The 71489-nt window shown below is 36.8% G+C and overlaps 3 protein-coding genes across 6 annotated transcripts; all 3 read left to right on the top strand.

Annotated features, from left to right (window-relative positions):
* The first annotated feature begins 4825 nt into the window (after positions 1 to 4825).
* Positions 4826 to 14089, top strand: SIKE1 (suppressor of IKBKE 1). Its single transcript, XM_045546886.1, has 5 exons — positions 4826 to 5066; positions 5293 to 5398; positions 6485 to 6627; positions 7815 to 7928; positions 9617 to 14089. The coding sequence occupies exons 1-5, from the start codon at positions 4908 to 4910 to the stop codon at positions 9716 to 9718; spliced, it is 624 nt and encodes a 207-aa protein (XP_045402842.1). The 5' UTR covers positions 4826 to 4907; the 3' UTR covers positions 9719 to 14089.
* An 8228-nt stretch (positions 14090 to 22317) lies between these two features.
* On the top strand, positions 22318 to 60187 carry CSDE1 (cold shock domain containing E1). Of its 4 annotated transcripts, XM_045546883.1 has the most exons (20): positions 22318 to 22442; positions 30321 to 30711; positions 40119 to 40317; positions 41383 to 41492; positions 41890 to 41982; positions 42596 to 42693; positions 44950 to 45031; positions 45353 to 45481; positions 45596 to 45721; positions 46363 to 46575; positions 47710 to 47850; positions 47937 to 48101; positions 50771 to 50878; positions 51475 to 51650; positions 52278 to 52390; positions 53533 to 53652; positions 56412 to 56590; positions 57404 to 57567; positions 58347 to 58479; positions 58853 to 60187. In XM_045546883.1, the coding sequence occupies exons 3-20, from the start codon at positions 40119 to 40121 to the stop codon at positions 58898 to 58900; spliced, it is 2397 nt and encodes a 798-aa protein (XP_045402839.1). In that variant the 5' UTR covers positions 22318 to 22442; positions 30321 to 30711; the 3' UTR covers positions 58901 to 60187. The 4 variants fall into 4 exon arrangements, with proteins under 4 accessions (XP_045402839.1, XP_045402840.1, XP_045402837.1 ...); XM_045546884.1 differs by lacking the exon at positions 41890 to 41982 and having other exon boundaries at positions 22357 to 22442; XM_045546881.1 differs by lacking the exons at positions 22318 to 22442; positions 30321 to 30711 and adding an exon at positions 38321 to 38463.
* Positions 60188 to 60337: 150 nt separating this feature from the next.
* NRAS (NRAS proto-oncogene, GTPase) lies at positions 60338 to 70612 on the top strand. Its single transcript, XM_045546885.1, has 8 exons — positions 60338 to 60445; positions 60950 to 61077; positions 62855 to 63033; positions 65767 to 65926; positions 66514 to 66637; positions 66981 to 67022; positions 67121 to 67844; positions 69998 to 70612. Exons 2-5 carry the CDS (start codon positions 60967 to 60969, stop codon positions 66631 to 66633), a joined length of 570 nt encoding a protein of 189 aa, XP_045402841.1. The 5' UTR covers positions 60338 to 60445; positions 60950 to 60966; the 3' UTR covers positions 66634 to 66637; positions 66981 to 67022; positions 67121 to 67844; positions 69998 to 70612.
* The last annotated feature ends 877 nt before the right edge of the window (positions 70613 to 71489 follow it).

The raw sequence follows: 71489 nt of genomic DNA, 5'->3' as shown, positions 1-71489 counted from the left end.
AGGGTTGTGGTCCAATAGGATGGGAAAGTGTAGAAGAGTATTAATTGCACATAATTGTGGGGTTTTATAAAACAGTATATTGAAGTATCATTTGCAAATTCTGCAAAGACGAGGTTGGTGGGCCACCAGTATTATCCATATGATGTATGGTAGTAGAGATTTTTTTCCAGAATCTACTTGATATAGTCTGTCTGGCAAATTGGTCTTTAGGTGATTGCCAACGGATATATGGAAACATATATAAAGGGTTTTGTTATGATTACCAGAGTCATAATAAGTCTGAGGGTCACAGGTAAGTTGGAGGGATATCTGGGGATACCTCTCTGAAAAATAGTGGGGATGACTACATCAGCTAGGGATCTAGGCAATACTGACCCAATTCTATGGAGTCTGTGTCCCCAAAATGGTCAAAAAAAAAAAGAATATAGGCCTTTTTGTAAGGGCCACTTCCACTATCAAAATTCAAGAGGCAAGCAAAAACAGTCTATTATACATTCCAACTAGGGTTGAACACCTACAGAATTTTCAAGGAAGATCCTTTCTCAGAGAGCCTGTGCTGCTTTTGTTAAGTTACAGACAAATTTACATTCCCCAGTTCTGACTACATTCATAACACACAAATAAAAACTTTTTTTCTTTTTTCTTTCTTTTATTTAAGCATATTATGGGGGTACAAATGTTTAGGTTACATATATTGCCTTTGCCCTGCTGGAGTCAGAGCTTCTAGCATGTCCATCCCTCATACAGTGCACACCACACCCATTAGGTGTGAATATACCCATCCTCAAGTAAAAACTTTGATAAAACTGCCCATCTCATCTGGTGCAGGCCAGGCATTCTTATTTTCTTCTGAAATGTTCCAAGTTAAGGTCGTTAGACTCTTTGGAAGTAATCTTGAATATGGTTTGACTGTCTTATTATCCCCAATCTCACAGTTTGCCTCAACCAATGCCAGCTTCCTTGTGAAGGTATGAAGGTGACCTGTAGAGTAGATCCTTAACATTCCTGAACAGTAAATTCTGGGACTTTATGAAATTCCAAATTTGAAATGATGACTACAGCAAATAATTTTCCCCACAAAATGAGGACAAAATCACTTAGGCAATAATGAAACCATGCCTGTGAGGATACTAAGTCATTGCTTAAGCCAACTCACTAGCTAAGCAGAGGGTCTATGTGCTATCTTGGAACAGATGAGCCAAAGATTCATGTCTCAGTAAAATTACAAATTACAACACAACTTGAACCCACAATCATTTGAGAGTACTCAAAGATCACAAAGGCTAAATCTTCAAATTCCAAGAATCTAGTGGTAATATGGCTTACCATGTGGTGGATGGAAGGGGACCTGTCACAGTGTTGAATATGAATGTTTTCATAATGTGGAACACATTGAATCATCCAGGATCAGGGTAGAGGTGACAAACATTTTGGGTTCTTAGAAGTCAGTGCCCACCCATTTAGGTGGGCCCATGTTACAAAATGAACCATACACAGACCATTATTGAATATTCAGGAGACTCTAAAGCCAGATTGACATTTCACTTTGCTTCTTAACTCAGGTTGTACTCTGTACATACAGGACTTCATAACCAACTTAGCTCAGTGTTTCTGCTGACAAAATAACTCCATAACTTCATAACAAATATTATATTTAAAAACAACATCTATGACTTATATTTTCTTATCAATCAACTAGTCTTTCTTCCCTTTCAAACGACAGCTCCAGAAAAGAATGATGAGAATACTTTGGGAGTGTCCAGGCCTGGAAGGAAGTACAAGGTGTGAACTTGCCCTTTCTGTCAAATGGACTGTGAGAAAAAAGCAGTTAGAGGATGGTGGGAAGACAGACATACAAGTCCTGACCTCTCTTTTCTGACCTGAAGTCCCAGACTGCAGTTCAGAATGAAAAAATATATCTCTTTTTTCCCATTTGAGACTTTGTACAGTTGTAAAATATGCCATACTCCCTTATTATTTCTTCTAGTAATATTTGAACTCCTCAGGACTGCTCTCTTCCATAATGCTAACTAAAGAAATCCTAGAACCTAGCCTTCTAATTGCAAGTTTTCTTAATTAAAAAATACTAACAAAAATCTCCTGCTGGCCAAGCTTGGTGGCTTATGCCCAGAGAGGATAGAGCAAACTTGCTGAGGAGTGGAATTGTACCCTTTGACCAACATCTCACTATTTCTCCCCAACCCCCTAGGCCCTGGCAACCACCATTCTACTCTCTGCTTCTGTAGGTTTGACTTTTTAAGATTCCACATATAAGTGAGATCATATACTTTTTGTCTTTCTGTGTCTGACTTATTTTACTTAGCACAGTGTTCTCCCAATTCGTCCACATTGTTGCAAATGGCAGGATTTCTTTCCTTTTTATGGCTGAATAACAAAAAATAATACCAAAAAAATCTGTTTTTTGGAGTCCCTCCTATTAATTTGAATGAGATTAGACCCTTTGTTTACCTAAGAAATCCATCAGTCATAGCTTTTGTTTGTTTTTAATCTCCATGAATAAAGGAGAAGAGGGCAGTACCAACAATACTCTTCTGATTAATTTTAAAGAACCCAAAAACAAAAAGAACACCAACCCCACATGTGCATGTTAGTTTCCTAGGATTTCTGTAACAAATGACTGCTGGGTGGCTTAAAACAACAAAACTTTATTCTCTCACAGTTGTGGTGGCCAAAAGTCTGAATTGAAATCAAGGCGTCAGCAGGGTTGGTTACTTTGGAGTTTCTGAGGGAATCCATCCATGCTTCTCTCCTAGCTTCTGATGGCTGCAGGCAATCCTAGGCATTCCTTGGCTTGCAGACACATCACTCTTAATTTCTACCTCCATCTTTACATGATATTCTCTCCTATGTATCTCTGTGTCTTCTTTTTTGTCTCTTATAAGGACATCTGTCATAGGATTTACACCCCACTCTCATCAAAGATGATCGCATCTTGAGATCCTTTCCTTAAATACATTTGCAAAAACCGTTTTTCCAAATAAGGTTACATTCACATATTGGGAGTTATGGCTTGGACACATCTTTTGGGGGCTACAGAATTCAATCTACTAATGCATATTTAAATATTTTAGAAAATAGAAAAGTCAATTTAAATATTTTTACCAGGGCAATAGATTATTAAGTAAAACAACCAATCAAAATTATAGAATTTTAGATAATTAGAGTTACTTTCATAGGCCACCTGAAGTCAGGGTGTCCTACATGACTTTTAGTTATAATTAACATTTACAAAGAGAATTTTATGATACAAACTAGTATCTGCTTTTCTGACCTTCTAGGAGAAGACCAAACATTTCTCCTTATCTTGTTGAGATTGTTTTTCACCATAATTATGAGGGATCACTGGGGTAAAGTACATACTCTGAGAGAAGCAGAAGTGGAATTGCTAATAGGGCAGTCTGAGAGCTGAGCATAAAGACAAGGAGACCCCAAATACTTCCTGGTCCAAAGAGCAAGAGTGAAATAATAAGGAGGAAATGGGGCCAAGAAACAGGAGCCAGATGGAAATTAGACAGAATAGAAATAAGTCAGAACACACAAAAGAGGTCTTGGATAATTTGTGCAATTTCCACAAACACCACTAAAGGTGCCTGAGCTTATCTTATTGGTTTGACGGGTAAGATAGAAATGCTGAGATGGCTTGAAGTTTAGAACTCCCTTCAACTTCATTCATTCCCACCTAGAATCCATATTTGTACCTAACCTTTTTTGCCTTCCAATTAAGGAGAATGAAATGTTCCTTATTCTATTCAAGTCTAGCACCTTCATCTGTGTTCTTGATCCTATGCTCATCATCCCAATCAACATTTAGCAAAGATCAATTGAAAAGCTACTATATTCCTTCTCCTTCTGATTCTTTCTTCTTCAAATGTCCCTCCACTCTCTTGTATCTCTTTCTCTATTGGCTCCTTCCACTATAAAGGCTATGAACATGATCAAGCCTTCGTCATAAAAACAAAAGCAAAAACAGAAACAAATATCCTCCCTTATTACTATATCACCTTTCAACCACTACTAGAATCATATAATTGGGCAAGGTTTGGAGTTTACTGGTCACACTTGGCCTAAGAAGAAAAGTGCAAAGGAATTTGGGGTGCTGAAGAGACAATGGTTCAGATTACCAATCATAAGAGACGAGTTTTGTCATGAAAGAAAATTAGACCATTAGAAAAGAGTATGATAGGTAGGGAGAATGTGGATATATTTGGAAATTAAAGACCTCAATGAGGTCAAAGAGATGGTAATGGGAGAAAGAGTTGCAAAAATGAGAGACTGAAATACAAATATTGTACGATTTCACCTAGAAAAGTCAAATTCATAGAGACACAAAGTAGAATGGTGGTTGCCAGGGGCTGGGGATAGGAAGAATGGGGTGTTATTGTTGGGTAAGTACAGACTTTCAGTTTTGCAAGATAAAAAGATTTCCAGGAGATGGATGCTGATGATAGTTGTATAATTACATCATGAATGTACTTAACACTACTGAACTGTACACTTGGTTGAGATGTTAGATTTTATGTGTATTTTACTACAATTTTTCAAAAATCAAATTAAATAAACAACTATGACTGAATACCAATCCACATCAATCAAAACCAGCAGGGGAGAATAACCTCCGCCCCGCCCAGCCCTTACTCGGCTCGACCACTAGGTGTGGAAACAGGAAACCCAGCGGGTGACAAGGGTACGCCTCAGGCTCCGCGCTGGGAGTGGCCGCAGTTTAAAGCAGGTCAACCCCTGGCTAGGCTGCCACTGCGCAGGCGCACATCACAGCCCCTAAGGCGCCTTTGAAACGTGCCCGGAAGTGACGTCTGTAATGCTGAGACAGATTCGGGAGAGATTTGAGTAAATCGTACCGTGAGCTGGACAAGGGTCGTGTCGCCGATATGAGCTGCACCATCGAAAAGATCCTGACAGACGCCAAGACGCTGCTGGAGAGGCTGCGGGAGCACGATGCGGCCGCCGAGTCGCTGGTGGATCAGTCGGCGGCCCTGCACCGGCGGGTGGCGGCTATGCGCGAGGCGGGGACGGCGCTTCCGGACCAGGTCAGGCAGAGGGTAGGGGTCGGATGCTCTGGGCAGGTGAAGGGTAGAGAGCGAGTTAAAGTGGGGACTCGGCTTGGAATTTATTCCGGGTCTCAGAGGGCGGCGTTGAGACCTTTCTGTGGGGTCGGGACCGAGAATCCTGTCCCGGAGCCCTGACTCCCGCCTCTTCAGTTGTATCTGCCGCTATTCTGTTTACGGCGCGCTTAGTCTGTCTCTGTTTGTCCAGTATCAAGAGGATGCATCCGATATGAAGGACATGTCCAAATACAAACCTCACATTCTGCTGTCCCAAGAGAACACACAGATTAGAGACTTGCAGCAGGAAAACAGAGGTTAGTCAGGCCTTTTTATGTATTGTTTTTTTCATATCCGGTAATAGTTTGAAAGTCCTTGTAAAACTCCCTTAACAGTTCACAAAAGTGCACATTCTATATGTATTCCCAAGGCAGTACATTTAATAGGAGATTTCTCCCGTTCAGGCCTATTAACAATAAAGTTTGTTAGATTATCCTTTTCAGGGTCATCTGTGTATTTATAAGCAACTTATCCAAGAGTTGCTTAGAGTGGAATTATTGCCGGTTTTTTGGTTTTTGTTTTTATGCATCCCCAGGTGTATAACAAAAAAGTTCATATACTCAAGGGTTTAAAACTTAATGTTTAAATATTAATTAAAATAAAAACTAAGCCAGACGTGGTGGTACGTTTCTGTAGTCCTAGGTACTTGGGATGCAGGGGCGGGAGGATCACTTGAGCCCAGGACCTCTGGGCTGCAGCGAGCTATAATTGGGCCACTGCACTCCAGCCTGGGTGACAGAGTGAGACCTTGTCTCACCAAAACAAACAAACAAAAACACACAACAACTTAAAAAAAAATAAACACTGAAGATAGGATTGAAGGGTTTTTTTATGTTCTTGTGCAAGGTGGAAGAGCAGAATTTTATCCTCAGGATATATATTCTGAATATGACTAGATGAGTATATTATTAATGATGGTAGTATTAACAGTCGTATGTATGTCAGCTTACAGAGGCTTTTCACAAATACATCATTCTACTGTATTCTCATATCTTTATTTTGAGGTAGACAAGCCAGGTATTTATTACAATGGATTAAGAAATAGGCTAAGAGAGGTTAAATGATTTGCTTATGAGTATTAAGCAAGTAAGGCACAAAACTGAACGCAAACCCATCTGTTCTGATTACACATCCTATATTGTTTCTACCAGACTTGCTGCCTCTGCCTAGAAAGTTATCTTTTATGTAGACTTTAACTGTTCAGTTTTATGGACTTAAACACTGATTTTCAACTTTGGATTCTTAATATCTCATGGAGTGTCATTAAATTCCAACTGTTAAGACTTTGGATTTAGGAGCTATTTCTCAGACATCACTGCCAAGTTATTTTATTTTTTTAATAGAACTGTGGGTTTCCTTGGAGGAACACCAGGATGCTTTGGAACTCATCATGAGCAAGTACCGGAAACAGATGTTACAATTAATGGTTGCTAAAAAAGCAGTGGATGCTGAACCAGTCCTGAAAGCTCACCAGTCTCACTCTGCAGTAAGAAACTTTGATGAATAAGTTCTAAACGAACTAAATTGAAATCTTGAGATTGTTTTAGATTGTGTGTTTGTTTTTGAAGAAAAGTAAGCTTGTTTTCCTTTCACATTTATCGCATTCATTGTTTATTTTTCTATGGCTTTGTAAAGATATGAATAGAAAGAATGAGACTATGGTCTTCTGAGGTCTTTTTATTTCAGTGGGACTGAGGTTCCTCCCTTCCTCACCAAGATCTCTTTTCCAGATGTTAATGAATGCTTAGCTCTTCCACCAAGTGTTATGCCACTTAGTGTTGAAGGTACTAAGTAAACACTTGGTTGGTTATTGTGCATTTCACTGAACTTTAAGCTCCTTGGTTATAAGGAATATGAATTCATATTTTATCCCTAACAGTACTTGGCAGATAGCAGGCAGTCAGTAAACTTTTATTAAACCGAACTACATAGCATCATACTATGTTGACGGGGAAACAACTATGTTTTTTTAAAAAACTAAACATGGCATAGTTTCTGCACTTTGGTTGCTTATGATTTAACTTGGAAGACTCGGTAATTATTCTTACATTTGTAGAGTCCTTCATAGTTGTCAGTGTATATTCATGTGTACTATATCATTTATTCCTGGACTTATAGATTGGAGCCTCACTATTTGCTACTGTGAAATGTAGTAAAAGATAAGTTTCATCTTAGGCTCCATTGAATGCATTTTATGGACTTAACAAAAGTTTTAGGGAATAGGGATATTTTAAATATCTTGAAGAGAAAAATATATTTTATTTATTTATATATCTGGAAGACAAAACATGAACCTTGAAGGAGACAGAGTTTAGCTCATATAGGAATACTTTCTAAGAGATATGTCCAAAGATAGAATAAGGCACCTTGGAACGTAGTAAGCTTCCTGCCAATAAAAGTATTCAAATTTAAGTTAAACAGCCACTGAGAGATATTGTCCAACATCCAAAGGGCAGTTAAACTACAATTGATCTTTTGAAAATGAAAATTATTTGTGAATACCAGAAGATCACTTTATTGTGGCTTTACCTCTGAGGACTGAAATTATAGTGAAACTCCAGTGTAACTTCTATAGCATAGATTAAATGAACTCTTAAAAATCATAATGCATATGTTCTTTATATCTATAGAAAAGATGACTTTTTTACCTTTGTTTCCTTAATATCTTCACAGGAAATTGAGAGTCAAATTGACAGAATCTGTGAAATGGGAGAAGTGATGAGGAAAGCAGTTCAGGTGGATGATGACCAATTTTGTAAGATTCAGGAAAAACTAGCCCAGTTAGAGGTAAGATTGTTGCTAATTTAGATTCACAGCATTTCACAGTTTTCAGAGTCTAGAAAGTATGCCATCCTGTCACTGCAGTGCATTGATGTTTTCTATATGCTCATAATTTAAAATTAAAACTCCTCCTTCATATCTTTTTCAAGAAAGGAAATGCAGTAAACAGCAATCAATGAAAATACCAAGTATGTATGGGCTAGAAGTTGAGATATTATCATATTGGGAGGGTAGAGAGAGTGCAAGGTACAGGTTATATGTGAGCTAAAAATCCCTCATCTGGCCAGGTGCAGTGGCTCACACCTATAATCCCAGCACTTTGGGAGGCCAAGGTAGGAGGGTACTTGAGGCCAGGAGTTTGAGACCTGCCTGGGCAACATAGTGAGACCTTGTCTCCACAAAAAATTTAAAAATTAGCAAGGCGTGGTCTCACACACCTGTAGTCCCAGCTACAGGAGGCTGAGGCAGGAAGATTGCTTGAGCCCAGGAGTTCAAGGTTACAATGAGCTGTGACCTGGCCACTGTACTCCAGCTTGGGCAACAAAGCAAAACCTTGTCTCTTAAAAAAAAAATCCCTAATCTGCCATAACAGGAAGTCAAACAGATAATGTCTAAAATTGATGATCAGGGCCTGGCACAGGGACTCATGCCTGTAATTTCAGCAATTTGAGAGGCCGAGGTGGGGGTGTCACTTGAGGCCAGAAGTTTAAGACCAGGCTGGGCAACACAGCAAGACCTTGCCTCTACAAAAAATAAATAAATTGATGTTCAGGAAGTAGTAGTAGAGGCATATTATTTGAAATTATGGAAATAAATACCAAAAGAAACAGATAAAAGTATTAAAGAGTGGTTGCCTTTGGGGAACAAAGCCAAAGCACTTCTGTTAATTTTATAAGCCTTATAGTCTTGGTTTTTTAAAAGCTATTTTCATGTCATATTTTGATTAAAATAAGAATATATTATTATACAAAGAAGGGCCTGGGGTGTTAGTGTGCCCATAAAATTGTTAGGGAAAAGCATTTCAGTAGATGGCTTGAGTGTCACTTATTACAAGGTGCTGTCATGGGCCTTTTGAGAAATAACCAGAGAGAAAAAGATAAGGTACCTGCTCAGAGTCTAGTGGAAGGAAAAAGACTAGTCCTTTCTGCACAAGTTTTTGGAGTTTTGTGAGCCACAGTATCCTCATCTTGAGTTAGAATATGGATGTATGTAAGCAGTGATACCTATCCTACAGATTGTTGTAAGATAACTTACATAATGTACCCATGTGTACCTGGTATATGCTCAATAAGTAGTTTCTTCTCCCCCTTTCCCTCCATTCTCTAGAACTGTAGGACATCTAGGAGAGGAGATTAATCAGACTGAAAAGATTATGAGGAATTTTAAAAATAGAAGAAACAATAGTAAAACTTGTGGGAACCATGGAGAATATGACAGTGAATTCCTCAACTGAAGAGAGACCTTTTTTTTTTTTCCTTCTTTATAGTCCTAACACTTGGTATACAGAATGAAATGAATGTTTGTTAAATTAATAAGTATCTTAGGAAATTCTCAGCTGTGGATTTTTTTGTTTTCTTAAAACTTTTTAAGTAAAATAATATGTTTTCTGCTCTTGGTGCAAAATAATGTGGTGTGATATGGCTTGATAGTAAAAATACCAGAAATAAACATATACCTTTTTTTTTTTTTTCCAGCTTGAAAATAAGGAACTTCGAGAATTATTATCCATCAGCAGTGAGTCTCTTCAGGTCAGAAAGGAAAACTCAATGGACACTGCTTCCCAAGCCATCAAATAACTGAACTCTGATGGCTAGAGATTATCTATCAAGGAAGGAAGTTATTATCTTCCCATTCAAGTATTGTCCATTCAGTGTCTTGCCTCAAACTGGATTTAGTGTTGATTAAAGGTATCAGGTGGCAGTTTAGAATTTCCATTCAGTATTGGCTGTCCACAAAACAGTTTTGCAAATACACACTGAGTTTCACCTCACCATTCCTTTCTCCAAAAGATCACTTTAATTTCCATTTCTAGGACCTTGGTTTACATAAACTGTGCTTTCAGTTCATTTTTGTTTTTCACGTCTCTAAAACTTTGAGCATTTTATTATAAAGCAGAAATTTTATTTTATATAGCATTGTAAAATACACTTCTAAGAGTTTTTAAAAGAGATCTAACTTTTTAAATCTATTCAGCATAAACTTGGATTTTTTTTCCATTTGACAAAAGTAATACAATTCCACAGAACTAGACTGGCAGATTGTCTGATTTGTAATGTTTCACCTGTGAAGTTTTAAGTCTCTCTGGTGCTAAGAGTTGGCACTTTGTGACCTGGTGTCTTTACTCTTAATTTGAGAGAACCTACTGCTAGTCCCCAGGAAACATACTTGAAATAAGTCAACTATTTTTTTCTCAGTGATAGTATAATCATCATATTCAAAGTTCATATTGTTCAAAGCTGCAGAACTTGTCCTGTGTATGTGCACACACGTGCACTTAGTTCAAATGCTAAAAGTAGCTTTTATTTATTCTACTAAATATAAGTAGTCAAAACCAAAAAACACACACAAAAAAATGTAAGTAGTGAGTTTTTCAGTTGTGTCCTATTAGGAAATCTTCCACTTATGTAGTTTACCACCCAGTGTGAAAAAGATATAAATTTATTCACATCATAGTTCTTGGGTACTACATTCTCCTATTTAATTTATATATAACTTCCATCTTACAGTTAAGAACCATCACTTATTTGGATGTCTTTCATTACTAGCACTAGTAGTTGGCTTTTTTTTTTTAAGATCCATTTTTCACACAGAAGTAGTTTTATTACTTAATGAAAGTTATATCGATAATACTGAATAGGTGGCAACAAAGCAACATTGTGATTCAAATGCTGGGTGGTTAACTAGGTTCACTCATCAACTCATTCCCCTGTCTGTTTATTCAAATCTCAAATTTACATATTACTTCCATGTTATACTGTCTATTAAGATTTGCCCCAAAATAGTTGAAATAATGAATGCTAAACCTGTCAATATTTTTCAGTAACATTAAGCATACTGCATGGGAGAGACCCAATATTAAAGAGTTTTTTTAGTGCTTTATGTGATATAAATTTCTTTCTTATAGCTATAAAGAATTAAGTCCAATTAAAACAACAAAATGCCTCTAAGATGTCCTAAGCATTGGATCCCAGTAATACCAATGGACTTTGCCTATAGTAAGGGCATTAATGAATAGGTATATGTCATTATAGAATTTGTCAAATTTCTTTTTGATGTCCTGTATAGAATTTGACCGAAACACACTTCACCCCAAAGTGTCAGCATTTTTAATTTCATTTCCCAGGAGTAAGTAAACTAATAGCCCATCCATTTGCCTTGAAATATGCCCTAAGTCACCCCACAAGTCCATTCAGGAGGCAGGTACCCTATACCATTTGTCAGCCATGGCCAAATCTGCCATGGTCAGGTGTCAGTAAAAATGATAAAAGTAATCAATTGGCCCATTAAGGTATAATATGGTGTCCCTTTATCTGCCTTGTGTTCTTTAACAGTTGTTTATAAAGTTCTTTACATCTCAGGTATCAGGATAAATCTGCAATGTTAACATTTCCCCCCAGGAAATCAAAAGCTTGAAGTGTGAGTCTAAAGAGCTTTCAGTGCTCTAGATAATATAAATTCTGGCTGGTGTTAATGTTATGAAGATAATGTGTAGTTAAAAAGTAGAGTGGGCAAGGAATGCTGTTCACTATGAGTGGATATAAAGTTTCTTTTGCAGTGGATGGAGGAACTTGACTGGTTTGTAAAACCTTAGTTCGAAATTATCTTTTTAAATAAAAACCTCATTTGGAGATTAGCTACTTTTAGTCAGTAATGAATAATTGTTAGGATGTGCAGAGGGGATTTTTTCTCACATGTATATATTAATAGCAACCTTGTCAAGTAGTCACAACAAGGATTTCATAAATAATTTGTAATTAGCACAGTATATTCAGCAGCATAACTCTACAAATGGTACCTTGTACTAGTAAGTTATTAACTACATCAGAACTTATGCATAATGCTTATATTAATACCTTATGTATAGTTCAGTTTGAACACCGAAGGTCTGTTTCAGTGTCCCTCAAAATGTGGTTCACTGACCTACTGAAATCAAAATTTGGGGATGGGGTCCAGGAATTTGTATTTTAATAATCATCCCAGATAATTCCTAAATAATGTCTAGTCTACATGCCAAGTGCTTCATTAGTAGTTATGAATAGAAAAGTAGGGGAAAAAAGGTGTTGACACTATTTCTAAAGAAAAGCCTGGAAAGTGAAACAAGCAAGTACATATATAATTATAATGCAGAGTGATAAATCTATAAGTATCATAGGATACAAAAGAGGGACTATTTAAACTTGAGAATCCAATAGAGATAGCAGTGGGTAGGAGGACAGTTAAAAAACCTTGGTGCCACAAAAGCCAAGTATGGATGGTATTGCCAATAATGGCTACCATCTGTTGAGTGCTTTACTATGTGTCAGGTACTGTATTATATAGTCTCTGTTTCAACTGTACCTCATTTTACAGATACTCAAGCACAAGGAAGTTGTTATTTGTCCAAACTGGAACCATAATTCAAACCCAGGAAGGCTCTGAAACACATGCTTAACCACTAAAGATGCCTTTAATTGCTGTATACTGCTCAGTGTTCAAGTGGTTCTTGATTAACAAAATCTGTTTTTATTAGTAGTGCAAAAGAAACACCACACCTCATATATTAGAAAAATATCATGAATTCAATAATGGAGTCTTAACTAAGGAGATATATGTTTTCTAGAATTGAGTAGCTGAGAATATGTGTACATGCAACTGAAAGGAATAATGTTTAATCAGTGGTCCTTGCTATATACAGGAAAGGGTGCAGTTCTGTCTTTCAAATCTGTCTCCCTACCACGTTGGCTTTCATCCTTCATACTATTTACTTGTGTTTGCTAGAAGGTTGCTGCTGAGCTAGATGGCATGCCCATGTTAAAGGCAGGAAAAAAAATAGGAAATGGTCTGTGCCAGCTATCTATATGCCCGTTTATGAGGAAAAGCAAAGCTTTCTCAGAAATTCCAAACAGATTTTCCTTTGCCTTATTTGCCTGACCAGTTAAATGGCCACTGCTAGCTGCAAACGAGGCTAGGTACATAGCTGCCCCAATTAATCAGTATTCTGTTAGCAAAGAGAAAAGAGAAAGCAAATAACAGTGTCTGAATGTTACACTGTCAAGTCCTTTTTCCTTGAATATTGGCTTTAACAAGTGTAAGTAGTATTAACTCCATCAGTGTGTTGATGTTGAATAGCACTGGGCTGTAGCAGACATCTGTCATTTCTTTTATGTCTGCTCAGTATCCTAACTCCTGTGTTTAGGGAATCTCTCACCTAATGAAGCAGAGCCTTCCTCCCTCCTAAAGAATTTGTAAGTGCCAGATACATGTTTCTCAGTGTCCTTTGCAGCTAGGGAAGATAACATCTGCCTTAAACTTTAAAGTTAATGATACAAAGATACAGGGAACCATGCAGAATCCTTTGAAGACGCTGACCAACAACATTAGCTACTGCATTCAGATCGACAGAGAACCAGCAGAAGTGATTTGTTTAGTGACAACATTCAGTTGCCAGAATTGGCAAAGTCAGTGGTGTAAGCTGCAGTGTCTGCCCAACCCTGGAGACAAGTCGGGTCTTCATTGAAGCAATTCTCAGATGTCATTAGACACTGTGTAGCCTCTAATTCTGGTTCCCTGGCTGTCCTAGAGATCCTGAGAATTACTTTTAATAAAATCATTTTTTGTTAAAATTAACCTGACTTGCCTATCAAAAACCCTAACTGATAAAATAAGCATAGTTTTAAAAACAACCATGCATATATACATTTTATCAATACTTTATACATAATTTTGCACTTAATGTAATATTTGACACATAAAAGGATAAATATGGCATGCAAATAATCACACATAATAACTCATTACCTAACTTCAGAATTATAACATTACCAGTACTTTGCATTTATTCAAGTTCCTCTCCTATCTTTTCCCACCCCCTCTTTTTCATAGTTTTATCACATGTAAAAGACCTAAAGTATATATGTATCCCTAAAGTGACTTATTTTTTAGTTTTGTTCCTCTGAACTTTTGAAAAAGGATATCATACTGTGGGTAGTCTAAGGATTTGGCTTTTTCACTCAACGTGTTTCTAAGATTGAGTGATGTTTTTTCACTCAACATTTTCTAACATTTGTTGTATTATAGCTGTCATTCATTCATTTTCATTGATGTATATTTTATTGTATAATTATATATTGTTAAGGAATACATATATATAATAAAATTATACGTTTTTTAAAAATCTTTGCTTATATCTGACTTACTAATTTTAATTCCTCTATCTACTTCATTTATATTAAACACATTTAACTATAAGCAGTCATATTTCATATTTGCAGTTATTTCAATGGCATACCTCATGGCAACTTTCAGAATGAATTAAGGAGTATTAAAGAGTATTATCCACCAATGTTTATAATGGGAAGCAGATACTGCTTTAAAAAAAAAAAAAAAAAAACAGTTAAAGACAGAGTCTCACTTTTGTCTCCCCGGCTGGGGTGTAGTAGCATGATCATAGCTCACTGCAGCCTCCACCTCCAGGCTCCAAGGGCTCAAGTAATCCTCCCACCTCAGCCTCCCAAATGGCTGAGACTACAGGCACGTACCACCACCCCTGGCTAATTTATGTGTTGTAGACATGGGGTCTCACCACGTTACCCAGGCTGGTCTCAAACTCCTGGGCTCAAGTGATCCTCCCTCCTCAGCCTCCCAAAGTGCTGGGATTACAGGCTTGAGCTATCACACCTGGCCAGATGATGCTTTTTGTTTTGTCACTCTCCCAAGATTGCTACAGGCAGAGCCTTCAGAGCTTTGATTAACTACAACTTCATTCAACATTTCATCTAGCCTCCCAGAAATATATATGGGATTAATGGGTTGATTTCTGTATGTTATTGATCCTAAGATTCATTTTTTTTTTATATTTTAACATCTCTGAAATTTGGATATGTCTTAACACAGGTAGGGGTTATGACGTTGATTGTAAGGATATGCAAAATTGGTTTGCACTCCTGGTGGATGACTAGACAAAGGCAATCTCGATATTTCCGTGAACAAACCAAGGACCATTTGCGAAAGGAATATAGGTTTTTGGCTGTTTCTGTGAATTTTCTATTGATACCTTCTGATTAAGAGTGCCAGCATAAAAATTTGGAGTATGGCTGTAATAGTTTTCTATTGCTGTATAACAAAGTATCACAAATTTAGCAGTTTAGAGCAACACCCAGTTACTATCTCACAATTCTGTAGGTCATAAGTCCATGCAGGGCTGAAATGAGTTCTTTTCTAAGGGTCTCACAAGGCTGAAATCAAGGTGTCAGCTGAGGCCAGCATACCCTCTGAGGCTCTAGGTTCTTTCCCAAGCCACATGGTTATTGGCAAAATCCATTTCCTTGCAGCTGTAAATCTCATAGAGACTGTCTTCAAGGCTAACAGGAAATCATCTCTCTGACTTTACTTGTCTCCCACCTCTAGACTCCCTTTTAAGAACACACCTGACTAGGTCAGGCCCAACCAGAATAATCTCCCTCCTGATTACCCAACTGATTAGAGATCTTAATTGCATCTATAGTAATCCTTTTGATATGAATGACATCCTTTCATAGCTACATGCCCCACCTATGCTTGAGGGGATGATATAAGGTATGTACACCAGGCAGTGGGAATCTTTGTGGCCATTGTGGAATTCTGCCTACCACAATAGCTTTTGGCAGCTTGGAATCAAATCCTGGAAACAAGTACCCTTTGAGGAAATACTGCATTACCAGTGTTCTTGGCGGCCCCAAAATAATTCTGCGTGGAAAAACCTGGACATCTTTGAGCCAAAAAGAGATCCAGCAAGATCCACCAATGGATGTTAAAATTAATGAACTAAAGTTTAAACAGAAACAGGATACTTATATAGTCTTTGTATTAGTTTTCTAGGGTTGCCATAACAAATTACCACAAACTGGCTGGCTTAAAATAACAGAAATTTATTGTCTCACAGTTCTGGAGCTAGAAGTCTGAAGTCAAGGTGGTGGTTCCTTCTGAGGGCTCTGAGAGAGAATGTGTTCCCTACCCCTCTCCAGCTTCCAGGGTTGCTGGCAATTCTTACCGTTCCTTGACATCTAGATGCAGCACTCCCATCTCTGTCTTTGCATGGCATTCTCCCTGTATGTCTCTCATGTGTGTGCCAAATTCCCTCTTCTATGGACACTACTCATTGGGTTGGGGCCTACTCTCATATGACTTCTTAACTTGATTTTATCTACAAAGACCCTATTTCCAAATAAGGTCACCTTCTAAGGTTCTGGATAGACATAAATTTAGGGAGGACACTATTGACTCTAGTACAATACCAAAGTACTCCCAATATTTAGTAATTACAAAGGGAAAAAATAATAATTTCACAATGAAGAATCCTGGCAGACACCAACTGATTAAGGTAAACATGACTAATAATACATTCCAACATCATATACCACCTGATATGATGCAATGAGAAGGGTACATCACCTCTAGTGTTCTTCCAAATAATGCATAACCTCAATCTAATCAATGGAGAACATCAGACAAAACCAAATTGAGAAATGTTTCAAAATAACTGATACTGTTTCAAAGCATTACAGTCATGAAAGACAAGGAGACACTAAGAGAACCATCATAGAATGAAGACTAGGAAGACAACAACTAAATGTAGTGTGGGATCCTAGATTTGATCCTGGAAGAGAAAATGGACATAGAGGAAAAGCTGGTGAAACCCAAATTTCTGTAGTTTAAGTAGTATTGTGTCAAGGTTAATTTTCTAGTTTGAAAATTGTTCTATAGTTAGGTTAACATGGGGGAAGCTGGGTGAAGAATTTATGGGAACTTTCTGTACTATTTTTCAAACTCTTATATGAGTCTAAAATCTCAAACAAAAGTAAATGCAGTCCCCTGATTACTAATGAGGCTAAACATAATTTCAAGTGTTTATTTGCCTGGAGAGTTGTTTTTTTTTTTAATATGGTCATTCAAGTCTTTCCTTCATTTTCCTTTCGTTTGCCTTTTTCTTATTAATATGTATTTGTTATATATTCATAATACCAATACATTGTTTTATATTAAAAATATATAGTCTCCTAGTCTGTTGATTTTTTTAAACTTTTTTATGCTGTCTTTTGATGAATAGTATTTTTAAAATACAGTTAAATTTATTACTAAAAAAAGAGATTTAAGACAGGCGCGATGGCTCACGCCTATAATCCTGGCACTGTGGGAGGCCAAGGCGGGAGGATCACTCAAGGTCAGGAGTTCGAGACCAGCCTGAGCAGACGGGCGCGGTGGCTCATGCCTGTAATCCTAGCACTGTGGGAGGCCAAGGTGGGAGGATCGCTCAAGGTCAGGAGTTTAAGACCAGCCTGAGGAAGAGCAAGATCCTGTCTCTACTAAAAAATAGAAAGAAATTAACTGGACAACTAAAAATATATAGAAAAAATTGGCTGGGCATGGTGGCGCATGCCTGTAGTCCCAGCTACTCGGGAGGCTGAGGCAGGAGGATCACTTGAGCTCAAGAGTTTGAGGTTGCTGTGAGCTAGGCTGACGCCACAGCACTCTACCCTGGGCAACAGAGTAAGACTGTCTCAAAAAAAAAAAAAAAGAGAGAGAGATTTAGAAGGGTTAGACTTTGTGAAGAAGTTTGAGCAATATTTTAGCAAATTTATTTTCCTTATTTTTTTACTTTATATACATACAAGAGGAACAAATGACAAAAATCTCTCTAAATAAGTGTAAAATAGCCCTTTTAATAATATGAAAATTCTAATAATGAAAGTATTTTGTCATAGTGAAAATGGCAACATACTTTCTTACTTTTGTGTAGTCCATAAGTAATGATGTATCATATAATCAATACTGCCTTGGATTCAAAAAAATAAGTGTAATTCACTCATTCAGTGACTATTTATTATTTACTGCATACCTAAGTCACCGTCCCAAGCTTTGGGCATACAGTGATGAACCAAATGGAATTGAACCTATAGTTCAGGGAGATAAGCAATAAACAATTAAATTCATTAATATGTTAATTTTAGATAGCAATACCTGTAATGAAGACAATAAAACAAGCTAATATTATGGAGAATGATGGGTCTAGTGGATACTTTTACTTTAGAAAAGGTCTTTATGAATCAGTAACATTTGAGCTGAAACCTGAATGTGTCAGATATGTGATGATTTGGGGAAGATGCATTCCAGGCAGAGACAACAGTAAATTCATGGGTCTTGAAGTAGGAACAAATTTGCAATGGTGTAATACGTGCGATGCACACCGTCTAGGAGATGGACAGGCTTGAAGCTCTGACTAGGAGGATGGGGGGGCGGGGCAAGGGCAATATATGTAACCTAAACTTTTGTACCCCTATAATATGCTGAAATAAAAAAAAACAAAATTGCAATGTTGGAGGAACCAGTGATTTAAAGAATTAAGTGGAGACTAGATGATTTAGGGTCTTATAGACCATGGTAAAAGAGTTTGGATTTTATTCTAAGTACAATTGGTTTTCATCATGACTGAGTTTAAATTAAATCAAAAATATTCTTTTGCTCCACTTTTCCCTCTGGCTAAACTGACTCCCAGAACTACAATGTTATGCTGATTACTTTTGGTGCAGCAGCTTAGTATGTTCACATAACTCTTCCACTAAGTGCAATGTTGACGTTCTAAAGGGGAGCATTATCTAAAGCTTTTGTAGTATTTTATTACATTACTGTTATTCTTATATTATTCTTATGTATATAATGCCTTTTAACTGTTTGAGGGCTTTTTAAGGAATAAAAGGTTTTGAATTATAGGGCTCTAATACCAAATCTTAATTATTTATATTAATTCTTACCAAAATAATAATTCTTTATGAAAATTTTTACTTTAGATATATTTTTCTGTTCTGAAACCTTGAATGTGGACCCTTTTACCATCCACTATTACCACAATTTTTGTAAAAGAAGGTCCTCTAACTTTCCTAAATAGGAAGTACATGACGTTAGAATAAAATCAGTCCTTACAGTCTTGACTGAATTTAGCTTTATTTAGAATTTTTGAAAAGCTCTACTTTGACCTGATTTTCCCCATTTGACAAATAACTGACAAAATCTCAACCACCACTGCTCAAGAAAACCTTATAAACATCTAAGGGGAGAGCCTCCAACCCCATGAGGTCTGGAGTTGCCCAATTCATGAATCAGTCTTCTCAAATAAATTCCTTAAATTAAAAAACAAAATGTAAGAGATGCTTACTTTTGATTCTCAAATAGATTCCAGAAATAATGTGCTTGTTTATAATTGTAGAGGAAAAACACACAACCATAATCAATTTCATTGTCTATTTGTTTATGATAAATAACCAAAAATAATGTATCCAATTTTTTTCCTGATGATTGTTCCTAAATAGACGTTCTTCCCAAAATCCATGACTACCTTGTTATACAGGAGATGGTTTTCCAACTGATTTCACAAGTTTCTGCTTTAACTTTGGTTTAAAAAAAAAAAAAGATAACTACATTTTTCAGTTTTTTATTTGACTTCAAAATTCATCTAAAAAAATCATTGCCTTAAAATGTAGTGGTCTTCTAAAAATGGAATTTACCTCTATTTATGGGTTGTAATTGTAGTAAAAGTAAATCATTTTAACTAGTGATTTAAATAAGTCCACCTGTTACTTTCTTTAATGCATTAGAAGCTAAAATGTGTATTTGAGTTTATACATATTTGCATTTTGTGCTATATGTAACTTGATACTAATTTTGGATCAAAGAGGAATTTAAAGGCAATTGGGATATATTCAGAATGAGTATGATGAAATGATCATCTGGTTTAAGACGATCTTTAGAAGCTAAGACTAATGGCAGAAATCAAGATTTTTATCCTTTCTTATTAACAGGAATTGTATCGATAGAATTTAGTGAGACTATTATTTTTTACATTTCCCATTGCTCTGAAATTTGAGAATGTGTGCTCTTAGATCTAATTCTACTTTTAGCCCAGCTTCATATGACCTTGTATCTAGTGCAAGAGCCCAGGGCAGTTTTTCTGTAACATTAGATTAGAATAGTCAGACTTGATGTATTGAGGGAAGGAGGGATCTCAAGTTACATACTGGGCCCAAGAAACAAACCAGTTGGTTTGAAATATTTACATGCTGTACTTTCCCAACAGAACATCCCAATTTCTAACAATTTCCCATACTGTTGTCCAGTACTATTCATTCAATAACCTTTTTTTTTTTTTGAGACAGTCTCACTCTGTTGTCCAGGCTAGACTGCCGTGGTGTCAGCCTAGCTCACAGCAACCTCAAACTCCTGAGCTCAAGCAATCCTTCTGCCTCAGCCTCCCAGGTAACTGGGACTACAGGCATGAGCCACCGTACCCAGCTAATTTTTTCTATATATATATATTTAGTTGTCCAGTTAATTTCTTTCTATTTTTAGTAGAGACGGGGTCTCGTTCTTGCTCAGGCTGGTCTCGAGCTCCCGACCTCGAGTTATCCTACCGCCTCGGCATCTCTGAGTGCTAGGATTACAGGCGTGAGCCACCACTCCCGGCCCAATAAGCTTTTAAGAGTTGTCTAGGCTGGGCGTTGTCAGAAAACAGGGTTGCAAAGATGAATGTCAGAGTCTCTATCCTTACACTAGCTAGTAAAAACTAATAATTACAATAGAGTGAGCAATGAAAGCATTGAAAGTGAAGCAACTATCTGTGCTTAGGAAAGCGTGGGAAGGCATCAAAGAGGGCAAAGAGGCAGCTTTGCTTTCCTTTCACCAGAGGATCTATTTGATAGGTGGTATGCATGGGACTAGACCAACAGCAACAGAGGTGGAGAGAAAATTTTTGAACAAAAACAGGATACTGCCTCCTCATAGAATTCAAGGTGATTTGCTCAGAATAGGAGGTTATATATACTATCTTAATTCTGTGCATCTTTCCTTCATTGCACGTATTCCAATGTGTATGTTTAGATTTGTTTTTGAGATCATTTAATGATACTAGATGAAAGTTCCTTGAGGACAGGACCATGTCTGTTTTTCTTTACAACTGTATACTTCCCAAGGATTACACATATGGGATGCCGAATAAATGTGTTGAAAGCGAAAAGTGCGAGAGTTCTCAGGAAACTGTGTATTATTTATCCAATACTGTCATATGTGAGAGCCACTGAATCTGTGAAAAGCATTCCTTTCACCAGAGAAACATGCTCTATTTTTTGATAGGAAATAATCCATTGAGATTTACGGTGGCCAGAATTATTTCCCCCCTTTTCTCTTCCTCCATTGGATGAATCATCCCTTTGCCCTGATTGCAACCTTTTAATTACCGATTCAGCCTCTTTGATGACCTGGTATTACTACAAATATCTTCTGGTAACCAGAAAGGTCAGTTGAAGGAATTTGGGGTTTGTTTTTTTTTTTTTTTTTCCTGAGACAGAATCTCACTCTGTTCCCTAGGCTAGAGGGCCATAGCATCAGCCTCTCTCACAGCAACCTCAAACTCCTGGGCTCAAGTGATCCTCCTGCCTCAGCCTCCCGAGTAGCTTGGGACAACAGGCAATGCGCCACCATGCCCGGCTAATTTTTTCTCTATATATTTTTAGTTGTCCATATAATTTCTTTCTATTTTTAGTAAAGACCGGGTCTCGCTCTTCTTGCTCAGGCTGGTCTCGAACTCCTGAGCTTAAAAGATCCACAGTCCTCGGCCTCCCAGAGTGCTAGGATTACAGGCATGAGCCACCGCGGGGTGTTTTGGTTTTTGTTTGTTAGTGATTATGCAGCTCTGCTGACTCTTGTCCATCTGTTGCAAGCTATATCATTTGTGGAAGACAAATGTCTCATTTAGATTTCCCAATTACATTGCTAAAAACCTGACTTTATACTAATGAAATTCCAGTCTAATGTAGTAGACGTATGAAACAATGCTCGCACTGTGAGTGAGAAGAAATTGAGGTTTGAGGACTTCTGGATTATTGCTGGGAAAAGGAATTATTTTTATGACATTCCTGATATACCCTCAGAATCGTTCGCCCTCATTTCTGGTTTACCCCAGTCTCGCTGCCTAAAGCATATTCACACTTGCAAAGACAAGAGACGCCTAAAGCCAAACGCACCCCACCCCTAGCGTCCCAGCAGAGTCAGCAAACATCGAGAATTCTTTGCCACAGCACACCCGGAGGAACACAGCCACCATCTTGGTTATGGTTAAGCGCAGCGCCTGATTAGCGTCACTCAGCCCCGCTGCGCAAGCGTATTAGGAGTACACCCCCCCTCTTCCCGTGCACGCGCTCGGAGTCCGGAACTCTCGCGAGAGAAGCGAGATTTATTCCTACGTACCGGGCCGTGCTGCTTATGGCGGCGCTGGAGAGGGGGCGCTGAGCTGTTGGGGTGAGTACGACCTCAGGGTCCAAATGGGGGTAGCAAGAGGCCAAGCTAAGGGCGGATGAGAAGACCAAGACTAACGGGAAAGACTTCTGAGTCAAGGTGGGCACCCCCAGAGCTCCGGATAGGGAAGATAGCACCCTGAGTCCCTACCTCGGGCTTTTTCGTCCGTCCCCTGTTCAACCGTCTGGGCCTCACGTCAGGCCGCAGACTGAAGCGAGGAGTTGAGACCAGCGGGGCGCGTGGTGGTAGTGGTGGTGGTGACTAAAGTGGGGGGAGGGAGCGAAAATGGAGGCTCCGACCGCAGCCAAGATGGAGGCAGAGGGTGCGGGGCTCGGACGCGGAGGCTGCTGGGAGCTGTAGTCTGGCCCCTTCCTCCTTTGCGGCTTGGCGGGGGAAACGAGAACTACAAGTCCCGGCGGGCGGGGCGAGGGGGTGGTGGCGCGGTCCTTTGTGTGAGGCTGGAAGAGCCAGAGACAGAGGAGAGCGGCCTACTGTGACTGTGGACCCTATAGTTTGCTGGCTGTCAACTGCTTGGGGATCTGACTACGAGTACCAGAGCGCAGTGCGGCAGTGGCGCCTTCTTTGTGTATGGACTGAGACCCCGCTCCATATAGGGGAAGTGCTTAGAGACATCTCCTTTCCTTAGCTACATCTGGCACAGTAGCGCAGCAGTATTGGCATCCTTACTTCCAGTCGTCTAGAGCTAGGTCTCAACACCCAACCTTCCTCTCTCCCCACCCTTCAGCTTCTTGAGAAAGGGAACCAGCTCCTAATCGTTTAGGCATGTGGCTCTCACTCCTCTATCTTAGGGAAAGGGCGTGCGCTGTGAGAACTCGGTGTCCTCCCTACCACCTCCTCTGGCTCTCATGGTGCAAGCGGCTGGCCCACATTGTGCAATGAACGGCTTGGCTCCGTCATTCTATGTCGGGTTAGTTTTTTAGAGCCTTCTATCAGAGACATGTTCTAGGTTTTTACCATCTGATGTTTTATCAATATGAAATGGTAGTGCCATGGTTCTTTTGCTTTAAGATTTTTCCTTAGACGCCCAAATGGCTGCTCACAGGTGAGGCCGGAACGGTCCCTAAACAGGCTTCAATATGCCAAAGGGAAAAAAAATTTTGTTTTGTTTTAACGTTGTTGGGCTAGTTAATTTTCTCATTTTGCACCTTAAATGAGTGAAAAAATGTGGTGCTTTTTAAACAGTTAGGGAAGAGAGGGGAATGTTCAAAGGCACTATGGTAATTACATCTGTTTCTTTTGAGAGACTTAAATTTTTATCAGGCTGGTATGAATTAGCAATTCTCAGCCAGAGCTACCAACCTACTGTTTAACACATTAACTGCCATCTGAGTTGTATTTAACTCAAGCTAGTTTTGAGCCCTGGGCCTCGTGAAGCAAATGTAATTCACACGTCTCTTCACCTTGTGAGCCGTGAGAACTGTTTTTCAAATTGCATATAACTCACGCACAGAAAACAATAAAAAAAACGAATTTTTCAGTAAATTAGAAGGGATCATTTTGTTTTCGAGGTTTTTATTTTATTTTTGTAATAAAACACCATGACCCCAAGGAAAAATTTTTATTTTCTAGTGTGGCAGACAAGGTGTTAAAACCGTAATTCCCAAATACAGCCCACTAATATAAGTTATTCTATACCAAAACACTGAGTAATTTTTGAGTTACTAGAAGGCAGACATTCTTAATATTACATTGAGGGGCAATATAATACATCCCTTATTGTTCTTTTGGTACTAACCAATAATGAGTATCTTTGGTGTGGATTAAGGAGGGAGTTTATATACTTGAATAGGCATATATCTGAGTCCTAAAGCCTAGATAAATATTCAGACTTGTTTCTTTTTAGTCCTAGGACGAGATAAAAAGATGGTAGTAGTTTGAGTGGTTTTGCAGCTGCTCTGGATGTTTACCATCGAGATGAGTATTTATAGCAGCTGAGTTGAAAAGTAAAGTATTTGAGGCACAGAAGATAGGTTTTCCTTTTTTGTAAATAAGTTCTGACTTAACAAGTGTGACCTTTAAAGACTGGTTGAAAATTCTGGTAAATTCCTAGCAAATGAAAATTGAGACTGTGAAAGATGACATGCAGTCGTGCTTTATCTCACCCATTTTCCCTACCCTCCATGTAAAAACACATGGTGTCCGGCCATCCTTTTTTGTTTTAAATTGTGCTAAAATATACATAACGTAAAATTAACTTTTAACGTTTCTTAAGTGTATGATTCAATGACGTTAAGTACATTCCCATTGTATGAGAGCCATACTTTCAACAGGATAGTTGAAACATGGAGATTCCTTTTGGACAGATTTTTGAGGAGTTAAATTTTATGACTGTATTACAAAACGAAGTAAAAATCTTGTTAAACAGAATTGATGTGCTTTCTTAGCTTTGGCTTTTCAAAAAACGAAGAGGAAACCACTTTGAAATCTTGGGCTCAAACTGTCTTATGGAGAGCTGTTAAAACTTTCAGAATTTTCCATAATATAACATTACAGCTAGAAAGATTATAGCTCTATTTTGTAAGGTTTAATAGCTAGACTGTCTTAAGTGGTGAAACTGCTGTGGTGAGAATGACTTGTGGTTAAATCCCTTCTGCCCATTCAGGATTTTAAAAATTCCTTTGTCTTGATATTAGAATGTTTCCCACTTGGCATGTGTGAGTACCTAGTTAAAAACAAAACTTTTCTTGTATCTAACATCTCCTTTTATGCTGAGGTAAAACATCAGTGTGTAGTTGAAAACAAATTGATCAGCAGTTTCCTCACATTGCACATGTAGGCCATCCATTTGTTTGCAGCTACAGCCAGTACGTAACCGGTTAGTTATTTGCACTTTTCCTTCTCCAATTTAGTAACTATAAGATTGCACTATGGCCAAGTCTATGGTAGATATTGCCTACTTTTCAGCCACATGTGGCTTTTGTGTGCTTGAAATGTGACTAGTCTGAATTGAAATGTGCTGTAATTGTTTAATAAAACTACATAGGATTTCCAGGAATGTAAAAATGTCAGTTTTTTAGATTGATTACCTGTGGACAGTGATAATAGTTTGGATATAATCAGTTAAGTAAGACATTTAATTAAAATTAATTTCATCTGTTCTTTTGACTGTATGGTTCCTAGAAAATGTTTACTTGGTGTGCTCAGTGAGTAGTAACAAAAAATAAAAAAAAAAGAGGCAAAAAAATAGAAAATGTAATACATATGTGGCTTACCCCACAATGTTTCTGTTGGACACTGCTGGTCTGTGTTGTTTTCTGATGTGTCTGGAGCATTTTTCAGCATCTTCTCACACTGGCATTTGTCCTACTTCAAAGTATTTAGTGTTTCTGTAAGCAGTTAAGTGATAGATAATTTTAAATATCTCAGTAGCTGTTCAGGTAATTAACAGCCTAGCACAACTGTTACTGCTAAGCATGTACAAAAAAGATAGTTTTCATCAATTTGATTTTCTTTTATTTGCATTCAACATGTGATGACTTAGATTGTTTTAAATTGGTTAATTACACTTTATCATTTAGCTAAGATCCCAAAATAAAAGTGCATTAAAACCTGTTAGACACTTCTGTTATACAAGTTAGAGCAAATGTGCTATTCTTGAACTGAAGTTAATGTATCAAGAAATATGAACTGTGAAGTTAAGGCAAGAATATTATTCATAATCAACTTTTTCCCCCCATTGAAAAATTATTTAAGTATGGAACTCTGTAAAATGTTAGACAATAGAGAACCTTTTCAGTCCTGAGCTCTACCCATTTGGGTCTTTATTTTTCCTCTTAAGGGAAGAAGGTACTCCCCTAGAGAAGTTAGGTGGGGAGATTTTTATCATCTAGGTTAGCCTTTGATTAACATTCTCCCCCAAGTGAGTGCTGTACATACTTTGAAAATAATTTGTCAAAATGATAACACTAGACAGTGTGATACATTTTAGATGGTTTACTTACCACATAAATGTATTAGTTTAACATGTATTAGTATTAATTTAGTGCCTACAGTGTGCCTGGCTTCTTCTTGGCCTTTGAGATAGATAAAGCAGTGAGCTGAGGCAGTAAATAATAAAACAGGTGGTAATAATTTTAAGACAAGTGATGTAGGGAATAACTATTTGGATTCAGTTCAAGTAAAGGAATTAGCTTTAACTCCCGAAACAACATAATAATTGATAATAACCACACTGTTTTCATGCTGAGCAAAGGAAAAAAGGAGTTGATTACTTTGCAGTCAGAGAGTCTCTTGGATCCGTGTTTAAATTGTTGCCTAGTTTTTTGATTAGTTACCCTGTGTTTCATATGACTTAAGTTTCTGGCTTTTGAGGAGATGAGGGGAAATGCTCCTAACTGCAGAAGAGTTAAGGCAAAAGAAGTTGTCAGTACCACCAATGAATGTTAATCCTGGTTTGAGTGGATAACCAATTTTATTAAAATGTGTGATCAGAACCTTGAAGTCCTTCATTGAGTGTTAATTTGATTGGAAAACATTTAGTTCACTATAGAAAACTCATAGCTGTGAAGATATTAATTCAGCCACTCTCAATTATTCATGATTGTTGGTAGGTTTGTTTGAGCTTTACTAGATCTTTATAAGGGCCTCATCAGTACCCAAGACTGGCCCTGCAATACTCCATATTTTAGATTCTAGATGTCTCATATTTGTGTTAACCGCAAGACAAGCTTGACAGTTCTTAATTTAATACACCCTAGATTGAGTTAATCCAGTTAAAGTTTTTCAAGATAAGTTGTTTTTCCCCATACACATAGCCTTGTCCTTAATGTTGAGTTCCATGGGTTCATAAATAGACCTGAGTTATTAAGGTAAAACCATTACACAAAGTCTGTATTTCTAAAAGAAGATGCTGTTACTTCTTGATTGGATAAGTACAGTTAAAATTGGTAGAACTATCTGCACTTGAATTGTGGTGTCCTTTTTACATATTATGGCTTAACAACTTTTTACTATATTAATTTCTGCTGTGGTTGTTTCTATAGCAGCACTGAGTTAGGTCCTAAAGGGGTCTGTCATAAAGAAGTAAACTTAAGGGACAAGATTTATAAACGTGAAGTGAACAAAGCACAGAAATGATTTGATGCCAAAAGGATTGATGCAGGCAGTGAACGTTAATGCCCGACTTAGTGGAAATTAAGAAGGTAATGAGCAGCTGCTGGAATGGTCAAGAAAGGCTTTTTTGTCACCTTGAAGATAGAAAAATTATATATATATTTTTTGTGGGGAATACCCATATGAACAAAGAAGGCTAGACATCAGCAATCTCCCAAGAGTTGTATTTAAGGATTAGAGAAAGGAGTGGGCATATCTAGAAGAAATGGAAAGCAGTTGAAAGTAGAGCTGGAAAGGTAGAAAGAGACACCTTGAATAGTGATTCTTAACCCTGGCTGCAAGTCATTGAACATCTTTAGGGGTAGTGGGATTTAAAAAATACACCAATGCCTGGGACCTAACCTATAATGTAGTTAAATTTAAAATCTCTGTGTGTGGGATTTTTTAAGGTTGCTGAGGTATTAGCGTTGGGTGGGTAGCCAAGATTAAGAAGCTCCCATCTTTGACTCGGGGAGGTGGGGGGGGGGAGGGGATGGAGGTATGACTACATGGTGAATGCCAGGCGCACTGTCTGGAGAATGGACACGCCTGAGGCTCTGACTCAGGGGGATGGGCGGGACACGGACAATGTATATAACCTGAGCTTTTGTACCCCCATGAAGAGCTGAAATAAAAAATAAAAAAAAAAGCTCCCATCTAGGATGCTGGAAAAATAAAGATTTTAGACAGGGGAAATGAGGTGAAATTGGAATTTTTGATAGCATCAGTCTGGTAGTGACAGAAAATGGAAAGGGTGAACACTGGAAATTGGTGAATGTATTAGATACCTGGGCTAAAATGTCTTTTAGGGCAACAGATGGATACAAAAGATATCTTGAAGGAAATGTTAATACAGTTTGTAACATTGGGTATGGAGATGGAGAGGGAAGAATTGGCATATTAAAGAAGTAGCTGTACCTCAAGCCAGTTACATTACCCTGAGTGGGGACTGGGCGTAAGGTTGTGGTGGTTGTCTAACAGAGTCTTGCTCAGGGTAGAGTGCAGTGGCATCATCACAGCTCACTGCAACCTCAAACTCCTGGGCTCAAGTGATTCTTCTGCCTCAGCCTCCCAAGTAGCTGGGACTACAGGCTCATGCCACTATGCCCGATAAGTTTTTCTATTTTTGTAGAGATTGTGGGGGAGGGAGGCATGGTTCTTCTCCTTGCTCAGGCTGGTCTTGAACTCCTGGCCTCAAGCAGTCCTCCCACCTTGGCCTCCCAGAGCGTAGGATTACAGGCATGAGCCACTGTGCGCAGCCGGCATAAGTATTTTTTAATGCTTCCCAAGTGATTTGAAAACCGTTGCTGTAAGACGTAACTAGTCTGGGTAATAGGAGAATGATCTAAATAAAGTTGAAAGATCAGACAAGTGTAACATTTGATTGATATTTGAAGTTACAATATAAAATCATGGGATTTTAGATATAGAAAATGGCCAGCTCAACTGTTACTGAGTTTTCATCTTGCATATGAGTAAACAAACCTACAGAGGTTAAATAACTTGTCCATGGTATATTGACTAGTATCAGTGATTGGAATTGAGCTCTTCTAGTCTAAGTTGTTCGCCAGCTCTGACCTCTTTCCCTTGATAGTCCTAATTTCTGATGTTTTTCAGATATCCATCTATCAGCATGTCCACCTTTTTCTTCTCCCCATATAAATCATTTTAGTTAAGAGCACCATTTTGCTAACATTTGAGTCGATGCAAAATGATCATTTATTTTACAGCTAATATAAAGCATTGATATTTATAAATATGTTTTATTTTTCTTCCATTATATAGACATTTCTCATCTACTTACTGTAACAGCTCAAATGAGATTTGTTTCCTTCACTACGTCATCTCCCACAGGATTTCAGGACTTAATACATTTCAGGACTTAATACGTTTCCTGTTACATCAAGTTGAAATGCTTCGTAATCTGGCTTCACTACACCTGTCACACCACATATCCCATTTCACTTTAACTCAGACCTCTGTTTTAGCCAGGCTAGCCTATCAATATCCTCTGAAACAACAAGCCACACTTGTTGCCACAGTCATTCATGCAGAAAACTTCACTTGAAGCCAGGCTTGGAAAATCATACAATACATGGTCCCTTCTCTCAACGAACTTAGAATTTGGTGGCATATTCTGGTTTATGTGACAGTTCATCCCTAGAATACTCAGCTGTTTTCTTCTAAAATTCTGCCTAATTTTTCAGGTTCGGTTTAAATTCCACCCCTTAAAAGTCTTCTCTGTGTTCGCCATGTTGCTTTGATGCACATACGGTGGCGAATAAACAATAATTAGTATTTCTAGTATAGTATGTGATGTAGTAGATACCCAGATATTAGTTTGAATAAATTAATTTTTGCCATTTTGTCCTGTATTCTTGTTTTTCTCCATGTATAACTCTCCTCAGCAAGATTGTAAACACTCTGGCAGCAGAAACTTCTTTTATATTTTCCACAAAATCTGACACAGTGCTAGATGCTTATAAAATGTTTGTATTCCATTAAATATGATGTGTAACTTTGAGCTTATTTGGGGGTGGGAGGTCGGTAAGGACTATGGAAAAATTTGGTGTGTGATACCAGAGGAGGTAGTTGTTAGTACTTGAGAGAGTGCTCAGATGACATCAAGTGAATGTGCTTCCAAGTTTCCTGCATATTACTTGCTTGACTAGTGATTCCAAATTAATGAGTTTGTCCTTCTTCCCACCCTCAATCCCTGATTCTTTTATATATGTTATACTTAATGTTTTCTTCTTTTTTTATCTCTAGTATGAAGTGTAACAGAACAGACTTTACCACCTGAAACTGCTGCTTCAAGTTCAGATCAGCCAAGGAACAAACCTCGTAACAACCAACAAGACCAAAGAAGAGTTACACTTAAGTTGAAGACACAACACTTGATCTGAAACAAGAAGTTTGTGCCTACTCAACAGCTTTGAAAGAGCACTTCCCAACGCTGCTAGTAGTCTTTGTTTTCTTCAGTGCTGTACTGTGAGATTGCCCGGTGCAGCAGCAGTTGTATTCTTTATTAGCTTGGTAGATCATTTTCTCTCGCTCTTTTTTTTTTTAATACTAGCAACTTTCATCCTTTGAAACGTGTGCTGAAAAAGAAGAATCAGCAAATACTACTGAAAGTGCAATATTTGGTTATCACTGCGAGGTATGTTTGTAGTTTCCTATTTGTTAAGAATCAATTCTATAATTCTGGATTTCGTGATTATAAAATCTTAATCTGTTCTCTTCTAAAGATATTCAGAAAACAACTTCTCTATTCTTAACTGTATAGTATGAAAATATCAACACTAGATTAAGTTATTGTCTTTTGTTAAACAGGGACAACATTTATGACCAAAACTGGGATTTTTCGTATAGGATTATATTAATGCATGCTGATCTCTTTTGATTTGTTGGTCTCCTAGAAAGAGAAGCTTCATCTGTACTATTTAGAAATGAAGGTTTCAGATAGGAATACCCATTGCAGTCTTTGTACAGGGATCTTTGAAACCTAGGTGATATTTGGTACTGCCCTCTCCAGTGTTAGGTTCTTGAGGGAAGAACCTTGCTTTATATCCAGTACCTATATGCTTGCCACTGGCTGGCATACAGTGCATATTTATGCATGGATGGTTGACATGCTTACTGGATTGTTAGGCATTACTAGTGCTGAAATAAAATAATGAATAAGATATTAATGGAATTGGGGTTTAGAACAATTTATTAGAAAATATCATAGTTTTAATATAAGCTGAAAGAGGTATTCATAAAGTGCTAAGAATATAACTGAAGGAGCAGTTCTCTTGAAGGGAAGGAAAATGGTAAAGAAAGCCTACAGGTAAGGAATTTTTTGATGGTGAGTAGCACTTTAGGAGGGAGAAGAGTCCTTGATGGAAGTGTAGAGGTGACATTTAGTAGAGTCAGGGAGACTTGAAAGTACATGGTATATATTGAAATAAGTCCATCATGAACAGAGAATACAGTTTTGTTGGGTGGGGAGAGTAATGAAAGGGAGACTTGCTGGAATCAGATTCTAGAGAGCCCAATATTTTTTACTTTATAGGAGAGCCATTGATGTTTATGAGCAAGGACTCAATGAATTTTATTTCTCCAGAAGTAAAATAGCTTTATTGCTTCAGATTTTAAAGTAATATTACATTCAGAAGTGTATCTTTAAAAGACAAATGGTGACTCTTTTGAGGGATAGGCTGAGGATGGGAAAAGCTATTACAAAATGGATATAGAGCATAAGGGAGATAAAAGCTAGGGTACAGGTGGAGAAAAAGGTAGATACTAGGTATGCTAATAGTAGAAGTGAGGACTTGGAGACCAGTTGAATGTGAAGGTAAGCCTGGAGAGAACAGACTGTCTCTAGTTGTCCAAGGTAGAAACCTCTGTTGTTCATAGGAATAGGGAAGTTTGGGTAGGAACTCACTGAAATTAAAATACATTGTGGAAATCTGTTGTGTTCATCACATAGTAATCTGAAGTTGAAAATCTGCTAGTATGGAATGTTTAAACAGTGGTTACCTTTGGGGGTAGAATTATGCAGAGCAATTTTTCTTTTTAATCTTTAGTTTCCAGATTTTCTAAAATGGGTAGAAATAAAGGAGTTCAGAAAGGAGTCATCAGTTTGTAGATAATAAAGGAAGAAGCACCAATGAAGAGAACGTTCAAAGAAATAGAAGTCAGGAAGAAGTAACAAAGAAGATAATTTCAAGAAGTTGGTGGTAAACTTTTTCTAAAATGCTGCAGAGGTCAAATAGAATGAGGAATGAAAATAGGTTCACTTATAAAAGCTTCACCATTTCAAAAAGCATTTAAGCCTTTATTTCCAGTTTATTGAAGGATTGTATAATAGTGTTGACGACCGTACTGTGGCCCAGAATTATTCCTTAACTGAAAACTACCAGTAATACTAATTAATTTAAATTATCTGTGTTTTAGAAACATTCAGTTATTCAATTTTAAGGTAATTGTAACATTTACCTTTTCTATTTGTTTATTCCTACCTCATCTGATCTTTAAAAAATAATTTTAAACCATTATCGATTCTGTTAGATGAGGAAGATAATGCACATTGATACTGTACAGTTTTATGTTTATGGTTAAAAAGGGTACAAGACTAGACACTAAGGCTTCCATTTCATTTGAGTGACATAAATAATAGAAATAGATTTAAAGTAGAAGTGTCTTTTGTTTAGCCTATTCTTTGTATTTTGAACATTAGTTTGCTACATGAACATTGTTTTTCTCTAAGCACAGAAGCATAATATTTTTAATGTATAGTAATATACGCATATGTACACACAGCTGTCTAAAAATTTAAGTTATATATATTTACAAACAGCCAGAATTGGGATGGAGATTGACAGTAAAGCATGCTCTGATTGTACAGTTGTGAAATATCCAGTGAAAAGGGAGTTCAGCTAAGGAAATGGCATTGACAATGCAATAGAACCTTAGATTTTAAAGAGATTTTTGTAAAAATCAAAATAGTGCATAATTAGGAATGAGGGTGGGGGTGGTGACTCATAATCCTAGCACATTTGGAGGTTGAGGTGGGAGTATCACTTGAGGCCAGGAGTTCAAGACCAGCGTGAGCAACGTGGCAAGTTCCCGTCTCTACAAAAAATATACAGAAACTATTAGGGCGTGTTGGCATGTGCATGCCTACAGTCCTAGCTACCTCGGAGGCTGAGGCAGGGGGATCGATTGAGCCCAGGAGTTTGAGGCTGTATTGAGCTGGGATGACACCACTGCACTCTAGCCAAGGCACCAAAGCAAGACCCTGTCTCAAAAAAAAAAATTAGTAATGAATATATAGATGGAAGAGTAGAATTAGCCATACAATGGCAAGAAGGAATAAAGGGTATAAAAAGTTTGTTTGTTATGTGAAAATAGATATGAGTTATTCGGTGAGTAATTTGATTAAGACAGTCCAAGGGTGACAAAAGGAAAGCAAAACTAGGAAATCCCTATGTGCTTTCAGCTTTTTTTCTGCTGAAGATAATAATTATATTGGAAAGCATGGTAGAAAAAAAACTGAAGCCCCAGTGAGTGAGAAGATAATAGGGTTAATTGCTTATGGATGTATTAGTAGTTAACTAAATGGAGACATACGATCAGGAACTGTGAATGTCCTGATTGTTCAAAGTCCAATGTGGGAACTGTTGAGCTTGCTGTCCATCCTTGGCAAAAATCCAAGAGCCAGTGAATAAAAAACATGACTTTTCCATAAGGACATTTGGCAGAATCTCATGATAGCATAGTCAGTATGGAGAAATGTGGGCTGGATATAATCTATTAAAAGGTATTGACTAACAGACTGATTTTAGAGATGTCTCCAGGTATATGCTGCCAGATTCTATCCTTGCCCTGTGTTTTTTTTGCAAAATCCAGTAAATACCTTTGTGAGTACCTATGTGCTAGGCTTTTTATGTGAAGCAACTCATTTAACTGTCCCAAAAACCCTGTAAGGCAGGTATTAAGGTAGGACAAAAAAGAGTGATTAAAAGATAGATGATACAAAGCCTAATGACTTAAAATTGATCTTTATAAGTTAGAATACCAGGTTAACCAACAGAACGGATTTTAAAAGCATTAGGTTATAGTTTGTTATTTAGGAACAAATTGATTGTAGTAGTACTGAAAGGTGAAAACTTGATTTCACTAATGTGGTTTGTTAGGAAATGACCTGGGGACTTTTTTAGTTACACAAAGTTACAAAAACGTCAGTCTGTCGAATCAAGAGACACTAATCACTCATTGCTCTCTATTGGTTGGGGTACAGTAAGAATAGTAGTGAGATGAGTTTTAGTGAATAATTATTTAGAACCTATTTAGAAGACAACAATTAGTATGAAAAATGGTTGCATTCAGAAAACTGAAAGTAACAGTGTAAGTGAAGGGAAGATATGTTTAGACTGAGAATAAAGAGTGGTTTTTGAAAGCCGGTTGAAATAAGCTACCTTTTCCAAGATAATTCCTTGTCAGTAGAAGCCAAGCAGACTAGATTAGGGAACAAACAACTCACATGTTGTAAGAAATTATAAAGCATAGAATTTTGATTTTTTTTTTTTTTTAAGAGAACTTGAGACTCCCACTTTACGTTTTAGAAAGCAATACCAGAGAAGTTAAAAATACATGAGAATCAGGACTAAATGCCAATCTTGACTTCTACTTTTATGTTGTTCAGGGAAGTTTAGTTGATTTCTTAGATTAGAAGTGAAGTTTAAGTTTGACATGAGACTGTAGTTCTGCTTTTACTAAATGAGAAGTAATTTTGTTAATAATGACTTTCTGTTTTAAATGTAAATATATAGAATAGGGTAGAAAGTCTAAACTTCATGAGATTAGGGATTTTTTTGTCTGTTGTATTCACTGTGTGAGTAGAACCTAGATTAGTGTTGCCCCAATGCATTGTGGGCGCTTAAGTTCTGGTTAAATGAATAAGGCGGTGGTTAAGAGTATGAGCCATGGAGTCAGAACTGTATTCTCTTCCCATATTTGCCATTTTTAGCTCTGTGTCCTTAAGAGACACCTAGATGTTTTCTCATCCGTAAGCATTACATTAGGTTTTCTGGTATTTAAGTATACTTGAAATCGTTTGATACATATGTCTTTTTTATTTCTAATTTCATATTACAGCATAAGCATTTTCACATATCCTTTCTAAAGACTGCACAGCACTCTATAAATTACTATGACTTCTTGAATCATAAGGTGTTAGACTGGATTGTTCCTGGGAATTTATCAACAAATTTGTGAACATATTTGTGCGTAAAGCCTTGTCCACATTTCACGTTTCCCAAGGAGGGGTTTCCTGCTGTGGTATTAAGGAAAATATCTCCGTATTTTGATAATGTCACTAAACTGCGTTTCAGAAAGGTTGTACCAGTTAAGTATATGAGTGTGTTTTTCTTAGCCCACTTTCTCAGTATTTTTCAATCCTGTCTTTGCTAGTTTGTTATATGAATAATATTAATTTACTTTATCTGGGTTTTTTGATTATTGCCAGAATTGAAGTTTTTCATGTTTAATGTTGTAAAAATTTTGTGTTTAATGAATGGTCTTCAAGAATAATTTACTTGCTCATTTGTCTTAGTAGCTTTCAGTTATTTAACAAATGAGTACCTGCTTTGTGCCAGGCACTGTTTTACGTAGACTGTAGGGATTTAGCTTTGAACAATGGCCCTGCCCCTCAAGAAGCTTATATTCTGGTAATTTAATTCTACTGATTTGCCTGGATTCTTTACATGTTTTCCCTTAGGTTTGAATATGAAAGCTTGTGCTTTTTGTATAATCAAATATTGATCCTTTGCAATTTTTTCAATTGATTTCAAACCTAGAAAATCCTACCTCCAAAGATTTTGTAAATATACACGTGTAGTTTTTTTTAATATTTTTAAGGCACTTAATTCAATCCATCTGGAATGCATTTTTTATATGCTGTGAAGCAAGCAACTAAATTGTTCAGGTTTTCTTCCCCCCATTTAGAAAATAAGCCAAATAACATTTACATGTTGGTTCCTACCACCACCACCCTCTTTTTCGGTGTCTTTCTAAACAAGGATTTGTTGAGCTGTCTCCTTCCATTGGTCTTCTTTTATATAATTGTTTTTGTGATAACTTCCACTTTGCTTAATGGTACTTTTTTCCCCCAGAATATTATGGGAGTACAACTGTTTTGGTTATGTGTATTGCTTTTGTACAGTTTGAGCCAATGTTCTAAATGTGCCCATCACCCAGATAATGTGCATTGTACCTGTTAGGTGTGAATTTACCTAAGGTACTTTCTTACTGAAAAGTTTTTTGGTGGTGCTGGTTGAGAAATAATTTACAATGCCATAAAAATATAGTTTAACTGAATTATTTTGAATTCTTTGAAAAGTATTAACATACTGTCTTATCTAAAGTTGTTTGAATTGGTATATGTTTTCCCTATGGGGGGGGAAGCTCCTCCCTAATGGATAAAGGATAGGGAAAGAGAGCTCAAGTAAGCAAACATTCTGGGAGAAGGGAAAAGGTCTATTTTAACTCTGTTTTAGTGTGCGTTTAGAGGTGAGGTGAAAATCGAGTAATACAATTTAAATTCAGCACCCTTGTTGGGGAACAATTTAGAGTCTTAAAAGAAAATGCTATCTGTGATCCCTTCTGATTCTGGTCCATTTTCCCTTTAGGTGAGGAAAACAGGATTCTTACCTCCTGTCTGCTAAGATGTGTGGCAGGACTGGAGACTTAATGGGATTTTTTGCAGCTTTCTGGCTTATATATGACATCATTGTGTTCTTATTTATATAGTAATAACTACAGTTTAAACATGAAAGAAGCATGGTTTGAAAGTCATGATCATAGTGATCTAGAATAATGGTCCTCAAATTAGTTTTATCATATTGCTTACTTTAAAAACATGTATTGTCAATATGTGTATATACTTATAAATTTTGTGATTATACTACTGCGTTTGCATTGTAAAACGTGGTGATACAAATAAAGAGGATAAAGATAAAATGAGCAATATGATAAAAAGTTCACCTGTTAACAGTGCAGAAATGTTCTGTTCTCACTAGAAATACTGTTCTGGATACTTAGTTTTTAAGCAATTTTTTAAAACTATACTGACATGAATAGTATCTCAGGGACAACGTACATGTAGTGTTAATATAAGTCCATATTATGGGGGGGGGGAGGTTTGTTGTTTTGAGACAAAGTCTCCCTTGGTCACCCCAGTTAGAGTGCAGTGGCGTCATCACAGCTCGCTGCAACCTCGAACTCCTGAGCTCAAGCTATCCTCTTGCCTTGGCCTCCTGAGTACCTGGGACTACAGGCACGCACCATGCCAGACTCATTTTTTCAATTTTTTGTAGAGACAGGGTCTCACTCTTGCTCGGGCTGGTCTCAAACTCCTAAGCTCAAGTGATTCTCCCACCTCGGCATCCCAGAGTGCCAGGGTTACAGATGTGAGCCACCATGCCCACCCCATATTATAGTCTTGATCTTAACTTTTTGGCATACTTGTCAGATCTCATTAGATGGTCTTTTTTTTTTGTAATATGGAGGTTAAAGAGCTAGTTCCAGGAATAGAAGTGTCAATTCCCATGCTCTTTGCCTTATCTTCCATCTGAGGCTCTTCTGTAGGAATCTTTCAACCATTTGTCTATTCGTGAAGTTAAGCTAGATGACTAAATTTGTATGTCTACTTACTGGGCATATTTAAACTCTAATATGCTGAGAGCAACTGAATAAATGGGACTTCACTGTCAACCTCTTTTTTGAGTTCTCCACTCTCCTCAGAATACCTGAGTAATATGTGGCATATGACCATCTGACATACCTAGTCAGTAAGGCCTCTACTGTAAATACATAGTGAAAATTTACAAAAGCTAATTTTTATCTCTGGGCAAAAAAATAGTTGTAATATTTTCTTCCCACACCCCGTTGGATTACTGTGTGTACTCTAGGGAGAGCAGTGATTTAGAATGTTGGATTCTATATAAAGTTTCTGAATAGTCTCACTCCAGCAACCACCAGAGTCCTTGTGGTATTTTTAAAATCGTAGGTATCATGAGATTGTTTTAAGGGCTTTAAAAAATACATTTCGGTTTGACCTTTTAAGGTTAATGCTGTGTATTTCCTATGTCAATAGAAATCTGATTAATTGAATTATGTTTTGCTAAACTTAATAATTTGAAAATATAAAGGTTGACTGGCAAATGTGCATTAAATTGTTATTGATTGTAGTCATAAACATTATGCTATGTTATCACAGCTATTTGAGATGGAGAACGTTTTTACTGTGTCATCAGATCCTCATCCCCCTCCTGCAGCCCCTCCTTCAATTTCTTTACCTTTATCTTCATCTTCTACCTCATCGGGGACTAAAAAACAAAAGAGGACCCCCACGTATCAGAGATCTGTAAGTCAGGAAAGCAGTCATCCTAGCTTACCTTGCTTTGTGTTAAGAAAGAGCATGACTTAGGAGGGCCACTCATTTTGGTTGAAATGCCCTGCAAACTCACTTTCTAACTTCCCTAAGCCTGCCTTTCACATTGAATCTTGAAGGATAACTTTAGTGTTTTAGGGCCTTGCTGCTCAAAGTGTGTTCATGAATCAGAAACATGGTTACCACCTTGGGTCTTGTTAGAAATGGAGAATCTCAAATCTCCACCCCACTGAATTTGATTTTGTTTTTAAGGAAGCTCACCAGATAAGTTTGAGAAGCCCTGGTTTAGATCCCAGACTGTAGAAGTAGACCTTCTTGGTTTGAATCTTCTACGATTTGACTTTGGCAAGTCATTTAACTTCTGTGTGTCTTGTTTCTTCATTGGTAAAATAGGGATAATAGAATATTACTTTGTTGTGGGCTTTTGTGAAAATTAAATGAGTTAATGTAGGTCAAACAGAATAGTGGCTAGTGTGAAAAAATTAGAGCTTAACCACCTACACATGTGGCTTCAATTTGACCATGTCACATACTGTTTACTCACATTTTGGTTTATCTTTCTAAAATTTTAGTCATGCTTTTTCCTAATGAAAATATATCCTTTTTATTAATAATGCCTAACAACTCACTTAAATGAAAATATTTATAAACCAAAATTTCAGTGAAAGGATCTAAAACTAATTGTAATGATTTGGAAATGTTACTACTATAGTAAATTATAGACCTAGCCTTTGCTGGGGATTTTGTCCTATTTTGTGCTTCACTTAAACTTAAAAAATAATTTGTTTTTGTGGTTTTACTCAAATAAGGTAAAATGAAATATCCTATGTGATAGTATTTGATGACCTAAATAGATTCCATTGCATTGCATTTAAATAGCTCCTCTTTCACTAAAGAATGAAAAAGAAATGACAGTATTGAGAGATTTCATCAGTGTCTAAAAGGTGAAGAAGGGTTTCTTACCTGTGAAATGATTGAACATTTTAGAAAGGAAGAGGTTTTCTGTGTTGGAGTTTTGTCTCTGAAGTTTTCTAACTGTTTTGGATTGTTTTCCATTAAAATCTAAGCATGCATTACTCTGAAATTTTCTAGTTTGAATTAAGTATTGCATAGAAAGTTTTTTTGTGTTAATTTCTACTAACTTTAAATATGCCTTCAAGATGCATGGCTTACCAAATAGTGTTAAGGTGTCTATTGAAGTTTCACAATGGTGGTAAACAAGGAAGGGTCTTGGTAGTTTGGGGTTACCATCTCTTGAATATTGGTTAACGTTTGTTCTGAAATTTTTGTTTTAGTAATTTAAGGTTAACTAACGTAAAGGCAGCTTCTGCTAATGTAGTTGCTTTACTTTAATAAACTCCAGAAATTCTATTTTGTCTGGTAAGTGAAAAATTCTACCATAAGTGGAGGCATTTCCTCAAAATAATTAAATTGTTTCCTCTGAAATGTTTCATTAGCTGAATTAACATTTCAGTAATAAAAGCCCATAATGTTCCCTTTATCTATTTTACCTTTATTTTCTTTGCCTTTTTATATTGAAGATTTAGTGGTTTGTTAACCAGGCTTAGTATGCTGTGGAGATAATGTACAGATCTGTATATATTGAGTTCTTTTTCTTTTTAAAACAGATGAGCTTTGATCCAAACCTTCTCCACAACAATGGACACAATGGGTACCCCAATGGTACTTCAGCAGCACTGCGTGAAACTGGGGTTATTGAAAAACTGTTAACCTCTTATGGATTTATTCAGTGTTCAGAACGTCAAGCTAGACTTTTCTTCCACTGTTCACAGTATAATGGCAACCTGCAGGAGTTAAAAGTAGGAGGTAATCTGTCAGTTCTCCTTTTTAAAAATGTAATCACAAAATTTCTCTTGCACATCCACTTGTTCATGAGAGTGTTTTTCAAGAGTGTTTTAAAGAATAAAAATGAAAATTTTTTTAGTTGTAACAGTTACTGAAGGATGTCTGCATAAATTAGCAGATTTCTTAATTTCTGTCGTGATCATGTCCTTTTGTGGGGTGAACAACTAATTGACTAAAAGATGTCTTTGCATATTTTTACAACAGATGCCTGGAAGAGTCAGTTGCCCCTAATTATAGTTTACCTATGTATTAGATTTTAAGCCATAAAAATATTTAACTTTTATAATCTTATAATTGTTATACCAAGTACTATTTTTGATAGTACCTAAAAGAAAATGACTCTTAGAATGTCACACTTGCACTTTATGGAAATTCATCTCAGCTAATACCGTAGAAATAACTTCACATGTGAAAATGTTTGGCTTATTACAGAGACCTCATAACTTCAGTTCTTTATTTTTTAGAAAACATCTTTGAGAAAGGAAATCACTACAAATATAGTTAACATGAATATTTGGTGCACCAAATACTCAAGGGGTGCGTGCTATAGGAGCATTATTTTGATTAATCCTCACAGCATTCCTATTAGGAAGTGTTCTCATTTTACACATGAGGAAACTGAGGTACAGAGAAGTTAAAAAAACTTGCCAGAAGTTATTATTGGTATATTGCCTTGTTTGTAGTATGTGTAAATGCCATGAAAATTAAGGCTAAGGCATTGCTATCCTAGTCTAAGGCAGTGGTTCAGAAACATTACCGTATTATCAGAGTTACCTGGAAGGCCTGTTAAAACACAGATTGCTGTACTTGATCCCCAGGGTTTGTATTTGAGTAGCACGGTAATGAGCCCCAAGAATTTGCATTTCTACTAATGCAAATTCAGTGATGTTGATGCTGCTGGTCCAGGGACTACACTTTGAAAACCACTGGTCTACAGGCAATTCAAATGCTACATTAAGTGTAGCTTGGAAGTAAGAATATCATTTTGCAAAAATTAGTCCAAACACAACACATTCTTTATTTTAGATGATGTTGAATTCGAAGTATCATCTGACCGGCGGACTGGGAAACCGATTGCTGTTAAACTGGTGAAGATAAAACCAGAAATTCTCCCTGAAGAACGAATGAATGGACAAGTTAGTGACTTTGATGCTTTTTGTTTTCTTAGGGCCCCGCATTTGCATATCTTTCACATTAGAAAAGGAAGATTCCCCCATCTCCTCAGTTTGCACGCAAGAGAGCTATAGTAAATAAAGATTACTATTTTAAAATTATATCAAAAGCACTGGCATTTCTTGACCTGAAATAAAAATATGGTCAAGAGTCAATTTGGGTTTTTACATATTAAGTCTATACTTACAGTCAGTTCATGTACTGTAAGTTTGAAACTTGGCAGCATGACATCCTCTTGTGGATCATATTAAAATGCATCCTTGTATATAGTATAGAGGATATTAAAATTCAGTTTATATTGCACAGTGCTGCTCCTGAAATGATTAGCAATGGAAATTTTTTTTTTTTTTTGACTGGTAGGTTGTGTGCGCTGTTCCTCACAACTTAGAGAGTAAATCTCCAGCTGCCCTGGGTCAGAGTCCAACAGGGAGTGTATGCTACGAACGTAATGGGGTAAACTTGTGTATTTTTCTTAAACCTTTGCCTGATCCACCATGTGATCTATAAGCGTACTTTAAAATTCAGAATAGAAAACGTAAGCTGCAGTTGGTAAAATCAGTTTTGAATTTGGTTTCTAAGAGGCTTCAAGTGCAGTATAATCAAAAAATTTAAAAAGAAAGAAATCCGTAGGACTTCCAAGTGTCTTAGCTTGCCCAAGTGTGACCTTAGTTAGAACATTAAGGTAAAATGTTCCTTTTAATCACTTATTGGGGGTTGTGGGGGGATCTTTTTTCTGGTTCCTTTTAAGCACTAACTCCAGCTTTTTTGTTTGGAATGCCTTACATAAAATTGTTTTTTTGAAATGTAACTACAGTCTCTGGGCAAATGCTTCCACATGTGTAAGCTTTTTGAAGTTGGATTGCTGCTCAGCTGTGGACTCGCAGAAGTCATCAGCACCATGGAGGGGAAGTGTGTGTTTATATGAATAAAACAACTTGTCATAAAGCATTTAATTTTAAGAAATTTGGCTTAAAATGCCAGTATAGTGGAATTTAAGTAAGTAAATCACAGTATACAGTGAATATGCATACTGCCAAGATAGTAATAATAACTTATTAATTCACAGGAAGTGTTTTATCTGACTTACACCCCTGAAGATGTCGAAGGGAACGTTCAGCTGGAAACCGGAGATAAAATAAACTTTGTAATTGATAACAATAAACAGTAAGTTCCTTTAAAAATTTCCCGCCTAAGTGACTCTTTTTCATATTTTTACATTAAGAAATTAGAAGTAAATCTGGGTAGTTTTGGTGATCTTTTAAACTTTATCAGTTAAGAATTAATATTTTGGGGCCTGAGTCTTTATGACAGGAATTGTGCAGCCTGTCAGCAGTAAGAAGGTAATTAAAACATGGTCAGAGTTTTCAAGGAGCTATTTAGAGATCAGTGAAGGTTTTGCAAAAGTAACAGTGCTTGATGTAAGTTTTGAGGTAAGGGTGTAGAGTCACTACAGAGTTGAGGAAAAAGACCATTATGGGTGGAGGAAAATGGCCAAAAATTTGACTTAATTGACTGGCTTGTAGGAAGGTGAAGTTTGAGCTTTCTCTCATAATCATAGGAATCTTTGAAGGATTTAAAACAAGGAAGTATGATTGGCTTAGCTCTTTGGAAGTGGTGAGGATATTGTAGACTAGAGGCAGTGATATGAGAGTTAACATGAAAGATGGGAGCCTAATACAGATAGGCCAAGGGTGGTGGGGCGAATGAAGTCAGATCACATTGGGAGGATAAAATCATCAAGCTTAAGTGATTAACTAGAGATGTGATTAGAATTAAAGGGAACCCAAATGCTATTTTTCTGTCTTAGTCTATTGGTCAGATGATGGTACCATTAACTAGGCTGAGGAGATATGAGAAAATATTCAGGGTGGGAGAAGAATTATATTTTGGCAGTTTGAGGTGTCTGTGGTATATCTGGGTAGAGCTATCAAATAGGCACTTGCATGTGTATGGTCTGAGACTTAGAATCTAGTAATGGGCTGGAAATATTAATAATAGCTGTAAAATTCATCAGCAGAAGCAGTTAAAGGAAAGTGTAGTTAAGAAAACCTAGGGAGATTTATTTTTATTCTGGGGTGGAAGAGAGAAGAGATACAAGCAGAGAAGGAAGTTAAAAATAGGAAGTTGAAGAAAGTGCTAGGAATGTACTTTGTAGTAGCATATGGAAGCAAAAGTCCCAAGAGCAGGCGCAGAATGATTTGCCTTGAACCTTTACCTTTTGCAGGGCTAGGAGAAATCAGATTGAATTGTGGGTTTAGGGATATATTAGTTCAGTCTGAAGGCCTCAGTTTAATCTGAAGTAGAAAACTAGGGGATAGGGTTTGAGTTTAAGGTGGGAGCCACAGAAGGGGTTTTATTTACCTTTATTAAGTTCTTCTGTGTGCCAAGCACTTGTACTAAATAATTTATATATTATTAATCCTCAGAGTAGCCTTACCTGATAAGTTTCTTCATCTGTAAAATGAGGTATAAATTCTCACAAAGTTACTTGCCTAAATTCATATAAGCTTTCAAATAGTAGACTTTAAAATCCCAGCCTGACTCTAAAGTGTTTTCACTGTGATAAGTCAAAAAAGCAAGTAGAATTTTTCTGGTGTTTTTGTTAGACTGTCAAATTATTTAAATATAAAGCACAGTTGGGTTGCTATTTGTCCATGAAGAATTAAGGGAAATGATTGATGGTCCATAGCTCTTCTCTTAAAGCATCTGCACCAATATTATTGTGTCTTATGTAGTCTATGCTATCTTTAAGACAAAATTAAGCTTTCATTGCTGCTGCTGTTCAAAGATCAGGGCAGTATAGTGACATGTGGTGTCTAACTGATTTCAGTTGTCCAGTGTAGGTGAATGTCGTCATTTCTGAAATCATAGCAAGTTGTCTTAAAATCACTGCATTTGCTCAGCTTTCTTTTATGGCTGTTTAAACAGAAATTATTAATGGATGGCTACTAAATTTAGCACTCAATTGAAAACAGAGACCATCTCTTATTTATCTCTGTCACTAGTACCTTAGTTTGTAGATGTAATAACTACTCAAATGTTCAATGAATAACCTTCAAACTTTATTGTTCCCTACCTTTGGTAGCATTCACTTTGTGGCTTTATTTCAGTGGAATTTAAAAGCAGAGTAGAACATCAGGTACCCAAGTGTAAGTTTGTAAAAACAAATCTTTTAACATTAGTCCTAGAGAAAAATGATCTGTGTATGTGCCAGATTTAGAAGGCTAGGAAGTTTGAGCAAAAGTCCTTTGCATATGAAGCCATATGAAAAAGATCAGATGTCATAAATCTTACATTTGTCCTTAATGATGACAGAATTCTCAAAGCCCCAGAAAACTAGTTTCTCTAGATTTACATCTAACTATGCCAATGCATTTTTAACTCCTCTTTGATTCCCACCTCCCAATTATTCCTTTCTAGTACTGGTGCTGTAAGTGCTCGTAATATTATGCTGTTGAAAAAGAAACAAGCCCGCTATCAGGGAGTAGTTTGTGCCATGAAGGTAAGAGTCAACACATCTGAGAAACTTGAGTCTTTTCTCTGACTACTTTAAGTCTTTTACTTCAAACTCAAGCTTTTTGTTTTTACTTTTGTCTTACCCTTTAATAATATTTCACTGTTAACCTCAAAAATAATCTCTTAAAATTCCTTAGTTGCTAATGCATTATGTTCTTTAAAATGGGCTGCTTAATTGATAATGTTACTTTACTAAATTATATTGTTTTGACTGTAGTATAATTGATTTTAAGATATAATCGTAAATTTGTACATGGAGTGGTAATAATGTACTTGGTATTTCTTGGGTGTTTTTGTTTTGCTTTAGGAGGCATTTGGCTTTATTGAAAGAGGTGATGTTGTAAAAGAGATATTCTTTCACTATAGTGAATTTAAGGGTGACCTAGAAACCTTACAGCCTGGAGATGACGTGGAATTCACAATCAAGGACAGAAATGTAAGATCGTTGACTAACTTGATCTTTGGCCTTTTACGATCAGTAGTGGTTTACATTTTTAGGAAACACTTAAAATTATGTGATTTCCCCCTGCTCCAACCTCTTCTGATGTAGGGTAAAGAAGTTGCAACAGATGTCAGACTATTGCCTCAAGGAACCGTCATTTTTGAAGATATCAGCATTGAACATTTTGAAGGAATTGTAACCAAAGTTATCCCAAAAGTACCCAGTAAAAACCAGGTAAATAATCTTTTTCAGAAGAATCCTCGTTTGCCTCATCAATAATAGAATAATTTGGTATGATATGTTGCAATTTTATTTTACTTGAATCATGATAGTGGTACAATTAAATATCTCTTGATATGTATAGTTAAACTAAATGGGATATGTATAGTTAAACTAAATGGGAAACTAAATTCGTGATTGATCCACGAATATGTATATATTTTTTTTACTGGGTGTTAAGGAGAGAAGGCCAGAAGAAGAAATGGCTGGTTAAATTGGAAAAAACCTGATTGCATTGGACTGTAGTTTGGGTGTACATTTGTTTCCTCCTCTCTGGTTTCTCCCCAACCCGCCCCCCAAATTTGTTTCTTTTGTGGGGGAGCTGAGGACACAAGTGGTGTCATTGCTGAAGAAGTTCCTTAAATCTTTTGGTATCAGAGTGCGTGGTCTTAACTGCAATATTGTGATTTTTATGTTTGTATCATATGACCGTAGAAAGTGAAGCTTTGACATTGGACTTATATTGTCAACACTTTTTTCGCTTCAGGGAACTATCTATTATAAATAACATGGGTTTGCTATGTGTTCTTCTTGTTTGACTTAGAACTAGGAAGGATGAGAAATCTCCAGCTAAAATCGTTTTTCCTTCTCATCAGAATGACCCACTGCCAGGACGCATCAAAGTTGACTTTGTGATTCCTAAAGAACTTCCCTTTGGAGACAAAGATACAAAATCCAAGGTGACTTTGCTGGAAGGTGACCATGTTAGGTTTAATATTTCAACAGACCGACGTGACAAATTAGAACGAGCAACCAATATAGAAGTTCTATCAAATACATTTCAGTTCACTAATGAAGCCAGAGAAATGGTAAGTGTTGGTTATTATTGGCTTTATATCTAAAGGGGGGGCAATATTCAAGTTTGTACTACTAAATTGAAAATTTTTGTGATTTAATGACCATATTGAGCAGTTGATGGTTAAGAACCATGGACATTTGAGTCAGGCAGGGTTCGACGTATATCTCTGGCAGTTATCCTGGAAATATATGTGGAAAAGTTTTAGAATGGAAATGTGGGCAGGAGGATTGCTATGGTATTTTATAGACGGTGATTCTCTGACCCTTAATATGAAGAGTAAGGAAATTTAAGCATCATTGTAGAAAGTAGATTTTCCCAGACTGTCATAAGATGTTTAGTAACCTAGATTAAATAAAAGTCAAATAGGTTTTGTTTTATGGCAGAACTTTGCAAATTGTTTTTAAAGGGTGTAGCTCCAGGAGTGACACATACCAGAATTATTTCCCAAACATGTTTTATATACTCAGTTTTCATGAACTAACTTTCTCAGACATAATTTATATTTAATTCTGTTTGGGATCATACCATGTACCCTATAATTCACTGTTGTCAGAGGAACTGGGTACATTTAATGCAATTTTCTTGAAACTTTTTTTAACCTTTGACTTTGAAGAACTGATTGTATTTGACACTTATGGTGTACTTTTAACTTTAGAAGTTTGGAGCGAGGAAAAAAATGAGAGATTTCCTGTATTTTGTTTTTCAGACCTAAATCTTAAGTCCTTCCTATGCCTAAACTCACATAAATTTTTTTGAGGTAGAAACTAGACAGTTACATTTGTTATCTACTTTGAAGTGTTGGTCTGTAAAGTATTGATTAAAGTTTCTGGAAGTAATGTTATCATTAGGCTTGGGATTTTATGAAATATATGGTGTGCATGTGTTTACATTCAAGTATGATACCTTTTTCTAGTGCATATTGGCCAAGGAGTAGCATCTGGGGAGTCTCAGAAAAATTGCTAAGGTTAAATTACTTTATTGAAAGCAATGAGTTTGTATTTAAATGGAAAAAATATATATATAGTTATAGTGTTTGGGTCATTAATAGAGAAAATTCTTAATTTAACTTGATGGTGCTTCCCAGTTTGAATGTTGCCTTACTTGACAAGCTTCACAGCCAGTGAAAATATTATTTGGGTTTCAGGGTGTGATTGCTGCCATGAGAGATGGTTTTGGTTTCATCAAGTGTGTGGATCGTGATGCTCGTATGTTCTTCCACTTCAGTGAAATTCTGGATGGGAACCAGCTCCATATTGCAGATGAAGTAGAGTTTACTGTGGTTCCTGTGAGTATTTGGGAAAAGTATTGGGGGGTGGTTTCCTGGTGCTTCCTTTTTCAGTTTGAAGTTAATTTTGTTTTGATCATTTGTAGGATATGCTCTCTGCCCAAAGAAATCATGCTATTAGGATTAAAAAACTTCCCAAGGGCACGGTTTCATTCCATTCCCATTCAGATCATCGTTTTCTGGGCACTGTAGAAAAAGAAGCCACTTTTTCCAATCCTAAAACCACTAGCCCAAATAAAGGCAAAGAGAAGGTAAGTTTTACATGATCAAAATGATTTTTCTAGCTCTTTATTCCTCTTCTACTTAAATGCTCATAATAATAGAGTCTACATAATAATGGAGTTTGTCTCTCTTAGAATTCCCTGTAATTTACAACAGCTAATGAAAGCAAGATTTCTTAAACTCAGTTGACATTTCAGGATGGATAATTCTTTGCTGTGGGAAATAAGATGTTTAGTAGCATCCCCATACCCACTAAAGGCCAATATCTTCACCTTCCAGTGTGACAGCAGAAAGTATCTCCAGACATTGCCAAATGTCCCTTGGAAGGCAAACTTGCCCCAAGTTGAGAACCTTTTATTTAAAATGATAGTACTTGTCTTCCAAGCAGTTTAAAACTTTCAAAGTTGGGTAGACTCAGTTCACATTTTTGGACTCCATTTATTGAAAAATCCACTGAATAGGAAATATAAGGATGTCTAAGATGGCTTCTGCTTTCAATAAAATGACAAATTGAGAGTTGCAGAGAAATAAGTAATTCATACAGAGTATGAAATGTTGCCATTAATGGTCAATGAAAATGCTCTGGTGAAAATGCTCACTGGCAGGATCTTAGGGATGATTTCAGTAAGGTGTTGACACTTAATAGGTGGAGATAGGAAGGAGCATTCCTCAGAGTAGAGGTAGAGATGAGAAAAATTCAGGCTTTCTTTAGAAAGCAATGAGTTAACTCATTTGACAGGAAGTGTTTTTGGTTTTTGGTGAAGAGTAATAGGGGAAATAAAGATGAAAAATTGGGATACAGCTAGACTGAGAGGGTGTTTGTTGCTACAGTGAAGAATTTAGACCTTGTTCTGTACCCAATTAAAAGATTTCTGTTGGAAGATGACATCAGGTGCATGCTTCAGGAAGATAATGGTGGCAGTATGAAGCCTGGATGGGGTGGAGGAAGACAAAAGATGAAAAGGATTAATAGGAAATTACTTAAAAGTTAAGGTAGTCCTTGAACTAGGAACAAAGTTAATGGATGTAGACCAGAGAAAGGTATATAAGAGAGATACTGGAAAGTCATGTAATTTAAAAATAACTGCTTAGGAACTAGAAGGAGCGAGCAGAGATAGCATCTTGCTTACGACTTATTTATAGTTTGGGAAATTACTTCATCTCTGAATTTATTTTTAAACTTAACAAATAATTGTCTCCTATTTTGTTTAAAACGCCCCCTCAGTGCCTAGCTCATAGTAGGAATTTTACATGTGCAATTGACACTGTTAACAACAATAAAAATAAATTTCAGCGGGGCTTATTTTTAATGGCTTTTAACTCAGAATGCCCTGTTTATCACATCTCTGGCAGAACTGGCTTGATCAAGACAGCCTTTGTGTGAGACTTCTCCTTCCCTTTTATTTTCTTTTTCTTAGATCAATACTGTGTCCTAGTAAGTCCTTCTGTCATTGTGCTTATCACAGTGTATTACACTTACCTGTTAATCTTACTTCCTCTACTGCACTGGCTCCTTGGGGGCAGGAATCCTCTTACCTCCATTTAATATACTTGGTGTATAGCATATTATCAGATGTTGACTGGATATTGAGATTGGTGAGTAGAAAAGGTTGAGAGCAAAAGGTGAATGCTGAGATTTTGAGTTTGGTTGATTTGCAAAAAAGTTGATGTCATTAAAGTCAGACCATCATTGCTCTTAAGCAGACTCAGATTCTTTGGATCATTTTGTGCTTGCCTTTGTAAACTTGGCCAAGTTTATTCAACTTCCTAATTCTTTTCCGATTTGTAAAATGAGGGATATCAGTAACTGTGGAGATGGTTTTATCATAACATTAAGTTTGCTAACATATAATGCCTGGTATATTGCACATGTTCACTAAGTAATTGTTACATCACAGTTGAAAAAGGAGTAGGAATGGTGGAAGTGGGGAAATGAATTGGTCTAGACTTTTGAAGTGCTAATCGCTCCTGTAAGACGATTTAAGTGTTATTGTGGAAACAGTGGTATATCATAAACTTAATCACCTACTTTGTATTAAGTGTTCTGAATTATACTAGATCCTATACCAATTAAGTTCTTGTGCATTGGTAAGTATGTTGATTGACAGTATATACAAAATAGCAGGCCGGGCGCGGTGGCTCACACCTGTAGTCCTAGCACTCTGGGAGGCCAAGGCGGGAGGATTCCTTGAGCTCAGGAATTCGACCAGCCTGAGCAAGAGCAAGACCCCGTCTCTATTAAAAAAAAAAAAAGTATATACAAAATATTATGTGAGGTACTATGGGATACTGAAATACTAAAGAGGATACTTTTGTTCCTTCTTTAGGGGATACTAAAACTTCTTGTCCTGTAGAGTTTCCACCCAGTTGAAAATAACATGCCCAGTTTGATTTCTGATTGGCTATGAGGAATATAAAATAGTATTGAAAATTTTCAATAAGCTTTCCCTCCTCAACAGCAAAAATTAGATTCTTGAGACTATAAAAGATCCATTGCAGCAGATTGAGCCAGTCTTGGGTTAAGGCAAGACCACCTTTATTCATATGAATAATCTTTTATTGTTAACCCTGAAATAAGAAATTTCTTTGGCTGTACCAAGTCTTTGGTTTAAGGATCTGTAAGAACTACAGTTGCTTAAATTGCTTTTTTGTTCTTGAGATTGTTTTCATTGTATTCTAACTTCATCTCCTTTTTTAGGAGGCAGAGGATGGCATTATTGCTTATGATGATTGTGGGGTGAAACTGACTATTGCTTTTCAAGCCAAGGATGTGGAAGGATCTACTTCTCCTCAAATAGGAGATAAGGCAAGATAATTCTGCTTATTTGAGAGGGTTAAAAATTGTCATCTTAATCATCAGACCTGCAGGATGGGCTCTTTAAATTTTATTAAGTTTTGCTGATGTATTTTTTGTTAAATATATGAACATCTTACCATTTAAAAGCAGTTTATTAAATTAAAACAGGGTCTAGCAAGCTCTTTGAGGGACCAGTATTTATTAGATAAAATATACTTAAATCCATTAGCTTAAGTAAAATTAATAGCATCAATAAGAAAGATAAAACAATTACTGAAACATTATCAGTAAAAGCACACAAAAGATTTTACATTGCTGTTCATTTTTTTCTCATACTTAGAATGTCTGCTTTTTGAATAGCCCTTTAGAGAGATTAAGAATCTACAAGGACTAAACACTAAAGGACAAAACTTGATCCTTTGTGAAAAGTGGAATGAGACAGAAGTGTTAGTTTTAGTGAAATCTGTTCCTTTGGAGTAATTACAACAGATACTTGCAAGTGAAAAGCATAGTTTGGGGGTGGGTGATACATCTCATTTTCAGAGTTAAGGAGCTTGGCATGGAAGTGATATGTTGTTATTAATAAGCATCCTTATTTTTCACAGGTTGAATTTAGTATTAGTGACAAACAGAGGCCTGGACAGCAGATTGCAACTTGTGTACGACTTTTAGGTCGTAATTCCAACTCCAAGAGGCTCTTGGGTTATGTGGCAACTCTGAAGGATAATTTTGGATTTATTGAAACAGCCAATCATGATAAGGAAATCTTTTTCCATTACAGGTAAGGAATGCCTTTTAGAAACTTACAGCTAGCTTACTATCCATTCTTTTGTGTTAGAGTCAAAAACATTGAATATTGATTGATCATATTTTTGCATCACGGATTTCATATTGATGGGATTATGGCAAGATAAAAACTACAGTTAATCATCTACTCTATGTAGAGAACATGTGACCAAAAGACATAGAAAGGCTTTTGTTGCCTTTGAACATTGGAGAGGAGCTACATTGAAAGAATATTGTTATATTTTATTATTTATGTTGATACCAGAGAGTTGTATATTTGGTCTATAATACAGCATAGTGGTTAAGAACATGGGTTCTTAGAACCAGATGGTTCAGTTTTAAATCCAGGTTCTGCCACTTACTATCGGTGTAAATTTTATCAAATGAATTAACCTCTTGATGTCTTATTTTCATTATCCTGAAGCTAGGGATAATAGTACCTCTTCATAGAGTATTTTTGAGGATTTAAATGAGTCGATACTTATTTAACACATTTTAAAGCACTTAAAATGGTGTGAAGCATACATTAAGTATGCCATGAATCTTGTTATAGAAGAAATCTACTTGCCAGTGTTCATGTTTGTAGTAATGCTTATTTAAATGTCATTTCCTTTCTCCTTAGTGAGTTCTCTGGTGATGTCGATAGCCTGGAACTGGGGGACATGGTCGAGTACAGCTTGTCCAAAGGCAAAGGCAACAAAGTCAGTGCAGAAAAAGTGAACAAAACACACTCAGGTAATGAATTGTGACCTCTACCTATCCAGCCTATGCTTTCATTGGGAAATAAGGGAGGATATGGTGAGGGGGGAGACAAGACCCGATTGTTCTACATCAATTGTTCTCAGGTGTGACCCGCAGATTAGCACCATCACCTGGCTGCTTGTTAGAAATGCAAATTCTCTGACTTCACCCTAGATCTCTTGTAATTCTGGAGGTGGGCAGTCTATTTTAATAAGTCTCTAGCGTGATTTTATTACAAACTGAGGTTCGAGAAGCAGTGGTCTACATATTTTAGGTAATTTGCTTTAAATTTATTTTCAATTCATTGTCCCCTTTAAAAAAATAACCCCAAGATACATGTGAATTTCCATGATGTTGGGAAGAGAGGCATTCCCCTAGAGGGCTGTTTTGGAGAAAAATGAATCTAAATGTGAAAAGTAATTGGAAATTAAGAAAATACTTGCTAGTTAGGATCTTTGACTTTTAAAAGACCTGCAGTTTATTTTTGGCTTTTAAACTCCCAAAATAACACTTTTCTCTTGGTGAGACCTAGAGAAATGATAGCTAAAACCATTCATTTCATTTCCATAAATACCTAAGTGCACGTGATGTTTTAGACACTAGGAATACAGTGGTGAAGAAATGAGACAAATCCCCACCTTCATTGAGCTTATTTTTTGGTACAACGTAAGGGCAGAGAAGAAGAGTAAAATATTGTATGTGGTATGTTTAGAAAGATAGTAATACATGTTACAAAGATAAATCAGGAAAGTATATAGGTATTGGGATTGCCATTTCAAAGACCAAGAAAAGAAAGGTGACATTTGGTCACCTGGAAAAGGTAAGAGAATAAGACATGTTTTAAATATTATACTTGTTAATTCCTTAAGTTTATTTGGTAAACTTATGCATTTTAATGGTAGTTTAAAAGTATTTACAGTCAAATGACTGTTCTGGAAATAAAACTTGGCTTCAGTTTCCCTGCCCAATTTCGGGATAGCAGACAACCAACCCACCCTGTGTTAACAATTGTGTTGGGGTTTTTTTGTTTGTTTGTTTTTTTGTTTTGGCTTGGCTTTTTTTTTTTCTTCCCTGTGGTACTAGTAGTGTTTAAATAAAACTACCGAATGAGAGGTATACATGCCTTTGTTTTGTAGTGAATGGCATTACTGAGGAAGCTGATCCCACCATCTACTCTGGCAAAGTCATTCGTCCCCTAAGGAGTGTTGATCCAACACAGACTGAGTACCAAGGAATGATTGAGATTGTGGAGGAGGGTAAGATCATCCCTTGTTGTTTGAAATTTGCCATACCTTGAGGGGAGCACTTGCAAGGTTTTAAAAGATGATGGCATTGACTGCAGTTATTTTCAGGTTTCTTAAAAACTGAATTAAGGAAAAATAACCTTTCCACCCTATGTTGTTTGGTTTTTGTTTTTGTACCTCTTGGAAATGAGGTCAGCCTGGCTTTAAGTTGTGAAAAAAAAACTGCTGTATAAGCACATGACTGATGCATGAGCAACTAACTGAGTTATATTGAGATAGAGAACAAATTCTTATGCTAAAATTAAGCATTAATGTTGAGTGTGTGACAATCAAATGTCACAATTTCCTCTAATCATTAGTATTTATATCAGTAAGCATTTAATTCTATAAATATGTTTGCTTCCTGTAAGTTTAGTCTATTTCTTAATAAATAGAGTTCCATAAGGGGTCCTGCTTCTCATCACCAGGCCAAGGCTCCCTACGTTTTCTACTTTCTGCTTTTCTGCCCATCTTCAAGAACTCTGAGTGTCAGTGCCATCATTCCCCACAATAGTCACCATCAGAAAGACCAACTTTTTATGATCTGTGTGAATAAAATAAGTTTTCAACAGAAATAGGAGGGAACTCTGAATGGTTAGGAAAGCAGAATTATATAATGGTAGAGTGGATGACAGGGTTTAAATATTTCAACCAAAGATAATGCCTTGGCTTACAAAGAGACTAAGTCCTTGTATCATCTAAAAGTCAGAGAGAACATAACAAAGGGAAGAGCAGGTTATTTGGGAGAAGGAAATGAAACGTGATAACCTATTCCTTTACCATATGGAGTCTTTTTTTTTTTTTTTGAGACAGAGTCTCGCTCTGTTGCCCAGGCTAGAGTGAGTGCCGTGGTGTCAGCCTAGCTCACAGCAACCTCAAACTCCTGGGCTTAAGCGATCCTACTGCCTCAGCCTCCCGAGTAGCTGGGACTACAGGCATGCACCACCATGCCTGGCTAATTTTTTTTTTTCTATATATATTTTTAGTTGGCTAGATAATTTCTTTTTTTTTAGTAGAGACGGGGTCTCACTATTGCTCAGGCTGGTCTCGAACTCCTGACCTCAAGCGATCCACCCGCCTCAGCCTCCCAGAGTACTAGGATTACAGGCATGAGCCACCGCACCCGGCCCACATGGAGTTTTTAGAATTCCTGTTTTATATGAAACCACTACTCCCCCCACCTCCAAATATGAATTGACTTTATAGCAAGTCAGTCTGTTAGACTAATGCCAAGATGATGTCACAACCCCTAAAAAGGCCATGGAAGTATGGGCTACTAACTTTAACTCATTGGGTGATATCAGATTGCCCTTCCATTTACACTAACATGTTGATTTTACTTTCTTTTGCACCCCCATCCTCCAGTCCTTCTATTCTTTAACACTCGGTAAGGTATAGTCCAAAGCAAGGATTTTGTGGAAAAGGAGACATTTCAGACATCTCTAAGCCTAGAGTTTTCTGGGACTAGACAGATCACATTTTCCAGCTTAGTGACAAGAACTAGCTCTTTTATTTAGGAACACAACTGTAATTCAAGATAAGATTTTGGAGTTGGGTACCACTCTCTAGCTGTGTAATCTTGGGCAAATTACCTAAATCTTTGCTAGATGAGTTTCTTTATCTTTAAAATATTATCTTCAACCTTAGAAGGTTCTATAAAGATTAAGTGTAAATCAGTATAAGGCTTAATAAATGGCAGTTATTGTTATGCTACAAGGTCAGACCAGCTATCTCTGATCACTCTTCTACATGACTTGATCTGTTGGTGTTCTCTCCACGAAGTTTTTGGTTCCTACATTTTTTTTTTTAAATCTTTACTTACCCCTGCAATCATCAGGAGGATGCTTAAAAGCATTTTCAGTTCTGAATCTTCCACTTCCTGCCTGACATTTTTCTCATTTTTTCCACATTTGTTGATTGAGTGGATTCACCTGGATAGTGAATTTTGATAAGCAGTTGAATTCTTTGGCCCGTTTATCTGTTGCCTGCAGTGGCCTCCAGGCAGCTTTTTTATTAATAAGGCAGAGCTCAGCAAATGTGGTGGCGTATTTCTCTAAATAAAATTTTCTTAAAACATAGCCACAACGATTCATTTATATATAGTCTTTGGTTGCTTTCTCACTACAGTAGCAGAGTTGAGTAGTTGTAACAGAGACAGGATGGGTTGCAAACCTAAAATATTTACTATCTGGCCCTTTAAGAAGTTTGTGAGCCCTGATCTAGGAGAAAGGAGCCTATTAGTTTGAGGGAGCCAGAATCCGAACTAAGAAAAAATGTCAAAGAAATTTATCTACATTGTTTTTTACTGTGCCTGGCTAGTTTGTTTACTGCCCAGTTGAGTATGGGGCAGAAATATTTTTGACTGGTTGGCTTATATTGTGAAGTTGGGAAGAAAATAGTTCAATGTATAATATTAGCAACCCATAGTGTTTAAAAGTTAGGTATTGTAAGTGATAGTGGTGTTTTTAAAATTCACAAGTGCAGCTTAAAACTTTTCATTAGCTAGTAAGGTACTGATGAGCTATCAAGTTCTCATTTGTTTCCATGGTAGTATTTAACATTTAGGATTTCATTTAAGCTTAAAGTGAAACTTTTCAGATTAAGAAATACATACATGTTTTAGGTAATATAACATGTGTTCAGCAACTATATTTATGAACTTAGTGGGATCATTAGCAGATGACTATTGTGAAATACTAGCTTTTAGACTTTGTATCTGTTTCTCCTTACAGGGGATATGAAAGGTGAGGTCTATCCATTTGGCATAGTTGGGATGGCCAACAAAGGCGATTGCTTGCAGAAAGGGGAGAGTGTCAAGTTCCAATTGTGTGTCCTGGGCCAAAATGCACAGACTATGGCCTATAACATCACACCCCTGCGTAGGGCCACAGTGGAGTGTGTGAAAGATCAGGTAAGTGCCAGCATCTCTGCATCTAAATTTGATCCTTTTATGAGTTGGTAAATTTTTGTGCCAAGGGAGAACCATCAACATTCATTTGTTTTTTATTTCTACTTTACCCCTTTTCAGTGATTTGAGGTAGCTTATAAAAATAGAAAGAAAACTACATGAGAAGAAGAAAGGGACTATACTAGCAAAGAGAAAATAAGAGTGGTGTTAATAATTACCATTGCATAAGGAGAGAAAATAAGTTTGGAGTGAGATTTCCAGAATAGAAGGACTACAAAGTTTTGAATACTTTTGCTCAGAGTTTCTTTCTCAGACTATACAAACACAAAAACCATGTTTTGAAATGTTCATAAAATAAGCTTCAGATAAACAAAACTGGTCTTACTACTGTATCTCTGGGAAATCCCTGAGTCCTCAGAACATTTTTCAACATCGATACAGAAAATATAACATTTTGTATGGCTGTTTCCTGTAACACCGTAACCTAGCTTAATAATTCTAGAAGGGATCAAAACATATACATTCAAGTAACAGCTCCCTGATGATTTTGCTTAATTCAAAAAGCTTAGTTCATAATATATGAAAGAACAAGGCAACCTTTCTTTGAATCAAGCTTGTAATAGAGCGAATGGCGGTGACTTTAAAGATCTGTTTCTTCCCTGACAGCTGGATTGGAGCATCAACATTAATACCATGTGTAAGTCCCTCTTGCAGTTAGGGCCAGGAATTGTGCTTCATCTGAAGTGAGGTGCTTTTTCTCCTCAGTGGCATATCCCCCCCTTTTTTTAGCACCTTTTTTTGTTGTTGTTGTTTCAGTTTGGCTTCATTAACTATGAAGTAGGAGATAGCAAGAAGCTCTTTTTCCATGTGAAAGAAGTTCAGGATGGCATTGAGCTACAGGCAGGAGATGAGGTGGAGTTCTCAGTGATTCTTAATCAGCGCACTGGCAAGTGCAGCGCATGTAATGTTTGGCGAGTCTGGTAAGTATTTTTATTGTGGTTGTATTAGTAACCACCCTGGACTGTCTCTTCACTTCTGTAGTCTCTGCCTTTTTCCCATGCCTAGCTTTTTCCCCTCTTCTGTCACTTTTTGGTTGTTTTTTGATATTTCCTACTTCAGGTACAGTCTTCTTTACCTTTATTCATTGTCTCACCTTCATTCTCATAGACGTGGCTCAGTGAAACAGGAAGGAACTGTGTTTGTGCTATGCTAACACTACGTTAAGCTATAAATCTTAAATATAAAAATAGATTAAGTAGTCCTTCTTTTTAAAGAATTCTGCTTAGTTCCTTTTCTTCCATTAAGCCATTTAGAGGTTATATGCTGCTTAAAACTCTAATTTTTATAGCTTAGCCGTCCTGACTCTCGTGCTGTTTTTGTTGTTTTAATCTCAGAATTGTTACCATGAGAGAAGCTGGGAATCTCGGGAACTGTTTCTTCATATTTCACTTTTCTAAGGTTTTTCACGTCTGCTGTCTGTTTTATGCATCTGTGGAACTAATCTCTCTGGTTATAGACCAGCTAGGGTTGACCCTCCCCCAAATATTTCTTCCAGGCCCTATGCAGTTGGAACCTTGAGTTGGGGAAAATAATATATAAACAAACTTGTCTGTCTTGTTTTTCTAGCTGGCTAGATGAAGCAAGAGTTCCCCTCATTAAAAGTGACTCATTTGGGCAGTTAGGTAGAAACATTTCTCTGCAAGTGCTTACTTTATTCCCAACAAGTGTTGCTTCTTCTCACCTCTTGACTTTGTTGCAGCGAAGGCCCCAAAGCTGTTGCAGCTCCTAGACCTGATAGGTTGGTCAATCGCTTGAAGAACATTACCCTGGATGATGCCAGTGCTCCTCGCCTAATGGTTCTTCGTCAGCCAAGGGGACCAGATAACTCAATGGTATGAGGCCATACAAGGATTGGGGGAGGTCCTTTTTCAACAGGACCTCTCTGACCTTCATTAAGGTCAGAGAGCTTAATGAAGCAAGGAGTTTCAGTACTGCTTATAACTGGTTAGGACTTACATCAGCCTGTAATGTAATGGTTGCTTACCATAACAAGCACATTTCTTGCTTTTCCTAATATTATACTTTGAACATAGCTTAAGCAGTGGGTCAGGAGGGCTTACTATATAGATTTTCTCCTCTGGGAAAGAAGTGGTAGTGCTTAAGGTGATTTAAAATAATGCTTTTATAAAGTTCATTTTGGAATGGGTGAATATACTGTGATTTTCATGTACCCAAGTCATTAACTTCAATTTTATTTATTCACAGGGATTTGGTGCAGAAAGAAAGATCCGTCAAGCTGGTGTCATTGACTAACCACATCCACAAAGCACATCATTAATCCACTATGATCAAGTTGGGGGGATTCTGGTGAAGGGTTCTGAATATCTCCCTCTTCATCCCTCCCCAAATCTGGAATACTTATTCTATTGAGCTATTACACCAGTTTTAACACCTTCCTCGTGTTATGTTTAAAAAAAATAAATAAATTTAAGAAAACCATTTTAAAATTATGCACAGTTGCAGCCTGGAAAACTTAAGGTGGCGCCTTATAGTATCAATTTTAGGAGCTTTATTTGGTGCATTTAACGCAACTGGTAATTGCAAAATCCACTTCGCCTGTGTAAGTGAAAAATATAGACTGTTATCTTGTTGGCCCTATGAAATTCTGCACTTGATATTTAGTATATACTCTACCTTCATTAATTACTTCTGGCAAGATGTTCTGCCTTAGCACTCAGTTGCATTCTTTCCCTTTTCTTTCCTGTTCATTATGCTTTAATTCTGAGGACCATATGAGGGTAGACTATATTACCTTTTAAAAATTACAAAAATTTGTATAGGTGAACCATTTTCTTAAAGTTGATGGCCAAATGTTAAAATGTTATTTTTCATACCATTTATAATCTTGTCACAATCCACTTAACAAAGTTTGCTTAGATTTCAGTGAAAATTATCTTCCAGAGTAGTGGGGTTTTTTTTTTTGTTTTTTTTTTCCTGCCTGGGATGGGGGGTAACTTTACTACAATTAGTATGTATGGTGCAGAATTTCATGCAAAAGAGGTTTGCCAGCAGTGTGACAATTTAAACGTATTTAAACAAAAACAAAAAAAATGAATGCACAAACTTGCTGCTGCTTAGATCACTGCAGCTTCTAGGACCCAGTTTCTTTTACTGATTTAAAAACAAAACGAAAAAAAAAAATAAAAAAGTTGTGCCTGAAATGAATCTTGTTTTTTTTATAAGTAGCCGCCTGGTTCCTGTGTCCTGTAAAATACAGACACTTGACCCTTGGTGTAGCTTCTGTTCGACTTTATATCACGGGAACGGATGGGTCTGATTTCTTGGCCCTTATCTTGAATTGGCCATATACAGGGTCCCTGGCCAGTGGACTGAATGAAGGCTTTGTCTAAGATGACAAGGGTCAGCTCAGGGGATGTGGGGGAGGGCGCTTTTATCTTCCCCCTTGTCGTTTGAGGTTTTGATCTCTGGGTAAAGAGGCCATTTATCTTTGTAAACACAAAACGGTTTTGCTTTCTCCAGTTTTCTGTTAATGGCGAAAGAATGGAAGCAAATAAAGTTTTACTGATTTTTGAGACACTAGCACCTAGCGCCTTCATTATTGAAACGTCCCGTGTGGGAGGGGCGGGTCTGGGCGCGGCCTGCCGCGTGACTCCTGGGTCTGGGGCCCACGTGGCCGGGGCGGGGACTCCAGCGCCTGAGGCGCCGAGTGATTGCGTAGCGGGCGGGGCCGGAAGTGCCGCTCCCTGGTGGGGGCTGTTCATGGCGGTTCCGGGGTCTCCAACATTTTTCCCGGTTGTGGTCCCAAATCCATCCGAAGCGGAGGCAGCGGAGCTCAAGGTAAGGTTCTGGCGCGCGTAGCATTCGGCTTTGGGACGTACCGGAGTCTCACCGATTGCCAGGAATCGAGCGGAATCTACGAACTGGAGACAAAGGCCTTGGGCGGGGGTCCTTCGTTTTGAGCCCTACGAGGGGAGATATTTGGAGACGGAAGGGGGAGTGGGATGGGGTCGCGTCCTGGAGGCCGCCCCCTAGAGCTGAGAAGACTTGCAGGAGTGGTGCGAAGGGGGGTTTCCTTTACCTTAGGCTGAGGGCGGGGCCCAAGTACTGTTGAAAAATAGACAAGGGTGGGGGTTGCTAGAAGGATATACTCCAGAAATCTGAGGCCCACACTAACCTGCAAGTATTTTTGTGATCCTGAATCATTTTAAGAACCAAGTGGAGGGTCACGTGTATGGAACCGATCCATTTCGAACTCTTGTTTTAGTTACTATTGATTATAGAAAGCTTTGAAGTGCTGATGATGTGGCTCGCCAATTAACCCTAATTGCTGCTTTCCCACAGGTTCTTGCTGGTGTGAAATGACTGAGTACAAACTGGTGGTGGTTGGAGCAGGTGGTGTTGGGAAAAGCGCACTGACAATCCAGCTAATCCAGAACCACTTTGTAGATGAATATGATCCCACCATAGAGGTGAGGCTCAGTGGTCTTCCGCTGACCTGACCCTAGTTCTCACTTTCGGTTTACCCTTACCCATAGCCTTTATCTAGTGTTCAGTTTAAAGGAATAAGAGGAGAGAAAGTAAAAAGTTATTGCGCTCAGTAAAACAGTAAGTGAAGCCTTCCATGTTTCTAAAGAATAGTTCATTTTCATTAGCTACTGAAGATTTTCTAAATAGCTTATGCAATTTTTAACAGTTCTGTAAACTGTTGCATACTCACTGTTGAGCTCCTTCATATATGAATTAGTTTTTTTATGTATGACAGCTCTATTAAATGAGAAGCAGGCCATAGTAGAGAGACTGATCATGTGGGAAATAATAGCAGGATGGAGATAAAGGATTCAGAGATCTGAGTGTTCTTCAATTTTCATTTCTTAGCTAGTTAAAGCAGCTGAGACTGTGGGTTGGAGTAGAAAGAACTTGAAATTTTGAGTCACTGTCTAATTTTGGTCCCTGTTTGCACTTTATTTAGTTACGTGATATTCACCAAATCACTTAATCTCTCTAAGCCTCATTTTCTTCATGTATTAAATTACTACAAACTTGTCCTGCCTACCACACAGAGATGTGAAAAATCAAATAATGTGTTTAAATTATTTATGAATGGTGAAGCACTGCTTAATAGTACTTAAGGATTCTGTAGTTATTGTGGAAGTTCATGTTACAGATTGTCTTCAGTAAGTGGCATCTAAGGCCCTTTAAAGAAGAGGTTTTATGATTTTGTTCAACTTAAAAATGTCCAACTCTAGAGAGTACTTTAATCCACACCCTGACTTTCCTACCATCTGGCTACTGAGTGTTTCATTAAACTAACTGTAATAGTAGCCATTATTAAATATTGGTTGCTAATTCTTGGCAAAATCTTTATTTCAGGCTTAACAGCTTTAATATTTTTATATTAAATTTTTAATGTTTTAATTGAATATTTTCAGAGTTTTATTTATTGAGGAGTAATTTATAAGTTAAATACATAAATGTTATGGCTACAACTCAGTGACTTTTTACATTTGTATACACTCATGTAACTACCACCCAGATCACAGTATGGAACATTTCCAGTACTCTAGAGAGTTCTCCAAAGTGTGATGACATTACTAAAATATAAGTTAAATTGTTGCCTTAAAGCCAAATTGGAAGTATTTTTTATATGATCTATGCATAGCTCTCTTCCTGAGGAATTAATTATAACTCTGCCTTTAAGAATTTGATTCAGGAATATTTCCCAAAGATACAATCTGTCATGAGAAAAAGTTTTGGAATTATAATCTTCCCTGAAGCAAAAGGTATTTGTATATTTAGTCATAAACACAAATGATGCTGTATGTAAAGCTAGGTTGTAATTGTGGGAGGTATGTTGGGACTTTTTAAAGTAAAATGAACAGCACAAATGAAACAGTCCAATTCATAGCTTAGTAAAATACACTGTTACTTAATCTCTAGTTTTCTGAGTGCAGTAGAGCTATCATTTGAATTACCTTTTTTTTTCCTTCATCTTTTCCAAGAACAGGGGGTTCCACATATACTTTTCTGCAGGCCTATGGGATATGCGATTTTTTTCATTAGGGTGACATTAAGTAGTTTCTGTTTGTGATTATATATTAACAGCTTGAGGAACAAACCAGATAGACAGAAATGGACTTGAATAGTTAGGAGCTTATTTAACATTGGCAATAGCATTGCATTCCCTGTGGTTTTTAATAAAAATTGAATCTCCCTCCCTCCCTGACCCCATGCCCTCTACACCCCCAGGATTCTTACCGAAAACAGGTGGTTATAGATGGTGAAACCTGTCTGTTGGACATACTGGATACAGCTGGACAAGAGGAGTACAGTGCCATGAGAGACCAATACATGAGGACAGGCGAAGGCTTCCTCTGTGTATTTGCCATCAATAATAGCAAGTCATTTGCAGATATTAACCTCTACAGGTACTAGGAGTGTTCTTTTTTCTGGAAAGATGATCTTTAACTGTGTTCTGAAGCTTTGTGGGGAAATAAGGATACCATACTAGGGAAGATACACGTTTCTAATTATGTAAGGAGTTGGTTTTAGGTTGTTTGACATTGATAATCTAGGGTAATTACTGAAAGTAAATATTGGAATTTATCTTATATAATATTCTGTCATCATAATTCTTGATAATACATAAATGAAGCTTGCTACTGGGAGTGATTCAGAACTAGGTGTTGAAGTCGGGTACAGTGGCTCACACCTGTAATCCCAGCCACTCAAGGCTGAGGCGGAGGATCGCTTGAGGCCATGAGTTCTAAACCAGCCTGGGCAACATAGTGAGACCCTGTCTCAAAAAAAAAAAAAAAAAAAATTAGCTGAGCCTGGTGGCTTGTGCCTGTAGGCCTGTCCCAGCTACTTGGTACTCTGGGAGACTAAGGTGGGAAGATTGCTTGAGCCCAGAAAGAAGTTCAAGGCTGCAATGAGCTATGATCATATCAGTGTACTCCAGCCTGGGTGACCAACCAAGATCCCAGCTCTTTTAATGAAAAAAAAAAACAGAACAAACTAGAGGTGTTGTAATAGATCACAAAGGAATTTTAGAGAGGAAAACACCTTTAAGAAACATCCTTACGTAAGTAATACAAAGAATGATAGAGAAAAAACAAATGGGGAGTAAAGATGAAAATGGGGCAAAGGAATGTAAAGATGGACTTTCTCCATAGAACCATACAGTTTCAAAGCTAGATTGGACCATAAAAAATTCTAGTACAACATTCTTATTTTACAGAATCAGAAATAGAGTTCAGAAGGTGGTCTGTTAGGTTTTGATGTCATGATATTAGAAGCAGAGCCAGGACCAAAATCCCAGGGCTCCTTTTTCTTAGTTTAGTATTCTTTAAGCAGAATAATAGTTAAGAATATGGACTTCGCCTGGGTTGAAACTTGGTGCCATCATTTATTAGCTGTGTGACTTCGGGGCAAACTGCTAAATTTCTGTGTCTCAGTTTACTTATCTATAATATGCAGATAATAGTACCTACCTCATAGAGTTGTTGTGAAGGTTAAACAAGTTAATAAATTTGTAAATTACTCAGAACCGATCCTGGCACAAAGTAAATGCTATTCAGGTGTTCTGCCTACGGCCTTGAGTCCTGGCTTATTTTCCATCCATATGAAGATGTCCACTCTCAGAAGCAAACTGGTCCAGATCTGAGTGTTTTCTTCTAAACCTACTCTATTTCCCATTATCTGTCTCTAAAAATAATAACAGTACTTAATAAAATACCCAACACTTGACAAGCATCTAATAAATATTTGTTGAATTTCTAGAAGTCATTTTTCTTGTTCCTTACAAGGCATTTATTCATTTTTCTACTTCTGCCCTACACCAAGGCAAAGAGTATTTAAAACATCTTATAAAAATGCATATAACAAGGTAAATTTATTGAAAAATAGACTTAAGAAGTGAGGCAAAGAGAAAATAAAGGTAAGGAGTTAAAACAGTTATTCTGTAACTATGTGCATGAAGTGCCAATGACCTTCCAAAGGTAGACTATAAATTTGGCAACTGTTATGAAAATGGAAATAGCTAGCTGAAACATTCAGTATCTGTATGCTGAGGGCAAATCAGTTGCTCAGAAGAAGCAGGATTATACTTTGACTAGAAGGAAATTTTCTCATGGATCTTCAAAGAGTGTTGTTAAAGAACAGTAGTAATGTACCAATGACATGGTGCAGGTACTTTAGGCTGTCTCATTATCCCTTAATGTAGGCTATTGCCATCACACCAGCACACAAGCTGTGCAAATAGCCAGTGGAATGCAGTTCAGGTATATGACTTTGTGGTAATCCAAGGATAGAGCCTAGAGCAGTGTTGTGCAGTATGGTAGCCACAACCATATGTAGTTATTTACATTTAAGTTAAATAAAATTTAAAAATTAGTTCCTTGCCCACGTTAGTGACTGACTTATTCAAGTGCTCAGTAGCTACATGTGATTAGTGGCTACCATGTTGGACAGCAAGGATATAGACCATTTCCAACATGGCAAAAAGTTCTGTTAGACAGTGTTGGTCAAAAGAAATCTAGAGTAATAGATTCTATGTTATGCTATGCTGTATGGTACGTCTTGCGTGTCATTGAAGCGGGTGCTGTCAGTTGGGAGTTACAGATCCTTCACCCTTCCTTGACTGAGAGCAGTTCTTGTGTTTTCTATTTTATATCTTGGGCTTCCAGCTACAATTTTGTTTGAAGAAAATGTTTGGGCACCACCCATCTTGAAAAGCTCTAGACTGTCTTCCATTAAATACTGTCACTCCCAAGGGAACTTCAAAAAGTTTTTTAAAGGCAGTGAGTTTTACTTTTTTACTTCAAAGCTTAATTTAGAGTGTGATTTCTAGTTGGCAATTAAATCCAGAGCCAAGCTCTTTGGAGAATTCAGGAGCCTACTTAGGGCATGTATCCTAAAATATCCCTTCACTTCCAATAGAAGGTAAACTGGTACTGAAGGCTTCCCTGTGGCTGCTGCATCAAGTCTAAACCAGTCTCCTTATTATAAGGTCTTCTATAATTGTTAGAAAAAAAGCGAAACTCAATATTAGAAGCTAATAGGGCTATATACAATTTGCTGGTTTCTTTTTTGCCCTAGCTGTTTATTCCTTCCTAAAAATTTGTTTTACTTATATTCTGATAATATATTCCCTTTTTTAGGGAGCAGATTAAACGAGTAAAGGATTCAGATGATGTACCTATGGTGCTGGTAGGAAACAAGTGTGATTTGCCAACAAGGACAGTTGACACAAAACAAGCCCACGAGCTGGCCAAGAGTTACGGGATTCCATTTATTGAAACCTCAGCCAAGACCAGACAGGTATAGTAGGGCTTTCAGCATCTGTGCAAGGGTTTGTTTAAGACAGAAGATAAGTTGATTGACTCTGGTAGAGATGTGATCCACATTCTTTGTTGTTATGGATTTTTAAATGTTCTATTTTTTTTTCTTCGGTTTAAACCAAAAATGAACTTAATATTCTAGTATGGCATTTTTACTCCCACTTTAGCATCCACAAGCATTTCTAATGGAGACCCTTGATTAAAAATATTTATAAACATTAGTTCTTTCTCCATCAATACCAGCCATTGTTCAGGGCTTAAGTCTCCTGAATAAAATTTTTAGATCTGGTAGTTCTGTATCTATTTCCCACATTATCCTTTTTCCTTACCCTAAATGTTTTTTTGTAAAATATACCATTTTTACATCAGCTATCAGCCTGTTCATGTGATTCAATAAGAATGCTAAGTTTAGTGTCCTCTTCCTAAATCACTCTATTTTATCAGCTATTAAGTTGGTAATTGGAATTTTAAATCCACATTAAGAAACACAAATGAGAGAGAGCTTACAATTTGGAATATGTCAGTTGAGCTGTCTTTATCATGTTCTTTCATTCATTTTTTTAATAGGGTGTCGAAGATGCCTTTTACACACTGGTAAGAGAAATACGCCAGTACCGAATGAAAAAACTCAACAGCAGTGATGATGGGACTCAAGGTTGTATGGGGTTGCCATGTGTGGTGATGTAACAAGGTGAGCTTATGGTTTTTTGACATAATTGTAAATCTTAGTATTTAGTCTCAGGCAATTTGGAGGAGTGTTAGTGTTACTGCCTGTATGTTGTTATTTAACAGAGTTTCTGCATACTCTGTTCTTTGTATTTTCCTCATGGCACCCTTTCTGAAAGTTCTGAGATCTGAACTATTTTCAAAACAATTATTCTACAGACATATTTATATTTTTGGTAACATTATAAATAGTAAGACATTATTTATGTGATAAATGCATACCATATTTTTGGTACTATCCAGAAATTTGAAGGATTGTTATATCAAAGCTGAATGATAATGAAATGGTGTGTGTTCTTTTCTTACAGATACTTTTAAAGTTCTGTCATCAGAAAAGAGCCACTTTCAAGGTAGGACAAGTTTGGAAACATAATTCATGTTAATATCTTAAATTTGTTTTTCTTATAGTCTGTGTGTGTCACTTATATGAATTCCATCTTTATTTCAGCTGCACTGACACCCTGGTCCTGACTTCCCTGGAGGAGAAGTATTCCTGTTGCTATCTTCAGTCTTACAAAGAAGCTCCTGCTACTTCCCCAACTCTCAGTAGATCAGTACAATATTCTCTAGTTGAGAAGTTCTCAGAATAACTACCTCCTCACTTGGTTGTCTGACCAGAGAAACGCACCTCTTGTTACTCCCTGGTATTTTTCTGCCCTTGGTTCTCCCCGGCACACACAAATACACCTCCACCACCCCAGGTTTTTCATCTGAAAAGCAATTTGTGCTCTGAAACAGAGAACCAAACTATAGACATGAAATTCTGTTGAAAACAGTGTCTTGAGCTCTAAAGTAGCAACTGCTGGTGATTTTTTTCTTTTTACTGTTGAACTTAGAACTATGTTAGTTTTTGGAGAAATGTCATAAATTACTGTTTTGCCAAGAATATAGTTAATCTTGCTGTTTGATTTGTTTGTAATGTTATCAGCTATATTCTATAAATTGGCATCTGCTCTGTATTCATAAATACAAAGGTGAATACTGACTTTTGAGTCCATCCTAGTCTTCTCAACTTTAATTAAATCCAACTTTCACAATGAAGTGCCTTTTTCCTAGAAGTGGTTTGTAGACTTCCTTTACAATACTTCAGTGGAACAGATGTCTCAAAAATAATTATGCATGAAAATGAATGTCTGAGATATGCCTATGACTTATCTACCTTTGAGGAAAAGGTATACCTATATGATAGCAGATGATATTTCGTACATGTATGAATTTGGTTTTCCAGAGGCCTGTTTTGGGGCTTTCCCACGAGAAGGATGAAACTAAAAATTGAATAATTTCACTTAATTTTTACCTAATCTCCACTTTTTTATAGGTTACTACCTATAAAATGTATGTAGGTTGTTTCTTCTAGCTTAATGGTAATCTAATGATCAATGAACTTCCATTCATATTCAAATTTGATTTATATCAGAAAGCTCTACATTTGCAGGTGTTCTAATATTGTAAAAACTTGGTGTAGTAGTATTTAGTAGCTATGATCAATGATTTTCAAACCTCAAGTATAGTATATTAACAGACAAATTGCATTTTGACTATATATCATGGTATCTTAATGATGTAGATAATTGCCTTCAATCTACTTCTCTCCCCACTCTAAACCCCTCACCCCACAGCAATAGGGGCTTGATTGTTTCAGTTGAGTAAAGCATGGTGCTAATGGACCAGGGTCATAGTTTCAAAACTTGAACAAGCCAGTTAGCATCACAGAGAGAGAAATTCTTCCACATTTGCTCATTGCACCAGTAACTCAAGCTAATAATTTTGCTGGGTGCTTGCTGTTAGCTCTACAAGGGAAGAAGAGGTCAGTTAGAACAAACCTTTATACCATGACTGGAAAAACTTGGTATCCTATGGAGGGTCGGCTTAGAAGTCTTTAGACCCTTTTTTTTTAGCCACATGGGAACTCTAAATTAAGCCAATATTTTTTTCTCATTTTTTTTTGAGGAAAATGTTTTAAATTTTCTTTATTTATAATGTTCTTGGGAGTGTTTAAAACAGATTATAATGTTCTTTGGAGGGTTTAAAACTAAGCTGATGAGTTTGTTCAAAGCAAGAAGTAGCCGTCTTTAGATTGAAACTGCTATTTGAGACAGGAATGGAAAATATAATGATAATTAGGATTTGGAAGCTTGACATTTCTATTTGCAGATAATACCCTGGTAATTTTAATGAAAAATAGACTAGACTTGGATAACTTTTGATAAAAGACTAATTGCAAAATTGCTACTTCCTGTTTTGGTCTTTTAATGTGTAAATACTTAAGTCCTCCATCTTCTAATATGAATTTTCATTTATTAAGCAAACTCCATATTACATTGAAATGAATTCAGAAGAGGGAAAGAAATATACACTGTGCCAGAGCATAATCAACCCAGAGAGTTGTGCTCCTCAGTGCTGATTCTGGGAGCTTTCACAGTACTGCCATCATCCGTAAACAGAAACTCTGCCTCTTTGTTTCTGCTCCTTTAGGAGCAATGATTGCCCTGTGATTTTCCTGAAGCTAGACTGAGGCTTATGACCTCAATCATGTTCTTTTTAATGTGTCTATGACTGGCAATGTGACTCTTTTTCTAAAAAGTCTATTAAATTTAATGTCAAATTAGCAAGAAAGACAGTTACTCATCGTGGGCTCTCCTGCCGATAGCCCTTGTATGTATGTACCTTATAGTTTTCTCAAGTATGTTCTAAGCACAGAAGTATCTAAATGGGGCTAAAATTCAGACTTGAAAATGTTCTTTAAATCACTTCTTAACAAGTTACACATAGGTGTGAGTTTTGGCCCAAAAGGATGACAAACTTATAATTAAGACTGAATAACTTCAGTGTGGTATAAAATGTGGTTTTTAGAATATGTTTGTGATTGCTGAAAATAATTCTAGTTTACCTCAAAATCTGAAAATCTCTTTCCCAAAGTTAAGTGCCTGGCCAGCTGTCATAAATTACATATTCCTTTATGTTTGTTTTTTTTAAAGGTTGCATGTTCAAGAGTGTGAAAATAAGATGTTCTGTCTAAAGGCTACCATGCCTAATCTGTAAATGAATCTGTTAAACGCTGTATTTTCTCCAGAAGCTTACTGTAGAATGTTACTTAGTAATACAGTATCATACTCATTACAATTTTTACTTTAGGAGCATAATAAGTAAAATCTCAATTTCATTTAGTGGGCCCCATGTTTAGTCTTTCATCATCCTTTAAACTGCTGTGAATTTTTGTCATGACTTGAAAGCAAGGCTAGAGAAACACTTTAAAAAGATATTTTGGTTTTTTTTCCCATTCCAGAATTTGTGAGTATAATCATATTTTGCTTTATATTTACAGTCATGAACTCAAGCTGGCAGCTACAACCAAGAACCAAAAAATGGTGCATTCTGCTTCTTGTGATTCATCTCTGCTAATAAATTATAAGAAGCAAGGATAATTAATTAGGGAAAATATTTTATTTGGATGGTTTCTGTAAACAAGGGACTATAATTCTTGTACATTATTTTTCATCTTTGCTGTTTCTTTAAGCAGTCTAATGTGCCACAAAATTATTTTAAGGTGTTTTTTTTCTATAAGAATTGTTTTAAAAGTATTCTCGTTATCAGAGTGGTTGTTATTATGTTTCAAAATGTAAAATGATTTTTAAAAGCCTGAGTACTGACCTAAGATGCAATTGTATGAACTCTACTCTGGAGGGGGGGGGGGTTGCAGTGGAAGTTGTATGACTTTTATATTTCAGTGCCATCAAATACAGGTTAAAATATCAATTGTGCAATTCTGCTGTTTAAATGGGAACTATTGGCCTCCTTGGCCCTAAATGAAAGGGCTGTTATTTTAAGTTGATTATTTTATTATAAATTAATCATCCTAATTTTTAAAAATTTGGTTGAATGTTTTTCTTGTTAAATAATGTTTAAAAATAAAAACTGGAAGTTCTTGGCTTAGTCATAATTCTTTTTTTCACTGAAGTCCCTTTATACAAAGCTAATATTAATTTCAGACTTTTGAATGTGATATTTGGACAGTATTGGAAGATCTTAGTTCCTTTTTGAAATGTGTCAAAGCCTGCTTTAAATTATTACCTTGGGGATGATTCATAGCTATTTGTCAAATTTGTATACATTAATACAAAACACTTAAAACTGCTATTGGAGATCTTTTGTTCTATTTTTGCATTACTGCACAATCTGGCAATCTTGGTATTAATTGGAAGAGCATTGGTCTAGGGGCTAGGGAACCTGAGTTCCAATATAATTTTACTACTCTGGCCTACAGTTTCTTCATTTGAAAAATAGGGGAGTTGAATTAGGATATCTCAGGTTTCCCAATCTTATAAAAGAATGATTTCTTTCTCTGAAGCAGGTTGGGTGGGGGAAGAAGAAGAAGAAAAAATTAAAAAATGATTTTAAACCTAGACTTTTTCACCTACACTGGAATACTGTAATTATGGGGACCTTGGTTTATTCTATCAAAGACTTATCAAAAAATTTTTTCACCTTTTTCCTTAAAAAGGTAGGGAAGTCATTAATATTTGTCTAAATTAAGCTTGAGAAAGCCTAATTTAAGTGACAAAATATTTTTATCTAGATAGGACTACTAGAAAGTACAAATATTTTAATTATAAAATGTTTATGGAAAAGAATTATGGACTTTGTGTATCTAAAACATTTCTCCCTTAAACTATCACCTAGGGCTCATGTCAGATATTATGTTCTGCTAATATCTGACCCTCCAATAACTGAAAAAAGGAAAGGAAGAAAGGATATTTTTTTCTGATGAGAGCAGCTATAATGTTCAGCAAAATAAAGCTACAGAAAGGCAAATGATG

The sequence above is a fragment of the Lemur catta genome, chromosome 3 (genome assembly GCF_020740605.2).
Source record: "Lemur catta isolate mLemCat1 chromosome 3, mLemCat1.pri, whole genome shotgun sequence".
Lineage (NCBI taxonomy): Eukaryota > Metazoa > Chordata > Mammalia > Primates > Lemuridae > Lemur > Lemur catta.
The sequence above is the reverse complement of the archived record's forward strand: the minus strand, read 5'-3'. Positions and strand labels throughout refer to the sequence as shown.

What these genes read in the sequence shown, in the direction of transcription:
- CSDE1 (XM_045546881.1), top strand. Translation starts at nt 38,326, where the DNA reads ATGGAGAACGTTTTTACTGTGTCATCAGATCCTCATCCCCCTCCTGCA. An exon ending in GTAATTGATAACAATAAACA is followed by an intron (nt 42,694 to 44,949) that starts GTAAGTTCCTTT and finishes ATTCCTTTCTAG; the next exon opens with TACTGGTGCTGTAAGTGCTC. An exon ending in TGTAATGTTTGGCGAGTCTG is followed by an intron (nt 57,568 to 58,346) that starts GTAAGTATTTTT and finishes ACTTTGTTGCAG; the next exon opens with CGAAGGCCCCAAAGCTGTTG.
- NRAS (XM_045546885.1), top strand. Translation starts at nt 60,967, where the DNA reads ATGACTGAGTACAAACTGGTGGTGGTTGGAGCAGGTGGTGTTGGGAAA. An exon ending in GCAGATATTAACCTCTACAG is followed by an intron (nt 63,034 to 65,766) that starts GTACTAGGAGTG and finishes TCCCTTTTTTAG; the next exon opens with GGAGCAGATTAAACGAGTAA. An exon ending in CCTCAGCCAAGACCAGACAG is followed by an intron (nt 65,927 to 66,513) that starts GTATAGTAGGGC and finishes TTTTTTTAATAG; the next exon opens with GGTGTCGAAGATGCCTTTTA.
- SIKE1 (XM_045546886.1), top strand. Translation starts at nt 4,908, where the DNA reads ATGAGCTGCACCATCGAAAAGATCCTGACAGACGCCAAGACGCTGCTG. An exon ending in GGACGGCGCTTCCGGACCAG is followed by an intron (nt 5,067 to 5,292) that starts GTCAGGCAGAGG and finishes CTGTTTGTCCAG; the next exon opens with TATCAAGAGGATGCATCCGA. An exon ending in CTCACCAGTCTCACTCTGCA is followed by an intron (nt 6,628 to 7,814) that starts GTAAGAAACTTT and finishes ATATCTTCACAG; the next exon opens with GAAATTGAGAGTCAAATTGA.